Consider the following 72,089-nt stretch of genomic DNA (forward strand, 5'->3'; position numbering starts at 1 on the left):
AATATCATGCATAATAAATAATCGTATCGTGTAGGATAGGAAAACTCACTTTTTGAGATAAACTTGTCTTTTCTCGAAAAACGTGCATCGCCTCGATATACGTGCCCCACCTCGATTCTCGTGCCAACTCTCAAAAGTTGCACCAATCACATCATCTCGATCACCTCAATCATAAAATAATATTTAATCATTAAATATCCTCAATATTCCATTTATTTCATTTTCTTTCATTTTTCCTTTCCAAAAATTCTAATAAATATCTCAGAACTATTTTCTCAAATCTAATTTCACAACAATTCATTATAGGCTATGAACTTCAAAGGAAAAATACTGAACTTACCCGGATGTTGCATTTTCATGCAAAATGAGGCTCTTTGGCTCTAAAATCGAGACATCGGGAATCCCAAATCCCAATCTTTTTGCACGGACCTCCGTGAAATATTTTTCTCGATTTTTTCAACATTTTTGTAGAATTTTCCTGAGCCCCACGCACTTGCACTTGCTAGGGCGACTGGGCGCGCGTGAAGCACCGCACGTGACCGGCACGCGCCGGTCGTCTTCTCTGGCGACGGTCGTGCCGACGATCGGAGAAAATCATACCATCTTCAAGCCCTATTCCAGTTGATCCTTGTGGCCAATTTGAGCTTCAAATGAGCACCGGAAGACCTCCCATCGGGCATTTGAATTATCGGATCGGCCGCTCGCCTCCAAACTCCGGCGAAGCCCAAAACCCCTTCAAACCTCGACTAAAATGCATCAAACTCTCCAGAAATGCTCTACACCTCACGGGCTTCAAAAGCCCTATGGTTTTGGCCTCCAATTCGTTCAAAACATCAGCCGATTTCAAGCTCCATTTCTTTGAAACTTTCGGTCGCAAGAACGCCTATTTATAGGAAAAATCGAGCATCTAAATGCTCTTGGCCGCTTAACCCATCACCCTTAGAGGCTAAACCTCCCTTGGATCGACCCTAACCGAGCCTTATCCGACCAAGAAAGCGATTTGCAAGTGCACGAAGAATCCAGCCAACTTTTGGCCATTTTTTCTTCAAAATTCGGCCACCACGATGGCTTTTGTCGGGCAAGCCCTTTACAAAAGATGCTCCCCTGACCAAACCTCGTGCAACCCCGTGGCCAAAATCGTCCATTATCGACTGGTCAGATTTTCCCATGCTAGCTTTTTCTCATTTTTGCACTTTAGCCCCTTAAAGTTTGGGCTATCTCTTTTTGGCCCATTTCACTAAACCCCTCAACTTTCCTTAATTGCAATTAGAACCCTTAAGTCCTAAAACATCATTTTGACCTCCGAAGATTTCAAAACAACCTTGTTTCGGCCCCCTTCTAGCAATTTTCAAAAACTACACTTAGGCCCGAATCTTTGCTTTGGCCCTAAACCCATTCGTTTCTTCCTAAAACCTCTAAAGGGTTGTTCCTTATGAAAAACCAAAGCCTCCTCTAGCTTCCGTTGACTTTCGAGAAGTCGTCTATAATAATTTGGTATTGCAGCCTAATTGGCAGCTGTATTTTAGCTGTACCGAAAACTGTTTCCGATCCAATTTCTTTCGGCACCATAAATCCTATCTCGGGATGCTCGTTAATTCCACATCAATTTCTTTTGGCATCTCAGCTCTAGTGCACTCCCGGCAATCGATTTGGTCAATTTTTCGGGCTATTCAGATATCAATTTTCTCTAAAATCCCATTTCTCTAATAAATTGCTTATTTTTAATTAACCTAAATTTCTCGGGTATTACACCAACCGCCCGGTCTATCCGAACGAAAGCGCTTACATAAGGGAAGAGAAATAAACACAAGACAAAAATACCCTGACATGCATACATAAGAAAAATACAACAGCGGAAGCAAAACGATATACATGCACGCCCACAAGTATCCCGCTGGAACAGTGGTCAAGGAGTATATAAAAATATACAAACGCCTATGCCAACAAATAAGAGATACAAGGAACAACTTGGCACAGTAAAAAATGAGAGACATAACTCCTAACAAAACATCAGAGACAACGGGGGCAAGCTAAATGTGTCTACCGACACGACTGGCTGCTAAGTGGAACAATCCTTGCCCTCGGCCTTCGCTTTACCCTTACCTGGAATGATGGAAAGTAAGGTGAGTCACAAGACTAAGCAAGTTTATATGAAAAGGAAGGTTGTACAGTAAATAGAGAAGGTCACCCCAAACCGTCCCACACATACACACAAGCCATGAGACGCAACAATATAATAATGCAGCATAATAAAAGCACATACCGGTCCTTGGGGCCCACATAAGACACCTGACACCCAAGTCTCATATCAACCTGCCATTACCCTGAAAGGCAACATAGATCTCCAACAAACCTGCGCGCGCTGTCCCGGGTCGATACTCCCGACACCCGAGTCATAGGCTCCCTTGGAACGATACTCCCGTCCGAGAACTAAATACTACCAGTAATCATGCAATACACATAAAAATGCAATGGCGTAGTGAGCATCAACGTGATACACTGACGCCCATATATCCGGGCATCAGGCCATGCTCCGCCCACATAGTAAACCACACGCGATGCATATGCCCGTGCTGGATGCATCATAACCAAGCTAGGATGTCCGTGACCAAGCATAACCAGATCATAAAAATCCCAACATGCAACCCGTACCCATGTGTACACCAAAACATGCAACAAGAACTAAATGATACCAGTCATGCTATAATCACGTAACGGCAGAGCTAGTCAACAATGCTTGGCTCTGGTCAACAGTCAGTGAATAGGAGAGACCAGCCGACGGCCTAAGATAGACCGTACGACAGTCACTCCATCACCGAACAGCCGATCCTTGCCTCCACTGCCCAACCTCTCTAGCCTATGAACAACCAAAATCCATAATAATGCCTGAACAGCTAAGAACCTAGCCCTGAGTGAGTACGGCATCATTCCCACAGGCTTGGGGGTGGCACAAACCCCCGTAAGAAACCAACGAATAAAATCCTCAAGACCAGTTTAATAAATTAAATTTTAAAACAAACCATTTAAATTTCCATAACTTATTAACAGCCGAAACAAACGAATGGAGGTCAAATAAGTTGATAACGAAGAAAACATTGTGGAGGGCATAAAGAACTTGCCTTTACGAAGATATCCTTAGGCTCGATTTGACCCAACGCGGTGAAAATTATACAAACTGCAATATACCAATAATTTGCCAAAATTAATAAAATTGGGTTCTAAATGAAATTTCGACCATATAGAATATTTATTACTAGCTTCTCTACATACCTGGCAAATTAAATCTTGAATTAAACTTGATTTAATCCAAAAATTTCCACCAAAATCTTCCAGTTTCCCTCGCGCACTGCCTTTTTCCAATTTCATTTGCTGTTTCTGCTGCATCAAAAATGCCCGAATTGGGCTTTAAATTCATGCAAAAAGGAGCGAACGAGAGGGCGCCACGTGGCAGCCCTGGAGCAGTCGCTGGGGAGGCCACTGCCTCACCGAAACGGCATCGTTTCAAACGCCCATAGCTGATTAAAAATCAGCAAAATCCCCTGCCTCGCGCGCACACTCGAACCCGCGACCTCACCCTCGCCCGCACGCCCGCGTACCGCCCGCGCCACACGTTGCCTTCATACATATACCATACTGCATTAAATTTAAAGGGGTCTTCGGTCCCTTTTCTGAAATCGCGCTAGCCCCCTTCAACTTCCATTATTTACACACACACACCCCTTAATTAATTACACTAACGCTTGAAACTTCTAAAAATCCCACAATTTAATTTATTTCAATTTTGTTTTATTCCAGAAATATTCTAAAAAAATTAATTAATTACCTTAATTTTTTATTTCCTTAAAACTGCATAATTTATTATTATTTATAACAACAAGTTATTTTAATATTCCTTTTAAATTAAATTACCCCAATAACGAATAATTAAATTAAATTTCCATTTACGGGGTGTTACATTATGGGTGGATGGGATAGCAAGGGAAATGTATAAGCATTTCGGTGATGTTGTGGTTTTTGACATGACATACCGTACTAATCAATTTCTTCTACAATTTGCACCATTTACTAGTGTGAACCATCATGGACAATCGACATTGTTTGGATGTGCCTTTCTATCAGATGAGAAAGAAGTTACTTTTGTGTGGTGGTTTAAACGATGGCAATCATGCATGGGGGGCAAAGAACCAAATGCAATTATCACTAATCAAGCCCCATCAATAACTAATGCAATTAAGATGGTCTTTTTCGTACACACGCCATAGGTTTTGCATTTGGTACATCACGCTACATGCTGACGGGCACCTTCGTTCATTAAGATCCACCTACAATCCTAGGTTCAATCAACAATACTATAAATGGGTGAAAAATAGTAAGACAATTGCAGAAGCCAGGAGTGCATGGAAAAAGTTGAAAGAGAAATATAAACAAGAGGTTGTGGAGTCTTTAACTAGTAAATAACATAATGAAAAGAAGTATTGGAAGTGGTTGGAGAACTATTGGGTTTTGAGGAACGAAACGCAGAGAAAATTTCAAAATTATTCGGTCAACCAGACTCTTTAGCCGATTGTGAAACCCAAAAGAAACAGATTTAGTTTGCAAATCTATAATCTTTTCAAAATGAAAGACAAATAACAAAAACCAACCTTTTGGTTACTCGACGAGAGAAAAGTTTGGATCTTTGTGCCATGAGGTGTCACCTACCCTCTACAAGTATTCCACACTAAAGAGAAGTTTTATTAATGTCAGCGAGCACGCCTCTTCTATCTTCTTGCAACAAGAACGCAAGATCCAACCCAAATTTTCATAAAAATTGGGTATTTTTCTTTTACTTTTCTCAAAAGTAATTTTTCTCATAAGAGACAAAAGTTATAAGAGGCCTTTTATAGGTGGGAAGGGAAAACCCTAGTCATACTAGGGTAAAACACAAAGTCCCAGCAAGTTCTGGACGTGTTGGGCCTTAGCCAACCCAGCAATGGGTTGGTCGCCCTTGAGCTACGCACAAGCGTCTTGCCACGGGCTAGGCCACGCGTAGGCAGGCCCCAGGTCATGCCAAATGCGACTCATTGTCTCTTTTCACCCCGTTTCTCATTTTTACTCAACTTTTGACATCCTATAGATTTTTTTGTGAGTGTTAACTAGCCCAAAAAACCCACGAATTCATCCGAGCCTAAAACACTTTTCGATCCCACTGAATTTATCATAAAACTTCTCTTTGTTTTTGTGTGACCTTATGGGTTCACTATGAAGATGGCAAAGGGCAATTTATAGAATCATACTCTTAATCAAACTCTTTGATTATAAATCGTAATTTTTGTCATCACATGACAAAGTTACCATCTTACCCTTAATTAGACCAAGATTGATGTCTAACAACATATCATGGTCCCCATATCATAATAAAATACAAACTGCACTTCAAATAAACCTTTCTGCAACAAGTTCTAGTGCTATTCGATCCCTTTATCATAATACCCGAGTATGGTCTAAAAGTATGGTGAAATATCAAACCTCTAATAACCAACACTATGTGTACGGATGTTAAGTCCACAACTCCTATAATTGAATTAATAACTTATTAATTCTCAACTGTTCGCATTAACCAACGATTTTTTAAGTTGTGACCTCATCATTTATTTGAGGCATATACCTTTCAAGATTCTTATTAAGGTTGATAGATTCCTTCTTGCGAACTCACCTACCTCCATATGAATCTAATCATATCCAATAACCACCTTATTAGAGATCCATCTTACTGGACCCCATACAATGGCATCAAAGAATGACATTCCTTATATAAGATAATCGCGGTACCTTAGGAAAAGATATTACTAGCACATGTCGTCACAGAGAACTCCCAATTGACATTTAGTAAGAGTTACCATTTGGGTGTTCTCAGGTTAAGTTATTTAGTGAACTCATTCACCAATGAACACCTACACACTTGCATTAATGTCACCACACAAGTAATTAATGAGATCAAATACCCTCCTTACGAGCATCCATAGTGTGTACCAGTCTTGACAATACTATAGAGACCCAACTCTATAGTCCTACGACCAAAAATAGTTTAAGAATGAAGCATCAGTTATTCGGTCTCATTAGTATGATCTCATCATAACCCGATTGACATTGTTGCACTCTTTAGGCTTCATTTAAATAGGAAAACATAAAGATGAACGTATTGCCAATTGTAGAAGCCAAGAGTGCATGGAAAGAGTTGAAAGGGAAATATAAACAAAAGTTTGTGGAGCCTTTAACTAGTAAACAACACAATGAAAAAAAGTCTTGAAAGTGGTTGGAGAACATGTACGAGTAGCGTTATAGCTGGGTTGATTTATATTTAAGAGACACGGTTTTTGTTGGAATGATCAAGCTAGCGGAACGAGAGCATGAATGTATTTTTTTATGGCTAAGTGAACTCTAAAACTCCGTTGTCTGAGTTTGCTAGCCAATATAATAGAGCTTTTCAATGTCATCATGAGGAAGAAGTGAATGAAAACATGGAGACCATGAGAACAAAGCTAGATCCCAGTCACTTGCATCCTTTAGAAGCTTATCCGAAAATGTATACACTCATAAAATATTTAACAAATTTCAAAACATGTTTTTATTGTATGCATGATGAAGTGGCCACTTGTGACAACATGACCACATATTCGATTGCTTATGAGTTATGAGGTATGGTTCCATACGATATGACCCTTTTTTTGAGGAATTTGCTTGTACATGTGGAAAGTTTGAGACAATTAGTATATTGTGCAGGCACATTTTGTGTATTATGAAATAATGTTATAAGATGAAGGAGATTCTTGAACGATATATCCTAGCTAGATGGACCTTATATTATAGGCAACGTAGTAGACAAACTACGGGCATATCAATTTACACATCACAAGTTTCTCTCATGCAAGTTTGAAATCTTCAAAAATCACTTAGTGTTGTGCACGAGCGAGCAATAAAACATTCTTATCATTTCAATGCCACCACGCTAATGTTGAATGAGTTAAATGAAACAGTTGGATATTTTAGACAAGAAACACAACGGCTTGCTTCTTGATCAACGTGATAGCACATAGGCTATCTCTCAGGATGCTCAAGCTATCTCAAGTTGCAATCTCAAGTAATATAACTATTCATGATCTTGAAATGGTTAGAATCAAGGGTCGACCAAAAGAACTTTCTAGGATTCCATTAGGAATTCAAGTCTCACAAAATGCTGCTCAAGTGAGGAGGCAAGCATGTAGCACGTGCGGTGTCCAAGGTCACAATGCTAGAACATGTGGAAAAACATAAGGAAAGGTGAACTAATTGAAAGCTAACAATATATATATATATATATATATGTTTATGTCATTCTTTAAACACATGTAATAGCTACTTGCCCAAGCGAATCAGTCCAGGGAGATGAGTGACAGTGATGATTGTTTTAGTTCTTCATTTATAGTGATTTTTGTGATTGTAAGTGGCATGTCCTGCAGATACTGATTATATGATCAAAATTGTTGTAATCTTGTATACAATAGCTACTAAAAGCACTTTAATAATGTATTTTGTTTTAATATTGATTCATGTAAATATCAACTCTGTGCCAGTTACTTTACAAGTTGGAGTCTTAAAGTTAGCTTTCAATTCACATTTTCAAAAGAAAATTTATGGGACGATTTTATGATTTATATATAATAGAACAAAAACAACAAAACCAGAACTTTCATAATTAAAGTATAATGAGGCTACTACAATACATGAACCTTAAATCTTCATATAATAAAAAAGGTTCAAAGTACTTGTTAATCTAAGCAGGAAAAGAAAACACTCTGCAAACACAACTCTCTCAACTTTCTCTACACAACAAACCAACACACCTTTCTTTACTCTCTACACAGCAAACCAACACACCTTTCTCTACTCTCTACACAGCAAACTCAATCTCGTTGCTCAACAAATTAAAATCTGTAAACAACAACCTTGAAAACCAAAGAATTTTGCACAACAAAAAACTCCTTACACAAAACCCAACAACTCTCTCAATCTCTCTCTCTCTCTCTCATGTTTCGGTTATGCACATCAAAAAGACAAGGTTAGATTCAATAGGGTTGGCATTTGGTTTTCTACACTTGTTCTCTGCCACAATTAGAAACAATAGTTGGGTGGAAGTGGAGGAATTATGATGGGTGATATTGCTACTAACAATTGGATTTGGGATTCTAGATTCTGCACATTCGAAATTCACTTTTATGCCATTTTCGAAATTTATAGAACAAAATTTATTGAAAGTTTTACTAAAAAAATGTAAATTGGGAAATTGACAAATTTCAGTCGAAAAGTTAGACTAAGGCTGCAGAATTACTTCATAGAAGTAATTTAATACCTAAACCATTAATTTAGTGAAATTTTATAAACAAAAATTAAATTGGGAAAGGGGTAAAATTAAATTAGGAAATCATTTTTATACCATTCTGAAGCACGTAATCGACACAGTCTGGGTAGCGACGATGGAGGGAGGAATGTGGGCGACAAATGGCAACAATGATGATGGGCTAGTCAGCTTTCGTTGTGGAGAGGTGATGGGAGAATTTGGCTTTAAGAAATAGGGTTGTGAGGGAAGAAAAGGGGAGAAGTCAGCTTCAAATAGCAAAGCTGTGAGGGAGGAGTGTGTTAGAGAAGCTCCGAGGGAAGAGTGGGCTAAAGAGAAGAAGAGGAAAAATGATAGAAGAAGCCATGAGGGAGAAATGGGCTTTGGAGTGGAATATAGGTTTTTGTTCAAAACGACACCGTTTAGTTTAACATTTTTGTCTAAAGATTAAGAGTTTAGGCGGAAGAGCATTATCTCCATATATATATATATATATATTATATCCATTTATATTTATACAACGCCATCCTTTAGTTATAAAAACGAACATTTTACAAATAGAAATAAAATGTTAAATAAAGGTTATTTGTTAACTTAATATTTGCAAACATAAATTACTCATACAAAGGCTTTTATTTCAAAAAAATGACGTTTTTCACTTCTAAGTGCTCGACCAAACACAAACAGGCTCTAAATCATTCCAAGTTAACAAAACCTTTTCATTCTTTGCTCCAGAAGATAAATTTTCCTACTACTATTCCGTCCAATTTCCCATTGCGAGTCGTATGGAGTTTGTTTCTCCCCATTTGCTCCTTGCTAAACACAGTCTCGGACCCAAGGACACTGTTCTAAATTTTTTTAGTTAATTCATTCAAAAGAAGATGGTGTAAAGCCCAACCATGGAGGAGTCCAAGGCCCAAATTTTTCTGGGTCGAGGCTCAAATCTTGGTGGGTCAGGATGAATTATTATAGCTTATCCATATCCCCCAAAAGACCCGGAAACCACTCTCTCCATCACTATGCGTTTTCCTTTCCACAGAACAACACAGAGAGAGAAATCCCCCCTTGAAGCTACGGTCTCAAGCTGTTTTCTGTGGTGTGTTCTGAAAAAGGTAAGCTCTTTACATATTTCCCTTCGATCCAAATACATGGATTAACGGCACAGACCTTTTCTTTGTTGTATTCTCTGGATCCGCTTCTTATTTCCTCAAGTCAATAGCAGTTTCTATTTCAACTTTGATATACATAATATATATATATACACATTATATTGCTTGAAATGACCTTTCTGCTCAGAAGAGGAAGAGCAACGCAATCATTGAGAAGCATCCTTGCAAACCCAGCTTCCAGTAAACCCTACCAAAACCCTAAAACCCCAATTCACTGTATTGGCCAGAAATCTAGGGGTTCAACATGTCGCCCCTTTTCAACCCAACCCTCGAAATTCCCTGAATATGAAATGCCCTCTGTTACGTGGGGTGTTGTACAAGGGCGGAAAGAGAAGTTGGTTTCTAGGGTTATAATCTGTGATTATTTGAAAACTATTGGGATAATCCCAGATGAGTTAGAGGACCTAGAATTGCCCTCCAATGTGGAGGTGATGCGTGAAAGAGTGGAGTTTCTGCAGAAGCTGGGGTTGACAATTGATGATTTTAATGAATACCCTTTGATGCTAGGTTGTAGCGTGCGAAAAAATACGATACCCGTGTTGGGGTACTTGGAGAAGATTGGTATTCAGAAGTCGAGGCTTGGTGAGTTCGTTAAGAATTATCCGCAGGTCCTGCATTCTAGTGTGGTTGTTGAGCTTGTTCCGGTTGTTAAGTTTCTCCGGGGGCTTGATGTGGAAAAGCAGGATATTGGGTATGTGCTGATGAAATATCCAGAGCTATTGGGGTTTAAGCTTGAAGGGACTATGAGCACTTCGGTCGCATATCTGGTTAGTATTGGAGTTAGCCCGAGGGATATTGGACCTATGATCACCCAGTATCCGTATTTTTTGGGAATGAGAGTTGGGACAGTGATCAAACCGCTGGTTGATTACTTGGTCTCCTTGGGATTACCAAAGAAGATACTGGCGAGGATGTTTGAAAAACGGGCATATATACTGGGTTATGACCTTGAAGAGACCGTTAAGCCAAATGTGAATTGTCTGATAAGTTTTGGAATCCGGAGGGAAGCTCTTCCATCAGTTATTGCACAGTTCCCACCAATTCTTGGGCTTCCTCTGAAAGCGAAGTTGTCAACACAGCAATATTTCTTCAATTTGAAGCTCAAGATTGATCCTGATGGATTTGCTCGAGTGATTGAACAAATGCCACAGATGGTTAGCCTTAACCAAAATGTGATCATGAAACCGGTTGAGTTCCTTCTTGGACGGGGTATTCCACCTGAGGATGTTGCGGAGATGATAGTGAAATGCCCCCAGTTAGTTGCAGTTCAAGTTGGGTTCATGAAGAACCGGTATTACTTTTTCAAGAGTGAGATGGGAAGGCCTGTGAAAGAGCTTGTGGAGTTCCCTGAATACTTTACTTATAGTTTGGAATCAAGGATCAAACCCCGGTACCAGAGCTTACAAAGCAAAGGAATTAGGTGTTCTTTGGCTTGGTTCCTCAATTGTAGTGACCAAAGATTTGAAGAAAGATTGCAAGCTGACTTTATTGAAACAGAGACAGCAGGTCCATCGTTTTGTATGGGAGGTAAATTAGGGTTGCCGAGCAATGAGGAGGTTGTATCGGCTGAGGAAGATGACGAGAGTGATGATGAAACACTACTATACAGACGCACTGTTTCTCTTTAATGCGCTTTGTCTTTGTGTTTTAGCATTAAGGAAATCATTCTAGCTTTCCAATGCATTCCTTTTATGTTATTTTCCTATAGGATTAGCAATTGATTCTGAAAGTTGTATACGTGCTTCTGAGTAATTATTAATTTGTTTCTTTTTCTTTTTATAATTACTGTGAACTGTTCTTGATACAAATTTTACTGGGGATCGAGACTTATTCTATATTTGACAAAAGACAGCAACTTTTGCTAAAGACCTCAACCTCAAGGATTTCTGAAATCTATATTTTTGGAATGGATTTTGATGTTTCTAATAATCCATTTCAAATTATGAGAGCATGCACATCTACTGTTACTATCACTGGATTTCTGAAAATGATTGGCGATTTATAATTTATGTTGTTAATCTCACATAGTAAAATTCATTCAGTTGATGCACCTATTTAGCCCCTTTCTGCCAGAAACTTCATAATATTTGGTCACCACACTGCTCCTGTCCTGCATTTTGCTTGCTTTTGGATGAGTTGATTTTCTAGAGTGGTTGTAATTATCGCTTTGTGAATCCAAACTTGTGATTGTGATTTGAGATTTGTACCTTCTCTACCTTCTGCAAAGTTACTTGATCATGAAGATCAATCCTCCTTTCTCAAGTAAACAATGTAAGGCTTGGGCATGGAGCTTTGCATTTAGATGTGTTTGCTTAATATGAACAGGACGGGCGACTCATAATGGAAGGTTTTGAATAAAAACTTGCTTCCAAAAGATGGGACACTTGGCTGTTGTAGTTTTAGTTTTGTATTTTTTAAATGAACATAAGGCTTTAAAGCTGAAGACTGAAGTGCAAGAATTAGCCATGGCCATGGCATGGCGTCTGCATTGTGGGCTTGATATGATCCCAAATGTTTGACATTCTTCAATATTGATATTCTGGAACCCATCCGCGTTACAGGAAGCTGTCGTATTAATCACTTTGGCTTGTGCTAATTTTGTTTGCTATATTTATTATTACTGTTATCATTAGTAAAAGGATTAAAGAACCTGCATCTATGAATGGTACTGAAAACAGTTCCATTCCATGTAACTCTTATCTTCATGGATGGACAAAAACGTTTTATCTTTCTTCTTAAATAATAGGGTGCCCTGGTAAAAAAGTATAAAATATAAAAGCGAGTTTATACTGATTTTAAAACTAGAAAATAATTACCAAAACCAAAAATATCAAAAGCTTAATCCCATCAAATGGAGTTGATAAGTTCTAGGTCTTAAATCATCTTTACATACGCTATATCTATGGAATAGTGCTTGCGCTTGCAAACTTAAGATTACAGATATCATAAGAAAGGATTTTGCTATTGGTATATTAAAAATTATACCTTAAATTACATATATACATACAAATGATAAAAATATTCATTGCACTTTACCGCGGTGAGAGGTAGTTTAGTCATGTATCTCATCTGTTAGATAAGGGATATTTTTGTCATTTTACATGTATTGTATAGTCCAAAATGTAGTTTAAGGGATACTATTAACATTTTCTCATAAGAAATCCATCGTGTTTTTCATCCTATGATGAAAAGAAGAAGAAAACTCCATTGCCGGTTAAAAGTTGAATGCTTCATGGAATGGGAATTGAAGGTAAAACCAAAATCCAATTAGAGATCATCAAAGACTAAGTCTAGATCCCTACAAGTTAAAATAATTCAATCAAGCAACCAAAGTTTAGCGTTGATAGTACATATGGAATGGCTACAATTGGTGAGCCAAATATCTTAATAGAATTGAAGGGAGATAACCCAAGAAGAAAGGATAAGAGCAACATGTTACACATTGATGAGGAATTTCTTATTTATGAAGATATTACTACGTTTATTTGTGCATGAGGGTCAATCACAATGTCAATCAATGTGTCATGTGTCTAACTCCCTCCTACCACACTAGAAAAGTTACTCACATCCTGAATTTTATCTTTACTTGATATCGAAATCCTAGGTCGATTGTTGTCAAGGTTCTCCTCCAACCATCATGGAAGAGTAATTTTGTTGAGAATTTTACCCACTCATTGAGTGTCGAACTATATAAGTAGAATAGTCCCCCCAAAAGGTACACATGAATGCACTTGAACATTGTACATTACTCTAGTGCTCACTCTATCATATATTGAGCACTAACTTTATCATTGGAGCCTATTTCAGGGGACATAAGGCCCGCTTTTATAGGAATATCACACTTAGTATTCTTGGTCCTAGTTCCCCAACAACAAGTGTTTAGTGAGTTTAAAGCTTGTAAAGAAAACATGGTTAAATACTTGGGTCTCGCTAAAGAGGTTTCTCCTCGATTTGGCACCTTCTAAATTAGGCATATCCCTTACTCCAATAAATTGCTCGCTAATGCATTATCAAAGAGAGCATCGTTGTCTTACCTAGTAGCATCTCATAACATCCATTGCGAAATCCCTTTCTTGCAAGAGTATTAAGGAAGCTACTGAGATCATATACTTGGAGGTTAAATTGAGCTGGATAGATAACATTACCTCATACTTGTCAAATGGATAGTTTCTAGGAAACAAGTAGGAAGCGCATGCCCTAAAACATCAAGTCTTTAAGTTTGTATTAATTGGATCGGACCTATTCAAGAAATCTTTCACCCTTTCCCCATTTTGGTGCATACAACCAAGGTTGATTATGATCTTTGGAAAATCTATTAGGGCATTTGTGGTAGCCATACTAGGGCTTAGTCTTTCTTTCAAAAAGCCCTTCGGTAAAGGTATTATTGGCCCACCATGTTTCAAGATGACAAGCACCTCGTGCGAACCTATGATCAATGGCAAAAGACTACCAACTTATCACATTCCCGTAATTAAGATAACCTAGCTTGTTTCGCCTAACTTTTTTGTCAAGTGGGGCATCAATATACTTAATCCTTTGCCTTAAGTCGCAAGGTAATGTAAGATTTTCATCATAGCAATTAAGTACTTCACCAAGTGGCTTAAGGTCGAGCCTGTGGTTGTTAGTATTGTATAACAATGGCACTAATATCCAAGATGGGATGAATTGGGTTATTCAAAAAATTGATTAAACTTGTAAATCTTTTTAATGAAAAATAAGATTTTAGTACAAGTGAGAATTATTGAAATGCTTGGAATAATAAATGAAACAAAGAGCACAAGCAAAGAAGAGACACAACGATATATAATAGTTTAGCTTAAATCAAGTTTAATCCACTATCTTAACTCATCATTAAGGATTTTTCAAACAATTTACTATAATCCTCTTATCACTTTGGATAGGTCCTCTAGCAACAAGTAGAAATATACAATCTATTGCTTAAAGAAGCAAATCCTCTAGTAACAAGTTAGGAAAAATAATTCTTGTAACATCTCACATCGAGCGATAGAAATGACCGGAACAATTTACCTTGATAGGCCTACGCGAACTTCCCAAGGGGTCACCTATCCTTGAACTACCCTAGTTCAAGGACACTTAACTCCGAAGTTCTTTGCCTACATTCAGCCTAAAAGGTATTCAATTGGTGTTGTTTCCTTACTTACCTATCATCGATATATATTACCCTTATCTGAGCTCTTAAGGTATTATATTATCCCTCTCTTGAGCACATGACGTCTTCGTCATGCGATCTTACAACCGGTCTCATATCTCATCTCCCCATTTTGCATGATCGATGTAGGATTCGCCTAAAGAGCCTACACGCACCCCCCTTAGGGATTCAACGTCCTAGCTGAGGTTTGCCCTACCACCGCGCTCAGAGGCTTGGGGGTTGACTTTGATACCACCTGTAACATCCCGCATCGAGCGATAGGAAGAACCGAAACAACTTACCATGATGGGCCTACGCGAACTTCTCAAGAGGTCACCCATCCTTGAGTTTTCCCAACTCAAGCATGCTTAATCCGGGAGTTCTTTGTCTACATTCAGCCCAAAAGGTATCCAGCTGGTGTTGTTTCCTTACTTACCTATTCTCGATATATACTACCCTTATCTGGGCTCTTAGAGTATTACAATTCTTCTACAAGCAATGTAGGCCCTCTAGCTAATCTTGCTAGGAATTACAAAAGATAAAAACAGTAAATAGATTCTAAGGGATGAAACTCTTAGATCACAAGATCTCTCTAAAATAATTACAAAGCTTGTAAACAAATGATGTAAAATGAATGTAAAACCTTTGAGAGAGAAATGAATAAAACAATGAAGCACTTAAAGAATAAACACTTGTAAGTGTGTAATGAACTCCCCTCAATATCTTCAATCATCTATCTATCCTCTATTTATAATGAATTTTGAGCTCATTAAAAAATATAGCCGTTAATAGTGGATAGAGTGTCTTGAGCAAGTTGTCAAACTAACTGTTGGTACTTTCTGCGATAGAAACGGTCGACAGATTAGCTTAAAAATTCAAACAACTATCGACATGTTAGACAAAACAGTCGACAGCTTTGATGCAAAGGATGTCGACATTCAATAATCGAGAGCAAGATTTGGAACGGTCGACAATTTGGCAAGACAAAAACTCATTGGAATTTGGATTACTATATAATTAATTTGTGCGCATAAGTGAACAAAAGTGCCTGTGATTGGAGTGGTTCCATATGCATACTTAAGTCTTGGGCTTGGCTAGTGGCATGGGTTCGAGTTAGGGGGTAGCAGCGTTGGCATAATATTTTAAATGCCATAAAAAAAAATTATCACAAGATTTTTGGCATTAAATTGTTAAAACTAATTTTCATTTAACATTTTTAATCAATTAAAAACATAATATTCCAAATGCTATTAAGAAATTTATCACAAGATATTTTGACATTAGATTTAATTTTCGTACAACAATTTTGATTAAATAATATTTTAAATGTCATAAAAAAATTTATAACCAAATTTTTGATATTTAATTGTATGATGGAATTAATTTTTATTTTGGTGTTTAATAGAACATAAAAAAATAATTTAGAACACCAAGTCAATAAACATCAATAAAATATTTTCATTAATCCTTTTAATCATGTCATTTGTTACTTGCATCACATTTAGTAGATGTTCAACTAATATCTATCCACATGTTTACTATTTTCATTCTATGAATTATGGCATGTGACTCACCATCCTTTGTCATTAGCATCTCATATTAATCAAAGGTAGTAGCTCATGTGTTATCTCATAATTAATTAATCATATTCTCATATGAGAAATTTAAGGACCGGGAATATCTCTAAGAAATCCAAACTAAAAAAATATTTGTCACATATTCTTAACAATTTAAAAATAAGACTTTTGTTAAGAGATCTAGGGAGTCATTCATATATAGATTGAGAGGTATGAATGAAGATATGACTATAAAAAATGTGAATATATTTTATTAAATTTATAAGATTTACATCATTAGCCCTAATTTACACATGTTAGAAGTCATCTAAATCTAACATTAGGGTACTAACTCTAATATACACAAGAAATAACTAATGAATACGTATATCTTCTTATCTTTACTCGATTACAGGTAAGCTTAGTTGATTAAAGGTTTGAGTATATTTTTGTCCAAGAATATTTACTCGAGATCAAGAATAACTTACTTGAGTTGTGCTAAGGTATAATTATTAACCTTTTTTAAGTTTCTTGACTATTACTCGATTAAAGATAATTACTTGATTAAAGATAATAACTTACTTGATTAACCTTTTTAAGTTTAAGGATAATTAGTTGAATACAACACTTGTTACTCAACTAAAATCTTTCCTTATTTGATTAAAATGATAATTACTCTATTAAGCTCATTCATTAATTGATTAATATTCAAATTATAACATACTTTATAATTATGCAATTACTCAAGTAATCTGACTTTCCCATTCACATTTACTTGATCAAAATCACACATTAGTTGATTAACTTTCCTAGTACTCAAGTGAAATAGAGTTTATTTGATTAAGTCTTTAAACTTTAAAGCATCTTACTTGATTAACAATATTAAATACTCTGAGTAATATTTGAAAGTTGGTTATAATCGATTTTCCCAAATATTATTACTCAATTACAATTTAGCTTTACTTGAGTAAAATGTGTGTTAATCGATTAACAAACAATCTTACTCAATTAACAACCTAATGTTTTGTAATCTTGACAACTTTATTATTGATTCCATATCTTGACTAAATACTCAAATCCTTTAAACACTTTAATGACTTTGCTTGTCAAGCAGCAAGCATTTAAATTTGGGTAAATTATATGAAACCCCCTGCACTTAGAGTCATGTGTAACTTACCCCTTGTAATTACATTAAAAAAAATCTCTTACACTTTTAAAATGTTGCAATCAACCATAATTTATTGTTATTTTACATAATTTTATGCAATCTATTGGTTGATGAATTATGTATTTTGTATACTGATTATGTATTTTGTATGTAGACTTTGATGAATTATATATTTTGTATACTAATTATGTATTTTGTATGTAGATTATTGTATAAAATTATGTAAAATAACAACAAATTGTGACTTTTTGCAATATTTTGAAAATGTAAGGAAATTTTTTTATGCAATCAAAAGCACAGAGGAGTTAGTTGCACATGACCCTAAGTACAGAGGGGTTTCATACAATTTATCCTTTAAACTTTAAGTCCTTCGAGTGTTCTTCAGTATCATCATACTTCAAGCATCAAGAACCTTAAATATTTGATATTTTTCTATTTAACCATCAAATAATCATTATAACTCAAGTATAAATGTGTCATAATCATTTTTACTGGAGTTTCTACGTTAAGACCTTAAATGAATGCTTACCCTTAAATTCATTCATTTTATATCAAATGCATTTAAGCTGTCTTTTTAGCCTTACTCTATTTTTTACTCGATTAACACATATTTGAATACTTAAAATATCATCTTAAGTCATTCAAATATTCCCTAAGTGCAACATGTCATTTGATTTCATTTATATACCATGAACACTTATATGTGTGAACACTTAGGATGCTAATCCATGAAATCCTATAGTAAGGCATTAAGGTTAATCTTATATGCCTATTTATCAAAGCATCCTAATGAGGACATTTCATTAAAGTTTGAGACATTTTATTAAAGTTTTGCATTTAATAATCATTATCAAAACATTGTCAAAATCAAACTCAACACATCCCTCACATGTTGCAATGTAAATTTCTTATTACCCATGTGGAAATTATAAGTGTTTAGCTTGGTGCGATGTTCATGATCAAATAGATAGGGACAACCCAATAGAATATGACATGCATCCATTAGTAAAATATCATACCATACCTCCTTGTAAACATCCCCCGTGTTAAATTGGACCAAACATCTTGGAAGTGACAAGTATCTCATTATCCTTCTGAATCCATGAGATTTTGTAGGGTTGGGAATGCTTTTTCATGGCAATTAAGTTCTAACTTTTCCACAACTTCCTTTGATACAATAATAACATCAATAATAATATCACAAACCTTTCCTCCACAAGTTGCATTGGTGTGAAATATGTTGTGCCTTCCCAATCTTCTTGTTCCACCACCTTAGGAGTAGATAAAACCTGTTGACCAACAAGATTTTTGCCTTGTACAAGTAACAAGTCAATTTCCTCCTCCTTATCTTCAACATATTCATCATAAATAGGTTCATCAATGTCTTCTTCATGCTCAAGATCTATTTCTAGTAAATTAACTTCACGTTGGGGATAAGAATAAGAAGTATGGCCCAACTCATAACAATTGAAACATCAAAGAATAGATTGTGTAGGATTGCTACCAACACCTTTTGAAGCTCCAAAGTTGATGATTTCCTTCCCTTTTTCATTATGGCTTGAACCCCCCAACAACTCTAGAGGTTGTTCTTCCAAAACTATTGCTTGTTTAGTCTGTTCTTGAAGCTGTTTGGGCCTTAGACAGAAGCTAGGACCTTGGGACTTGACACACCACTCCCTTGGGTCATTAAAGCACGCCAATATAACAAGCCACCCTTTTGCAGCCATTATAACATATTGTCGAGCATCTTCAAGGTTAAATAAGCGAACAACTCCCATCTCATCTCTTATAGATTAGTTCAAGCATATTGTGAGATCATTTGTTCATTGGATTCATTTAACCTACATCCCCTTTTGCTTCAAGGAATGAAATCTCTCATATAACTCCATTGCATAATCAACCAACAAAAATTGTTTCCACATCTTAGCCTTCATATGCTCCCAAGTTTGAATTGTTGGCTTCCCTTAGCGAGCGCATTGCTCCAAAACTCTCTTTCGCCATTAAAGGGCAATACCTTTCAATTTTTAACTTCACAAAAAGAACCTTCTTGTAAGCTTCCACTCAAAGTAATTCTCTAAACTTGCTTCCAATCTAACTATTCCTCAGCATGCACCCTTCCATAAAAGTCAGGAACTTCTAACTTAAATTCCACCACTTGATAAATAGAGTCCATGTGCAAAAAACTGCTCTTTCAGTCTGCCTTGTGCCACAAAATCAGAGGTTATAGCATCTCATCTTCTCAATCGTCAGGTTCTCCCTCTAAACCACCTTTCAATAAGTCAAAAGCGTTGTGATCACGCCCCCAAAGACAAAGCCTAGTGGTCAAGGCAAGTATAGAAAAAGGTTTTCTGCCTTTACATTTGTGGTGTGCGAGTGTTTGAACCTTGGTTGGTGCGATTCCTTAATTTATATCCTCTGCTAGAATCGCGAGATCGAGCAACGAGGGCATCCGTGATGGAGCGTCATCCAAAAATAAAAAAAAACCACCTTCTAGAATCTCCACATGAGTTTATAAACGTTCCTATCACTATAAAGCATGCATAACTTGCAACAAATCTTCAATCATACGTTGCATCGCAGCCAACTCTGTTTCTTAGCCATGATTGCCTCTTCCACGTCCTCTACCACGTTCAATCATGGCTCAAAAGAGAAAATCCTAAGTCAACTATAGGATCATTTCGCTTTGATATCAATTTAATGTAGTATAGGAGGAAGGATTAACAAAACAAGTGCAAAAGTTTGAGCAAAAAAAGTATAAGGTCAATTTGAAAATCTTAAAATTAGAGTTTAAGAAATCCTTAAAAGTTGAAATAAAGTAAAATGGTTATCTGCAAAGTCTTTTAAAAGACTATTTATACTTGTTTGCTAACCCATAATGACATAGGAATCCCAGCCATGATCACAAGCAATAAATCTATCTTTTTTACATGCTAGTGACATGACAGCTTATTAAAATTAATAAATAAAAAAGTATTTAAACCGAATAACTTAAATACTAAGCATAATTAAATGAATAAAAAATAACTAAAAAACTTCTCATGCATCACAATATCCTTTACAATTGTGTGCATTTCCAACAACACAATTATAATTAAATCTAATTGGTTTTTACTGACAAAAGTGCATGTATCTGAGAACATAATACAAATCTTGAGACTAAACCAAGTGTTAGTATGTTTGCAAGATGTTTGTCTATAAGAAAATGTACTCAATTGATGAGGTTGAATGGGTAAAACAAAAACACCACATCAAAGAGCTAAAACTTAAAAATTGTTAATAACAACTATAAGAGCCCAAAAAATCCACAAATAACAAAAGCATTCCATGACCACAAGGAGAACATGTAAATTCCTAATGTCACATGCATTGTGTGAAAGATAATAATAGCTTATCCGTAGTTTAGTTTAACACATCAATTGATGCAAGTCTCAAAAATCATATTTTCATTTAATCGTTCACATTTTAATATGAACTTGTAAAGTTACAACCTCATATAACAAGTGAGCATGCACATGTAATAGATTGTGTCCTAATTAGGAGAATTGTGAATACATATATATCTAAAGTCGAGATGACAATGTAGTCCTCACATAAATGATATCATGACCCCCTCCAAATCTTTATTATAATTATCTAGGATTTTCACTAATTTGTTTTATATGCAAGCAAAAAACATAATGCTCTACAAATTAAGTTTTGTCAAAACCTCTTCATATAACTTGAAATTCGTATTTTTTTTTACAAATTCCATATCATAAATAGATATCAAACTTTTTTCTCATTTTTCCTTCTTTTCATAAAATTTTAAAGAATTTATGAACAAAATCATTTGTTTCATTGCCAAATAGCATCTTTGTGAATAACCAAATCTTACAATGATATAGTTCTCAATACATGTAAGAAACATAAATTTTCACACCATAACAAGAATATTTGGTGTCAACAATATGTCTATAGCTAAGCCTTTCTTAGGCTAATAGCTCGTTAGTACCTTGTTCAAATAATTTGAGATCATCAAAATGAGATTATGTTGCAATTAGGAGTGTTCAAAAAATTCGCTGGACCGCGGTTTCCAGCCAAACCGGCCAGTTTTTTGAATTGGTGGTTCGGTTCGGTTCGGTTTGAAAAACTGCCAAACCGCGCAGTTCGCGATTTGGCAGACCGGCAGTTCAATTTTGAACCGAACCACCTGCATATATATATAATATATAATTTAAAAAAATTAAAAATATAAAATATAAAAAGGACGTCATCGACTATTCCTCCTCTTTCCCCCAAACCCTAACCTGCACCAACCCACCCGCCGCAGTCTTTCTTTTCCCTTGGACCCTCGGATCGTTGATCAGCGCCAACCCACCAGCGGCCCCTGGCCCCCCACGTCATAGGCTCTGGTCACAGCAGACGGAGGATGCACCTCTTGACACCGCCACCTTTGCCTCGCAGCAGCCGTCCCGTCGCCTTCTTCCCCTAGTGTTTTTGATCTTCGATTCGTCGGTTGCTGGTATAGGCACCTCTTGACATCGCCACAGTGTTGCCTCGCAGCAGTCCGAGCCCGTCATCTTCTTCCCCTAGCGTTTTCGATCGATTCGTCGGTTGTTGGTATACCTTCACGACTCTATCTCTCACAACTGTTTCTATTGTTTTATTATATAGATTTTTAGTCACAAAATACTTGTGACTTGTGAGGAACAACTTTTAGCGAGACTTGTATTTTCTCTCTCCCACCCGTTTTATTGCTTTCCTTACTTCTTGACCATTTATGATAATGCACAATCATGCTTAGCTTTAAACTGGTATGATCTTCAAGTTGATGATCATGATACAGTGCTTTTGAATTTACCTAGTTTATATCGATCTTTTTTCAATTTTGTTTGATTGTTCTGTTTTGTACATTAGTTCTTGTTAGTCGTTAGGATGTGTTTTTGCTATATTTTTTGTTGTAACCTATTTAGGTTTTTTTGGTTTAGGGTTTAGGGAGATGCCGAGACCTCTTCTAGTCTATTTCACCTTCGAATCGAACCGAACTAAACCAGCCCAGACCGGACTGAACCGGACCAAATACAAAAATTGTCAAACCGCGAAAACCAAACCGAACCGAACAGCATTTTGTGGTTCAGTTCGGTTCGATTTTCCGCACCAAATCAAACCGCTCGGTTTGATTTGGTAGAAAACCGAGTCTGCGGTTCAGTGCTTTAAATTGGCTAAAAATCAATCAAATCGAACCGCGCCTAGTTGCAATTGAAGCAAATAATGATATATCCTCAAACAACCTAAAGTCATGAACATTAAGGGTCATTGATACAATCAAATCAGGTTGAATAAACATGCAACAGTTCATTTGAAATACTGTGATTTTCATTTGACTCAATGAGTCACCCACTCAAATTAGTCTCATAACCAAGATTAAAATTACCATTTAAAATATATATATTATATACTTGTAGCGTATTACATTTGGATTGGTTGAAAAATGTATCCATAAAATTAGCAAAATAAACGTGACAGGTTAAGGACTAATTTTATAACTTTTAGAGCTTAAGGTCCAATTTATAATTTTAAAAATTTGAGAGTCAATTTATAATTTTTGAAACTTAAGACATTCCATAATTTTATAAACTTAAAGGGTCAATTCATAATTTTGTAAACTCAAGGCCCTACTTAAATTCAAAACCAAGCCCAAAACTGAGTTCACATTAATGTTTTCAAAATCATACCGGACCTATTAGTCTGACCAAAAAAGATGGAATTTAGGATCTTATTGACAATGAGTCATGAAGCAAGTTTACAATATCGCGTATTCAACAGGCCTAATGAGGGTATACCTAATCTAAGTTCAGTTCACCAGAAACGAAGTAGACAGAAAATTTAAATAACTTCCAACACCATTGACAAAGTTGGGAGCCCAAAAGAGAAAAGAAAAACCCATAGTACACGAATGTTTGATCTCTTTATTGAAATTCTGCAATCTCAAATACTCGAGCAGTTCCATCAAGTGAAACTGAAACCAGGAATTCTCCGCTAGCAGACACAGCCAGTGACTGGATGGCATCAGAGTGACCGCTGAAGGTTCTCACGCACTCTCCGGATAAACAGTCCCACAGTCGTACCTTCCCATCAACACAACCTGTAGCCAAGAACCGAGATGCTCCGAGCCATGACAAGCAAGTAACACCATCCTGGCCCCCCAAAAAACACATACCCCAAATGTTACCAATTGATGGAAACTGAGTGATCATATTATATGGACAATATACTTCCCAAAAACAAAAATCATATCCAGGTTTAGAGGGAAAGTCTCTAAAGAGAAGGCAAACAAAATAGAAATCTAGCAGACCTCATGAATGCATGTGCAACGCGGCAATGAATGCTGCAGGTCCCAAACAATGAGCTTTTTATCCATGCTTCCGGTTGCAGCCCAAGGGGAGCTGCCATGTAAATTTTTCAGTCATGCAAGTTCATGTTAGGAACACCATGATTACTAGAAACTTAAACAAAATGTAAAGGAAACAAAAGAAAGTCAAAGAGCTTTCTTGGTTTCCTTTGGAGGCTTTCAATCGTTCAGCTAAATGAGATAATGGCAAAGAAGCAACTGACATTCATCGTGCTTATATTAATCCAAAATAATAATAATAAATATATCCTATTTGGTATAAAGATTGTCGTTTAAATTGGCATTCATGACATTAACCAAGAAACTAAGTTAGGATATTCACTCCTAATCTAAAAATAAAGAGACAAGAGTTTTTATAATTCAGGTCAAATATAGCATATACTTGCACTGAAAATCAATGATTCAATATCAAGCAAACACCGGATAAAAGTTAAATAACCATTCCATGCAAATTGATGGCTGATGTGGACTAGATACATAAATATTTATAAATTAAGCTCTGAACCAGTTAAATTATCAATGACATTAAGATACAGGTTGATGCTCTTTAGGTGAAGCTTTCTAGACTTTGAATCGTCGAGTCTACCAATTTCATTATTGTTTCAGATTGGTTATTCCATCAAAATAATCACCAATCAACAGAACAAAGCAATTTAATGTGTCATTTTCAATTAGCAGCCCACCTACATTTGATATGAAGATGGGTCCTAATTCAATGCAACTGGTTGAACAAGCAATATGAAAGGAACAAGCCAGCATCCTCTAAAATGCTAATCTATATTTTCATCTCTCTAATACAAGTCTAGACACCACTGAATTTGGGTTCCTTTCTTTTATCTAAATATTGCATCATCAGCTCCAAACATGGAAACAAACTTGTATGTCCAAACCTCCCAAACCACAACATTGCAAGTTGCCTTCACTAGGTTGCCCTTTGTATGAAATTTTGACACCACTCATAATACTTCAAATCTAATTGAAAACTCAGACAAGGGCAGGAACCAGCAAAAAATCGTTGAAAGATTCCAAAAAAAATTTTCATCCCACATATGAGATTTCAGTTGTTAATGAAGATGATGAAAACAGACGCCTAATACATGGGATGAATTTTTATCAAAAGATCAGACAACTATTGGCATAAACCTGTTTTCACCTGTTCTGTCATTAATTTGGAACTTGCAGAGAAATAAACTTCAATGCAAAATAGAATGTGCATGAGAAAAAACAAATCAACTATGTGCAAAAACAGTATCTGCATATAAAAAAAGAAGAAGAAGAAGAACTATTTTGCTTAAGAAACGGATGAAAGATATAAATATCTAAAATCTACCTTATTGCAAGCCCGACACATTCTATGGAGTCTGAGTGAGCATTCAGAGAACTAACTACCTGTGGATGTAAAGCCAAGTTCTTAATTACCACAAAGTTATATAAATGAATATATACAAGATGTATATCACAAGATGCATGTAAATTAGAAGCATATGCAATAGGCATCCTTTTTCTCAATCACAAATTACAAACAGAACTAGCAGGTAGAAGTTGATTGCATATATGCAGAAGCACTTCAATTTCACATTCATAAGAACAAGTTCATAAAACAGTAATAAGATTGGGGGCAGCATATCTCAAAACTCACACTTTGTCCAAGTTATCATGCCCCTGCTTGTCATAAAACAGAGACTGAATACAGAGAAATGGAAATTTTGAAGATTAGGGATAAAAATTAGATAAAGATATAACAAAGGTCGGGCATGCACTGGTATACCTCTTCCAGAACCATCTAGTACAAGAAACTGGCAGAAGCGAACAACCTTTAGTCGTGGATTCTTATTGCCAGGTGTAGAAAACAAGGCACCAGTGTACACAAATATCACAGCGATGGGACCAAAAACCATAGAGAGATCTTACTTCTAAAAATGAGCAGCAAGAATTTATGCAACACGCCTAAAATAGGACACGTGGAATGAAAAGCCCTAAGATGACAGATGATGAATTCGTCTTAATCCTAGACATGATATAATGGTACAAAAAGTAGTCATTTACTGTGAAAGACAGCTTCGGTTGTGTTGCCTAAATAAAATATGCAAATCATGATGATGATAAAATAAAAGACCCAATGGACTCTGTAACAAGGATGCACACCTTTCCAGTTATTATATTCACAATGTGAACTGAACTGTCCTTAGAACCAGTAAGAGCAAGAGTTGAATCAGATGTTATAGTTAAGCATGTCAAGCCTCCAGTGTGATATGGATGACCTACAGAAAATAGAATGTCATTCTTCAATAAGTGTAGCAAATCCAAAAATCAAATATCACCAGCCCTTCATTCCAACACACCAACATATCTATGACACAATCTATTTTGAGCATGAAAAAAAAGACATGATCACCAATGATTGGCACTGACCAGGCCACATTGTATATTTTGCCTGCCAATAGATAATGGATTTAGCTGTTGGTATTGAGAAGGAGACAAAGCCTGTTTTCCCCATCAAACACTTGTTATTATGATCCTTTCAAATCTTGGCAGACAGATGTGCTGTACTTTTAACCATAACTGTATGTTAATTGAACTTAGCATGGTAAAATTGCTCCTTTGCAATTTGAAGGTCACATATTCAAGTTGTGAAAACAAGCTCTTTGCAAATTAAGGGCAAGATTTGAGTACAAAAAACTACTCACTCCAGATCCTCGCAAAGTGATGAACCTCATACATTGGGGACACATTTAGAGGGGGCAAGCCTCAATAGCAACAATAAAGTTACTCCTATTACCGGAAGTTCACAGGTTCGAGTTATAGAAATAGTAGCCTTTTAGAAAAGTAAAGAGTAAAGCTACATACAAAAACAACACCCCTTCGACCCTCACAACGCAAGGAGCCTCCTGCACTGAGGGCTTCCTTCTTTAAATTAACATGAAAAGTTAAGGGCCTGATTGATTTTTCTATCAGTTTTCATGCGTCTGTTTTCATTTTCTATTAAAAGATGGAAAGTAAACATTGCATTTGATAAATCTATTGTCTAAACTTCTGAAGATAAAAACTGAAAATTATGTTTCATAAAAAATATTTTGTGTATTTCATTGAATTGTTAAATATATATATATAAAAAAAATTATTTTATCTTGATAAAAATACACATCCTCTACAAAATATTGTTGGTTGGTCCGTCGTTGAAGGTTGGGCTGATGAAAGAGGTGTGACTGATTGGTCACCTAAGTTAGGTCGATGAAAAGATAGCCAGCCGATTGAATGGAAACAAAAATAGGAATATAGAAATAACATTTTGGTGTTCTCATTTCGTTCAAAAAAGAATATGAAATTTTTGTTCATTGTTTTGAAAATGAAAACAATGCACCAAACACAGGTTTTTTTTTTTTTTTTTCCAAAAAGTAGAAATGAAAATAGAAAAACTAAGAACGACAATAAAATCAAACAGGCCCTAAAATACCATTGCCTAACACAAACAGAACAAATCTTTTGAAGGATCCTGTCACGCGACGGATTGTGTAACCAGCCATGAACCCCAAGCCAAGACTTAAAGTTCATGAAACCTAAAATCCTTCAATAATGTTCATACCTCTAACCACATGGATGTTTTCTCCACTTCTTGGGTTCCATATTCTCAAAGTTGCATCATCAGAACCAGTACAGATTGTTTTACCTAAAGAAACCAGGGGATCAAAAATAGAAGGACAAATGAGATGTAGTTCTTGAAAGGGCATATCGTATGATTTTGTTTTCTTGTCATTAGGAGGAGAATCATACCATCAGGGGTGAAATCACCACAGGTCACACTACTACCATGACCAGAAAACATACTAAGAAATGCATTTTTATCAGCATTCCACAACCAAACAGTGGAATCCTCTGAACCAGCCAGAACTAAATGTCCCCTTGGATGCCACCTGACCCACTGTACAGGCACATAGTTCTTACTCAGTCATCAGACATTAACTGTGTTAGAAAACCATAAAAGTAGAATTAAAATCTTACTTCAATGCCCCCTCCAGGACCTTCAAGCACACACTTGAGACTCTGGGAATTTATGTCCCAAATCTGAACAAGTCCATCAAAGCCACTAGATGCAAGCAGCTGTCCATCTGTACTAAAGGCTAAGCTAGACACAGAATCTTTATGGCCTGACAGATTAAGAATTGAATAGTTAACTTCAGCTAAAGCCTAATGATCAAGTGATAGATATGTTATGATGACTAAAATACAGCAAAAAGTTAGTTTATATAGAAAGTTTAGTTTGTTGAAGAAAATCAGGAAATGTTGGATGTCCAATTATGTAGAGTGAACCCATACCTTGCAGCTCAAAAGCCCAATCTCCTTGTCCAACCCTCCAAAGAAATCCTTTGTCATCTCCACCCCCCGTTGCCACTAACACACCATCAGTTGGACTGCATGCAAGTGCATACAGCTCACCTGTGCTCAAAGGAAAGTAAAAGATAAGTCAACTTAGAACCTCAGTATTATAATACATCTCTTGCTTATCCATATTTACAATGGATTTGAAACCCATCTAAAGAAGTGGGTGATTCACAAACACCAAATAATAGAAGCACAATGTTTCCAGACTGAGCCAACTGAAAAAGACATGATTCACAAAGGCCAACTAATAGAGCACAGAATATCCAACCTCATTACGGCAAAAAATGCCATAGCAGGTAGATAAAGAGCACAATCAACAAAGACACAGTTAGGCCCCATAGCTATCTAAACAGGAACTGTTGTATTCACATCAAAAGAATCATAACTTTGGAATGCTGACTGCTCATTTGACCACCTTAATAAACACCTCATCTCCAATATATAAATTGCTATAAGAAAGGTTCACTCCAGAATTATATAACACACTGAAAACAGAAAAACTTACTCTAGTTATCTTATGCCTATTGGATGAGAATAAAAGAGGGAGAGAAGGGACTATCTTAAGACAATTGCTGTGATATAATCCTTGCTGGTTACAAATTTCAGGTATATAAAGAGAAAACTCATTGCGTCTCCCATAATTTCCATGACCAAGCTTATTGAATAAATGTACTTTCAGTAGTTACAGCATTCAGTCAAATCTCTGCAAAACCCTCAAAACCAAGAATAATAAAGCATTTAGTTCTCAACCCGGTCCACAAAAGTGGGAGGTGGGAAATTCTGGCACCATGGGAAATGGCATTTAAAAGGTACAGGCTCAGGCTCCCGAAATACCAACGGTAATATATGATAGCTTGGACACTTCAAAAATGACTTCTCACCCACCTTTCCCAAAGTGTGCTTAACTCCCATTCTTCAGTTACAGCAACTTTCCTTCCTTTAAGTTATCAAATAACATCCAATATATGGTTTCATGTTAATAAAATAATCACTTACAAGCTTTACCATAATCTAGCAAAACAAAAAAGGGCAAATTGCTCCAAGTCAAAGAGTCAAGGAGCTAGAGCATAAAAAAACAAGAATCTGGTAACTTACCAGTATGACCAGTGAATATGTGCATGGAATCGTCAGCTTCCTCTGAAACCACACAACAGAAGCACACCACATCAACCAAAAACCAATCAATCAATAAGATGAAAAGAGAAATAAGGTAATATAAAACAACATAAGTAGATGCTCTACTTTCGAGCAATTCACTAACGGAAAATAAAATCCAGTGGAAAAATGAATGAATCGATCATCAGAAGGGGAAAATAAGAGGTACCAATAGGATCAGCATCAGATCCTCCTGCTTCGTCATCGGCGTCAGGAAGATCTACAGCCAGTAGAAAAGTGAGCGAGAGAAAAATTATGCTATACCGCAATGGATATGCATAAACAGACAGCTTCATGTTGATGTATGTAAATATGCAGAAACGTAGCGAGACCTTCCTCGTCGACGTCGATTTCTTCCATAACATCGCTTTCGTCCAGAAAAACCTCGCCTTGGTCGTCTTCCTCGCTCGGATGAGAGTCAGCCATCGCCGTTCCCAATTCGCTGGATCAGCGGTGGCTCTTGGAAGCGAAATCTGCCGACTTTTGAGAGAAATTTGGGGTTTTTGCAGGGTTTCACTTTCTCTCTTTCTAGGGAAATTTGCAAAAATAGGACGGCCGATAAACAACTTTGCAAAAATAGAACTCTTAATTTTTTTTTTGATAAAATTAAGACTTTTTAGAGTTGAATTGACTAAAATATCTCCGATTTAAATCAGCCTATGATCTCCTTCGTCTTCTTCTTTTTCAATAGATCTTTTTTCTTCTCTCTCTATTACTCTATATATATAAAGTACATATATATATATCCATCTATCATTTTTTTTCTTTTATCATTCTCTGTAAACTAAATATATGTGTATATATTATTTATAATTCAAGAGACGTGGGTCTCTCTCATTCTCTCTCCATTATGTATCATATATTATACATATACTGTGTGTATTTGTGTTGATGGGAGAGGAAAAAAGACAAATGGCGGTCATGTACAAGAAAATGAGAAAAACGATTGCAGTAGGGCCATGGCATCGTTGATTGCGGTCGTGACTGATATATTCACTACGACTGTTTTAGTTTCTTGTTGTGATCATGACAGATATTTTTAACATATAAGTGTTAAGGATATATGTTAAGGATATCGATAATAGATACCGATATCGGTAACGGATATCGGTTAACAGATATCGATAACTGATATCCGTTACCGATATCGGTATCTGTTAATCGATATCCTTAACAGATATTTTTAACAAATATCAGATATTCTTAAATTACCTGCAATGACTTTGAAGGTGAAGACCAACAAAGAAGCAGCAACCTTAGATGCTTAAAACAGAGGACGAACGAGAGAGATGTTCTGATCGGTGGGGCGATTGGGGATGTGCGTGCGAGAGAAAGAAGATGAAGGGGATTGTAAGCTTATTTAAATCGGGAGCATTTTAGTCCATTCAATTTTTAAAAGTTCTAATTTTGCATAAAAAAATTAAGAGTCCTTATTTTTAGAAAGTTCTTCGCCGGCAATCCTATTTTTGCAAATTTCCCCTCTTTCTATGTGAACGAAAGCAATGCCAGGAAAGGGTAATTATTCTACTTGTCTCTGTGAATAATAAGATCTTATCCTAGTTGGTTTCAGAGTAAGTTTTTTTTTTTTTTCATTTTTATAATATTTAGTTGTTTAATTCTTTAAATAGTATTTATAAAATAAGATATAAATTAAAAAAATTAAGAAATAAAAAGTATTTGAGATAAAAATATTTTTATTATATTTGTAAAATTTATCTAGTTATCTTTGAAAAAGAAATTATGGGACTTTTTATCTAAATTTTTTTCAAGTAAATTTATCTTAATTTTTATAAATAAAAAAATGATGCATATGTTCTTTAATACATTTTAAAGAATTTAATAAATAATTTAATAAAAATATTAAAATACTTATCAATTTTATTTTGACCATTTCATATCTTAATTTGAAAAGTATTCAAACTTTATCTATATATAATTATATTTTAATTATTTTAAAACGTTACATAATTCTTTAGTTGGTGCCATTTATATGTCCTTAGTTATTTAAATTTGTATATCCTCAATTTGTAAAACCTATATCAAGGCAAACAACATTCGCACGTAGAAGAGAGAGAGAGTGAGTGAGGGATACACATGGCAATGGACAATCATCCTAATGCTTTGGGTACATACCAAAATAAAAGAAAAAAATATATGGTGGGGGAATAAGTGTAAATGTGTAATGGTTCTTGGCTTGCTAATAATTTTAAATAATGTATATTTAATTTTACTTAAACTTATATATAACCATATATTTTCTATTTAATATATTTAAAAAAAAGTCAAAAAATACAAAAATACATTCTATTGTCTTGTGTTGTGAAATACATATTTAATGAATATTTATCCGCTTAGTGATTAACTTAAATAGTTTTTGAATAAATGCGGCGGCGACAACAAGCAAATGCAGCAACAGGAGACAAACAGTTGGTGAGAGCTTCGACACTGATAAGATTTGTGTATTTGATTTTGTGGAGTTATTTATTAATTTATATATTTGACGAGTGATATTGTGTTTTTGTGTATTTAATTATTATTGATTTATGTATTTGATTATTAATTTGTGTATTTATATATTTGACTATTTTATATATTTTATTATTGATTTATGTATTTGAAGAAAAATCCAAAAATTTAAGCATGATGATTCTTTTTTCTAATAGGCAAGAATGACAATAAATTAGGAAAAACCCTAAATGACAATAAATTTGTGTATTTAGACTGTGATTTGAAGTAACAAAGGATTTAATTAAAAAATAATATATGCATGCAAAAACCCTCCTAGTATATCTGGGATGAGATAATAAAAAGCACAAAGAATTAGTCTTTGAAATAATAGTCATTGGATTAATAAATTGGTAACAAATTGATTTGTGTATTTGATTATTGATTTTATATATTTGATTATTGATTTGTGTTTTATTTGATCTATCTTTGATAAATTTGATTTATGTTTATTTGATCTGTTTTTGTTGCTCATTGTGTTATTTGTTATTTGAGATTTTTTTTTTATTATTATTTGTTGTCTGATTTGTGTTTTGTCTGCTCTTTGTGTTTTTTTCTAATTTATGTTGTTTTATCATATATGGGCTATTGGTGTATTATTTTTGTGTTTAATTTGAATTGGATTTGAGTATTGATTTAGCATATGTGAGCTATTGGTGTATTATTTTTGTATTTAATTTGAATTGGGATTGAGTATTGATTTAATTAAATTTGTTCTTTTTTTTGTGATTTTGGTTTTTATAATGAATAAGAGTGTTGATTCAATCTCTCTTTATAGTTCTTGTTATGATTTTTTATGTAAGTTGACCAATTGCCTGTTGTTTGCCATGAAATGGGATAAAACTAAATATTATTACACAATTTTGCTCAACAATGATTAGAATATTTAAGATGAATATGCAAATGTGACGGTCACTCTATCACAACTTGATTCATCCCAAATCAACACTCAAAGAAAGATACAAATAAAAAGTTTCTCAATCCAAAAGGATTTTAGACTCGTTTCAACATGGTTGATTAATACAGATGCTATACACAATAACAATCAAATGAAAAAAAGGTATAGAAAAAAGGTTCATGCCTATTTCCATTAATATAAAGGGTTCGAATCAGATCGAACTTCCAATTGGTTGATGCATCGTTGGTCTACAATCTAACTTACAGTAAAAAAAATTTAATGATACTATAGCCAAATAGATAGCAAAAATCAAAGTGGAGCAACAAAAAGAGATAAGGCAAATTCATTCGGTATCTTTTTATTGCTAATTGTTAATATCATGTTAATAGTAATTGTTATTGACGTTATTTTAACTTATTAAATTTCTCAAGCAATAAAAATGTATAAAAGCCTACAAAAGTTTGCCTTCACATTTCTACATTACTAGGATAAGTTGCAACACGCACCGAAATATTACTCTGCTTCATTGAAGAAAAAATTCAAACTTTCTCAAAATGTAAGTCCAGCAATATTATCACCATCTACTCCAAATTTAATAAACCTATCTGATATTGATGTTCGAAGCAACGAACCTTTATTGAAACAACTAATGGAAAGAGAAGATGCAAACGAACATGGAAGAAAAGATAAATCCAATGTAACATAAGCTTCTATTGGGAAAATAAAAAACATGTTGAGAAAAATGACTAAAAAGATAATACAGCCCAAAATAATATTAATTAAACAAACAAATGAGATGTTAAGATTGGAGAGAGATAAGGCAAAATTAGTTAAGAAAAAGGCAGAATGAGCTAAGGAGAAGGTAGAACTAGAAAGAAGAATGGAAGAGTAAGAACAAATACTTTATGAAGAAAAAATTATTGAAATTGATACAAGTAATATGGATGAACTTCAAATTAAATATTACAAATCTCTCAAAGTCAAAATTATTAAGAAAAGGAAAAATGCAAGGTTTCCATATTTCTAAATGGATAAACTTCAAGCTTGCTTCTGCTTGGTTTGTGATTTTTGGAAAAAGTAACTTGTAAGTATTTTGAATATCAAGTGCTAAACAACAATGGGTTTAACTAGTTTTTGGAGTTATAGAGGGAAGATAGGTTTTTCTTTTTCCTGAAGTTATTAATGTATAAAGTTAGGATTAAGCAAATTTGATAAGCAGCTAACTTGATATTTATATATCTTTTCTTTTATCACTTGTTTTTTTTTTTTTCTCTCTCGCTTGATCTAGTTTTAATTCAATTGTTATTGTGTTTAGTATTGATGGCTATTTCTCATGAGCATTGACTTGGGACTGACTATTTTTGTCTAATATAATAGAAAACAAGTACATTAATTTATTTCAATTCAGTTACTTATTATATAGTTCCTCACAAGTGCTCCACAAGATTATTTTGGAGTTAAATATAAGTTTGTTTGTCTTGAATTTGATAATGAACCTATATAAACTCCACAATTTCATTTGTACGATTGTGACACAATTCAATTGTTGGAGTGCCAACAACTGTATCATAATTGAAACCCATATTTTTTGAATTATATCACATTTATCTTCAGCTATTATATTGTGCAATATTATATAGGTCGTCACTATATCTTTGAGTGTTTCAATGTGCCAAAAGTGTGACGGTCCACATAATATTACAAATTGTGATTATAGGACTCCAAATGCTCGTTCGATATCTTTTCTTAGTAGACTCTTGTTGTGCAATAATTTTTTTTTTATTATTCTCTTAAAGAGATGAAATGGTTTTGACAAAAGTAGGTCACGAGAGATATATACCATCAGCAAGATAATATCTCATGGTATATTCATGTACATTGATAGTGTATTTTACTTCAAGACCATGGCCTTTTGCCAATTCTAATAATACATGGGATCTATCTAACACATTAATGTCATTTAGTGATCTTAATAATCCAAAAAAAAAAAGTGCCATATTCACATATCATAGGAAGCTATTACTTCCAAAATAATTGTTGGTTTACTGGCATAAGTTGTAAACATTCCATACCATGCAGTTGAGTAATTTCTCCATTTCCAATACATACAATCAATGTTGTCCAATATTCCTAGAAACACACACTACTCAGTCATTGTTGTCAACCTTGCAATATCAATACTATTTAGCCGTTTCAAATATTGCTCACAGAATAATTCAATTACTACTTTCACGAACTTATTCAAACTCCCTATTTTTGTATTTTTGTCAATCTTAATGTATTCATCCACAACATTTGTAGGTGATCCATATACAAGCATTCTTAATGCAGTTGCAATTTTTTGGAGTAATAATAATCCAAGAATTCCTACAACATCAAATATTTGAACAAAGTATTGATCATGTGATTCAATTGTTGCTTGAATTCGTAGAAATAATGGTCAACATATATAAAACTTTCTACAAAATAATTGTGGTGGGTATGTAGGGGAATCTACAAAATAATCACGATAAAACCTCTCATAACCTTCAACTCAATTACAATTGATGAAACGGTGGTTCATCACAAATTCACTTTGACATGATACAAAGTCATAATTTGTAGATTGAAAATAGTGTTCAATTAAAATTGTAGCAATAGCCTCTTCTTCTTCATTGTTTTCAAGTTGTTCATAGATCATTCAGAATGTTGTTGGACATGGTGGCTAGAGATTATTGAAGATTGGTGATGAGAATATAGAAATTGGTGTTATAGATTAGTGGGTTTTAATTTTTTTTTTATCAAATGTATTATTTATTTATAGTTGGTTGGAATATGGATATTGGAAAATGACTGTTGGAATTTGGTTGTTAAAATTTTAACTTTATCATTATAGAATTATTTCAAAATATTTTGTTAAATAATTTTATTTAAAAATATTAGTAAATTGATTTTAAAAATATATTAAATAATATTAAAATATAATACAATAATATTTATTATTAAATTATAAAAATAAATATTAAAATTTTATAATAGTGAAAATTATAAGGTAAACAAAAATAAAATTAAAGTTTGTTACTAAATAAATGAAATAGAAAGTCAAATAAAGAGTAGGACAAAAAATGTGATCGGAGTAAGTATAATTTTTTACTTAAAAAAATAAATAAAAAGTAAATTTTTTATAATACAATAAGAAGCAAAATGAAGGGTATAGTCGAAGATACCCTAAAAACTACATAAAAGGTCTATCTGATAAAAGCAGTTTAATATTAAATATGCCTTTCGATTGTTAATTTTGTGTTTTTAATAATAATATTTTATAAATGTTATTTTTTATTTTAATTATTTTATTATTCTTAATTACATTATATTGTCAGGCTTTTGAATTATTAAATTTTAATAATAAATAAAAAATATGATTATAATTTTTTTAAAAATTTTTATAGTTAGACTCGTCCGTTTTCTTTCTTGCCCAAAAAACAAATAGCAGCCCGCATGGGCAGCTAAGTTGGTCAAGAAGGGAGTACAAAGTGTCTTTCGTGGTGAATTTTGGATCAAAATTGATGATGGAGTCTCGTAAGCGGTAGTGTGGGGTACCTCTCTCCAAAGTGAGGGGGGTTCCTTGTACGCGGTGAACTAGGGTCTACCCACTACGTCCGACTGAATCACCATAATTAACTTCCCTCACGTTCTATCGGGTCGAATATAGAGGACACCCGGGTGAGCGATTTGTCTCTTGGACAAAAAATCAAATAGCGGTTCTGTTTGAGAACATTCGTACTCGTAACTTAAATCCCAGTACTACCCCTTTCTTGGAAGATTGCAAATTTCTGAAAGCAAGGACACTTTGGTAATAAGGGGACATAGTTGCACCTCGAATGTCCATCACACACGTGTCAATCTGTTATCGATAGCAGATAAGAGGCCTATCACATCCGCAATTTACAAGATAATCAATGTCATCTCCGCCGTTGATCACTTCATCGTTGAGAATCCGAACCGTCAATTCTCAGCAAAATCAACATTTGCCCCAATCATCAACAAAGGCACTGTCTCTTCTCGGTTTCCTCTCCCTCTCTCTCTCACCGGGAAAAATGGCCGCGCTGCAACAATCGCCGATCACATTCCAGTCCAGAGTGCCGCCGGCAACTCGGGCCACCGCCAAGCTCCAGGCTCGCAAGCCTCTGAACCTCTCGTTCTCCGGCGGCTTCTCCTCCCTCAAAATCCCCAAATTCGCTGTCAAAAAGTTCCGCCGCGGCGGCGCCAGGATGGCGGATACCGCCTCACGAAGTTACGCCTCGGCGCTCGCGGATGTCGCGAAGTCGAACGGAACGCTGGAGACGACCTCGGCGGACATGGAGAAGGTGGATGAGATCTTCTCCGAACAGGTGTACGAATTCTTCCTAAACCCTACCGTCGACATCGAGAAGAAACGGAAGGTGATCGACGAGATCGCGACGGAGTCTAGCCTGCAGCCCCACACGGCGAACTTCCTGAACATCCTGATCGACATGAAGCGGATCGAGCTGGTGAAGGAGATCGTGAAGGAGTTCGAGGTGGTGTACAACAAGCTGACGGACACGGAGCTGGCGGTCGTGAGCTCGGTGGTGAAGTTGGAGTCGCAGCACCTGGCGCAGATCGCCAAGGGCGTGCAGAGACTGACGGGAGCGAAGAACGTGAGGATCAAGACGGTTATTGACCCGTCGCTGGTGGCCGGATTCACCATCAGGTACGGCAGCTCTGGCTCCAAGCTCATCGATTTCAGCGTCAAGAAGCAGCTCGAAGACATTACCGCTCAGCTCGACATTGGAGAAATTCAACTCGCCGCATGAATTACATAAATTTTGTTTTTTTTTTTAAATTTTGGGGTTTGTTGTATTTGTGTTGATTGATTCACGTCTTGCACCTTTTTTTGTTTCGCTTGTTCTAAATTGTAATTTGGAAACGTTCATTCTCAATGAATATCGTTACATTAGCGAGATTAATAGTAAAATCGTTCCGAAAATTATCTTAAGGTCGCGTTCATTGTTATGCATCTCAGGAAATGAGATGTGATTATCGATGACCCCCATCGCATTTATTTATTTAAAATTAAAATATTATAAAAAGTTAGTATTTTGAATTTTATATTTTATAATAAATTAGCTATTACATTTTAATTTTTATATAAACTTTAAATTTTGTTAATTTTTTTAATTCTTATTGATATTCAATTTTACGAATAATGTTGATTCTAATGGTTTCACACATATCACTTCGAGATATCAATGAGCTAGACAATCAGAATACCTTAGTAACGAGATAGTGTATCCTCACAACCATTTCTGATAAGACAAACCACATTTAATTCCCATTATATTGGCCAAACATTAGGTATGTGACAAATTGCAAGTATATGATTAAGCATTATATTAGGTATGTGATAAATTACACATCAAAAACTAATATATTAATATAAAGTGTCAAATTTGGTCTATGCATTTTGATTTATGATTTAAATTATTATTTTTTATTTTTAACAGGCCAATTAAACCTGTATAGTTTTGAAGGCTACGTTAGCCTTTTATATGAATAATATTTAATGGGACGTGTAATCTTTAATGAAGGCAAATCTAAGCTTCAAATCAAACACTAATCATAATTAGGCATATTGACGTTCAAAAATGGTCGATCGAGATTCGTCGGTCCGTACTAATCCAATAATCACAAATACGAGGAGAAGAGAACAATAACACCATCAACAAACAATACGCAAGAGCTTTTTAAGTGATTTGGCTGGAATGATGCCTAGTCCATGACTGTTCTCTAATTATCTTGGCAGAGTCACAGTATGTATTTTCTTATTCTCCTGTACAATAGTTTTTGATCCCTTATTTATAGTATAGGATATTGACAATTTACGTAAAGTTTAAAGTAGTGGGACCATATCGTGAGAGACAATATGTCGTTATCTCCGTAAAATAGAGAGTAAAAGTTTTCCACCATGTGGGGATTGGTTTTCATGGATAAAGACAGGTAGACATCAGATCTGGATGTTCTGCTTCATGGTCTTCTTCGCGAGTTGATTGGGTTGACCAGCAAGCTAGAGCCATCGCCGGGAGCTCGCTGGTTATCGTAATCAGAGTTTGCATTATAGCAATTATGCGATCTCGCTGAGATAGCGTCGGTCTTGGGCCCACTAAACTTAGAGAAGTTGGGCCTTACCATTGGATTATTCCTTACCCATAACAGTCCATACAATAGCTTAAGGTAGTTTAAAAAATACTCGTAACAAGACATTAATCATAATCAAGTAAATGAAATTACAACGAGTTTGAGTGTCGAGGTGTACAAGTGTATCTTTAATTGATATCAAGTTAAAAGAAATGTGATTTAGGGTGTGTTTGATTATATTATTTAGAATTTATTGGCTAGAAAATAAAAACCACCTCACCCCCTTAGAAAATGAATTCTATAAAAAAGTTTTAAATACTTGTACCATACATATTTTTTCATAGAACAGTTAAGAGTGTTTGATTATTTTCATAAAAAATATGTGTAATCAAACACACTCTTAATGATTGAGATGCTAGAAATTAGCTCATCTCTTAAAAATGAGATTGATGGCATAGATATTGACCAACACTAGCAATGTAAACTTGTGAATAAGGTTAACATACATAGATTAATTGGGATCCAATTTAGTTCTGACCATTGGATCCCATTATTAATGGATCCACCGGTGGTGGTTGACGAAAAGAAAAAGAGAGGGAGGGGCAGAGAAGATGATGAGAATAAAGAGATGGAAAAGAATCAAAGATTGATTATGGTGTGAGGAGACTCGTTTGGAATTATGCATGATAGAACAAAAAACCATTCGAGGAGGGGGGAGGCTGAATGCCAACTTTGTCCTCAGGTCTCCTGGGTTTTCGTTATGATGGAGCATTGTTCCCAATATCATGACAAAGAGAGGAAATTGATAAAGAAGCAACCACATCTCTTCAATCAATGAAAACCTTGGACCTAGAGATTGATAACATTTTACCTTTATATTATCACTAGGATTGCCAAAAAATATTCAAAAATTAGTAAATAGAATCAAACCGAATTAAACCGTGACTTTTGAATTAGTTTTATGGTTCAACGGTTAGGTTCTGGTTCTAAAAAATTAAGAATCGATATATTTGATTTGGTTACTGATTTTTCTTTTCAAATCGTGGTTAGAACCGAATTGAAACCAATATTATACTTATATATATATTATAATTTTTTAGATATATATATACATATGTATAAATATATTATCACTTGTAATTTTAATCTGTTAGTTTTTGTTTATTTCTTTTTTGTTGTTGGTTATTGTTATTCATGAACTCTTTTATTTCTAGACTTTTATGCACTATTACTATACTAAATGGTCGATATAATTTCATTTGATGAGGTAGTTTATGAATTATTTTGTTCTACTTTTACTTTAAGATTTGAAGCATTAATGAAGTTATGGGTTTATTTTAATTAACAAATTTATTTGTAATTTCATATTTTGCGAAAATATTTAGAAGCTAAATATTAATTGGATAGAACCGAAACCGAACTAAAATTGGTCCAATGTGATGGATTAGTTATGGTTTGATTTTATATATGTAATGGTTCGATTACGGTTCTTATTTTTTCGAAACTGTTAAAAATGATTCGATTACTAGATTCTTATAGAAATTGACCAATTCGAACCGTTGACATCCCTATCTATCACTGTTATCATGATAATAAGAAGAGTCATGTTAACAATGATGACTCGGGGGTCAACAACCCTTTCATATGATCTTCTTCTTCTTCTTTTCTCTCTTAGTGGATTTAAATTTAATTTTTAACTTTTATATGAAATTTAATTTTCAATTTTGATTTAATTTAATTTAATTAATATAATTAATTTTAGACTTAATTATTATTTAATTAACGATGTTAGTGACGGAAGAGCCGTGTGAGCAAAAAAAATGTACACCACAAGAATCTCTGGAGTTATTTTTAAAGTATAAAAGTCTCAAATTACAAGAGTCTAAGACAATTTATCCTATTTTTTAACTTACATAAAATCATTGCATATATTTAGTGCAGGGCATTTTATACTCAAGGTTAATTATTATAAAATTATCAAATTTTGAATAATTTACTTTATCAAAATTTTTTTGGTCATTCTACTTATCAATTCTATAACAAACTTTAAAATTTATTAATTTTACATTTAAGTTTTTAATTTCATATCAATTATATAATACCATTAAAAATTAAATAATTAATGCTCTTTTGATATATTAATTATTGATTTTTCTTCAATTTTTATAACTGTCGACGTTCAAATTTGGTCGACCGTAATTTGTTTTATCCGTTCTAAAAAATGAATACGAAAAGGGAAAAAAGAAGATGCACTAGAGAGATTTGGAAGGTTTGGTTAGCGCTCTGGCAGTTGGCCCTTATAAGGATTCCGATGCCCAAGTAAGTAATGGAGTAAGCTGTGTATTAGCAAGTCGGAGAGTGAGAGCGTACCTCGGCTCTGAAGATAGTTATCTAAATATAAGATGAGTGAATGCTCTCTCCACATGTACTGTGCTTTTGCAAGTGATGAGACTGAATATCGGTGCTGATGAGGTTTCCCAGGTGGCAGCATGGCGTTCATTGGTCCCTCATTAATGCAAATTTGATTTGAGGCGAGCGCACTAATACCCAATAAAGGTTGCAATAATGTTGCTGCAGACTGGCATAGGGTCAGGATGAGACTATCATGGGCTAAGAGATGGGTTGAGAGAGAAACCAGATTGGGCCCGGACAGTCCAGCCAGAATGATGTCTAGCCATCATTACTTTGCAGTCTTCTCGCTCATGCGAGCTGAATGATCAAGCGGTCCGCAAGCTGAATGATCCCATGGCCTGCGAACTGAGAGCGTCGCTGGGAGCTTGCTTGATCCGCGGTTTACGAGCTTAACGTGTTGATGAGAGCTTGCCTAATCCGCGGCCTGAGCTCAGAGTAGGTGAAGTGCGAGCTGGTTCTAACGATCTTGGCCTTGGGCCTATGTGGGCTTCAGGAGACTTGGGCCGGCCTGCAAGGTCGAGTTTAGCCTGTTTAGCTCTTTTCAAGAAATACCCATAACAATAACGAACATAATTAAAATTTATCGTCACGTGCATGATTAAGTTTGAAAAAAGTAAAAGAAAGATCAATAACTATTATACTAAAAAGAGTATTAACTTTGAAATTTTAACTGTCTTGTATAATTAGTACAAAATTAAATGTTCAAATGTAAATTTGCTAATTTTAAAAATTTGTTATAGCATTGATAAGCTGTCTAAAGTTTGGTGAATTTTTGATAATTAATCTTTACACTTATCTAAAAAATCTCTTTAAATTTATTTAAATTAATACTACTAATTTGTGATTATTAAGCATATAATAATTACTTTAGCAATTTGTAAGGAGGTAAGTTTAACAATAAAATGATTTTTTTTTATAAATGAGTCTAATTTTAAATTAGGGGTGTTTAATTTTTGTTAAATCTAAAATACATTTTCAACTAGTAGTTTTAATTACAATTTTGTTTTTCAAACTTTAAGGTTAAAAACTTAATATTTATATATTCACACTCTAAAACTTAAAAGTTAAAAATACTGAATTTCCAATTTCATTATCTATTATATGGCAAGAAAATAATAGAAAGGTTATCTTTGTCAATGGAGGGGTTTTAAATTATCAAAACAAAAATGCAATTTGAATATTTAAGTTTGATATTTTTATTGATATTCGTATATTATATATTATATAAAAAAATATTTCAGAAGTCTACATAAAATGATTTACTCTTTACATAAAAAGGAAATAAATTGACTTTACAAAATTTATAGAATAAAGAAACTTAGGTTGCGTTCTCTTTACTGTTTTCAAGTCATTTTTTGTTTTTAATTTTCTAAAATAATGAAAACGCGTTTTCTTTGTTGTTTTTAAAAATATATTTTTAAAAATAAAAAAAATATATAAAGAAAACTCAAAATAACAAAAAGTTATTTTTGAGTGTTTTCATCCAAAACAAACTCTAAACTCAAAACACATTTATTTATTCATATTTTATTATTGTAATGGGAAAAAATATTACAAAATTTATTAACTTTAAAATGCATATATTTTTTTAATAATATATTAACATTAAATATTTATAATTTACTGAATAATCAAATTTATTTTATAAAATATCATTATTTTTTTTTTCCAAAATTTCAAAGAGAACGCGTTTTCTAATTTTTTGTTTTGAAAAATAGTTTTTCAAAATGACAAAGAGAACGCGTTTTCAATTTTCTAAAAATAGACTACCAAAATAGAAAACTGAAAATGAATTCAAAACTCAAAATTAAAAATTGAAAAGCAAAAAGAACGCAGCCTTAGCAATTAAGAAACACACTACCTTAGATAGCTAGAAGAGGGGAAATTCTATTCACAGCTCACAAATTTACTCTTCACAGCCCACATGCTACTAAATTCTTATAATTTTAAAATTTCTATTTTACCCTCACAGTCCACAACCCACTCTCTCTTCCGACCACCCCTGACCGCCAACCGTCGCCTCGCCTCTCTCTTTCTTTCCTGCACCATATACACACACAAACACACACATATAAATATATATACACACATGCGACGGCCATGGCGGCTGACCTATCGCCATCAACGGGACACATACACACACCCACGCTCTCTCTCTCTCTCTCTTTATGCGATGGCCGCGAGGTGGGTCGGCGACCCACTGCCATTGCCAAGGTGGGTTAGCCATGGCGGCCGACCAACCGTGATCATCGTACCAGGTTAGTGCTTGGTGCAATCGTGGTCGCCACCATTGTGGTTGATGGCGATCGCGATGCCGTCATTTTTGCCAAGAAGAACCCAGGGGTCGACTCGATCGTGGTGGGTTGGCCGCCATGGCTGACCCACCATGGCAATGGCGATGGGTCTACCGCCATCACCGATCCACCTCACAGCCGTCACGCAGAGAGAGAGAGTGGGGGGGGGGGGTCAGCCGCCATGGCTGACCCACCTCACGGTTGTCGCGCAGAGAGAGAGAGAGAAAGTGTGTGTGTGTGTGTGTATGGGTAGGCCGTCATAGCCGACCCAGTAATGACGGTGGGTCAGCAGCCATGGCTGATCATGGCCGCCGCGCGTGCATATATATATATATATGTGTGTGTGTGTGTGTGTTAGTATGTGAATGTGTGTATATGGTGCGGGAGAGAAAGAGAGAGGTGAGGCGGCGGTCGAGGATGGTTGGAGGAGAGAGTGGGCTGTGGGTTGTGAGGGTAAAATAGGAATTTTAAAATTATTAAAGAATTTGGTAGAAGTGTGGGCTGTGAAAAGCAAATTTGTGGGCTGTGAATAGAATTTCCCTTAGTACATGATCAATTAGTAAGCCACCTATAATCTCCACACTGCCCCTCAAACTAGGCTAAATATATTATTCTAACCAAGCTTACAACTCAAGTCTTCGAATCTTTTCCTTGGCAATGATTTAGTGAGAATGTCTACAATTTGGTTGTTTATAAGCGTATAAATGAGTAGGAATACTCTTTCCAACTTCTTTTTGATGAAGTGCCTGTCAATTTTCACATATTTTGTTTAGTCATGATGCACCTAATTTTTCGCAATGCTAATAACATATTGGTTATCACATAATACCTTTACTAATTTCTCAACATTGATTTTCAGATCATGTAGTAATCTTCTCAACCATATCCTTTCATAGAACCTATAAGCCATGGCTCTAAACTCAACCTCTGCACTGCTTTGAGAAACCACATATTGTTTTCTACTACACCACATAACGAGATTTCCCCACACATATGAATAGTATCTAGAAGTTTATCTTTAGCCTTGAATTGAACCAGCACAATCTGTATCACTATAAATTTCCACACCTCTATTGGTAGTTTTTCTAAACATCAATCCTTTGCCTAGAGTTAATTTTAGATACCTTAGGATGTGGTATACTGCTTCCATGCGTTCTTCTTTGGGGTCATTTATGAATTAGCTCACCATACTTATAGAAAAACTTATATCTGGTCTAGTATGCAACATATATATAAGTTTTCCTACCAGTCTTTGATATCTCCTTTATCACCCATAACACTTTCCTTACCAATGTTTAGTTTTGTGGTGGATTTCATGTGAGTGTCAAATGGTTTACAACCCATCATTCTAGTTTCATTTAAGAAGTCTAAGATGTATTTCTTTTGGGATACAGATGTCCCATCTCTTGACCTTGCAACTTCCATTCCTAAGAAATATCTTAGGTATCCCAAGTCTTTAATTTCAAATTATTTTGCAAGAACCTTTTTAAGGCATCTCATTTTAGAAAAAATCATTTCCTATAACAATAATATTGTCCACATAAACAATGAGTATAGAAATTTTACCTCCCAAGGTATGTTTAACAAAGAGAGTGTGATTAGCTTGGCATTGAACACATCCATGCTTCCTAACTGCTTTTGTGAATCTTTCGAATCAAGCTCTAGGTGATTGCTCGAGTCCATAAAATGATCTATTTAGTGTACAAATCTTGTTATTTGTGGTTTTAGTTTCAAAACCAGGAGGAATTTCTATGTAGACCTCTTCTTCTAGATCTACATTTAGAAAAGCATTCTTTACGTCCAATTGATGGAGTGGCTAATCTAAATTGGCTACAAGTGAGAGCAGTACCCTGATAGTGTTTAATTTAGCAATTGGGCAAAGGTCTCTTGGTAATCTATACCATAAGATTGTGTGAAGCCCTTTGCCACTAGGCGAGCCTTATATCTTTCAATCTATCAATCTTCTATGTATTTTACTATGAATATCCATTTACTGCGCACATGGTTTTTTCCAGCTGGTAATTTTGTTATGTCCCAAATTTCATTCTTTTCCAAGACTTGAATTTCCTCAAGAATTGCCTTCTTCCATTTCTGTTGTTTGAAGATATCTTGTATATTGTGAGGCACCTACACCTTGTTTTAACTTGAAAAAATGTACTAAAAGTAGATGAAAGACCCTTGTATGAGATGTAGTTCTTAATTAGGTATTGTGCGCATGATCTAACCCATTTTCTTAATGCAATAGGCCAATATAGATCATTATTAATAGACTTATCATCAAAATTACCTTCTTTTACCTCCATAAAGGAGTCAAGTTCTTGATCGGTGTCAAGATATGTTTGTGGCTCAATCTCTTCTTAATTAGGTTTCTTCTAAAAGCAGACTTGGAGTTTAGTGTTGGTTGTTGGTTGCCTAGGTTGTGAAGGATGTTGATGTAGTGGGTTTAGTTGTTGTAGTGGACTAGGAATAGTTAGTTACTGTAGTGGGCTAGGAATGGTTGAAATATTCCAAAAATGATATTCTTGAGAGTTATTTATTAGAGCTTCCTCCCTCTAAATATCAATTTTGAAATAATAGGGTTGATTTTCAAAGAAAGTTACATCCATTGAAGTATAGAATTGCTCGTGTTCAGAATAATAACATTTGTAATCTTTTTGATAGGGATAATAACCAAGAAATATGCATTTAATGAATTTAGGATCAAATTTGATGCAGAATTGGTGATGAATATAAACAAAAGGTGAACAACCAAACACCTTAGGGGAAAGTTTGAGATAACCAGAGAGTGAGGGAATGATTGGAGAATAATTTGATTGGGAGTTTGATGATTAAGGACTCGTGAGGGCATTCTATTAATCAGATAGGTTGCTGTAAGAATGGTTTCACCCCATAAGTGTTTAGGGACATTGGAAGAGAACAAAAGAGATCTATCAATTTCCAAGATATGTTGATTTTTACGCTCAACCAGTTTTGTTAGGGAGTATCCACGCATGAACTTTAATGAATGGTTTTAACTTGAAAGATAGCTACCAAGGATAAAATTAAAATATTCCTTAGCATTATTAGTTCTCAAGATTTCAATTTTGGTATGAAACTGATTTTGGATAATAGAATTGAAACCTTGAAAGATCTGTCTAGCTTCAAATTTTTCTTCATAAGAAATATACAAGTAAGGCGAGTATAATCATCAATAAATAAGATAAACCAACGAGAACCAATAACATTTCTTATCCTAGAAGGTCCCCACACATAACTATGAATCATAGAAAAAGGATGAGATGCTTTGTAAGGTTGAATAGGATAACTGTTTCTAATACATTTAGAATGTTGACAAATTTAACATTGAAACTGATATTTTACTCTTGAGTAATAAAATGGTTTTGATAATGACTACATGAAAATCAATATATGAAAATCAATCTATGTGGATTATATGAATGAGAAATGAATTTTTAGTATATAAGTCTTAAAGCAAGATATGAAATCCTATAGAGGAAATATTGAGTATGGCTTGTTGAGAGAGATTTGTTTCAAAATATACTTTTGATAATCTCAACTTGCTTTCAAAATAATCAAAATGAGCTTTCAAAATAATCAAAATGAGGATTCAAAAGAATCAAATGAGGATTTGATAAATTTTCAATCTTTTCAAAAGGATAGTCGACTATGTTTTTCATTCTGTTGACTATGCCTGAAAATAGTCGACTATTCTGTTTGATCTGTCGACTATTCAAGGCATCTGTCGACTATCGAGTAAGGATAGTCGACTATACCTTTTGGTCTGTCGACTATTTTTGTTCATAAGTTTCAAAATTTTCTTCACATTTTTGCATCTGTCGACTATTGGAATGTGTCTGTCGATTATTGAAAATTTGTGTTATAAAATAGTCGACTATTCGTCTTGTCTGTCGACTATTTCTTGCTTTACTTGTAAAAATAGTCAACTATGCATTTCTTCTGTCGACTATTTCTTTTTGCAGAAAGCTCCAACGGCTATTTTTTCAAATCCCAACGGCTCCAAACGGCTATATTTCTCTTCAACTTTGTGGGACACTTATATATACATGTCATAGATGATCAAGAGAAGGCTAATGGATAGGAATGAAATTATTTGAGCTTACTGTTATTCTCATTTGTATTTAAAATCGTCTGTGCTTTAATTTTCTCTCTTCAAGGCTTCGATCTTCACTTGTAATTATTTATTTCAAGCCTTGTATCATTTTTGAGAGATCATTGTAACTAAGAGTTGTACTCTTAGATTCTCTATTCGATTGTTTGTATTTTTCCTAGCAATAGCTAGAGGGCCCATTAAATTGGAAGGTTGTATTTCCTAGCTTGTGTAGCTAGAGGGCCTACTTGTGTAAGTAGGAGGTTTTAGTGAATTGGTTTAAAATCCTTAGTGGGAGCTAAGGTAGTGGATTAGGCTCGGTTTAAGCCAAACCACTATAAATCCTTTGTGTCTTTTATTCTTCTTGCTTTACATTTATCATCTCATATGTTCTATGTTTTAAGTCACTAAAACCTCAATTGGCTCAAAAAGTTTTCAAGTTTCTACCAAGCTTTTAATTATACCAATTCACCCCCCCTCTTGGTGTGTGCCATAGCATCTCCCGTTCTAACAGAAACAAATGTGGTATTTATTCTTAAACAATGAAGGAAATAGTTTGTGAAAATAAACAAAATTTGGGTGACCTTACCTATAGTGCCATAACATAATTCCACTATTATCATCAGAAGGAAAAACAGAGAAAGAAATAGAACTTTCTAAGGTTAAACAACTGTTGGGATGAATTGGTCTGCTTTGGAGGCCCTTTATCTTGACGAGATAAAGTCCCGAGCATGCCTCAACATTGTTAATCGACCTCCCTGAATCCAAATCCAGAAATTCACATAGGTTGTTTGAGAACTTGGCAACACAATTGTGATCATTGGTTAGTTTACTGATTGATTATAAATTACAATCTAAGTCAGGAACCGAGAGAACAAAATTTAACGTAAGTTCCTTTGAGAGAGCTATAGAACCTATCCCTACTACTCTTAATAGGGATCCATCTGCAATTTTAATTGTCCAATTCTCATGGCGTCAATCAAATTTATTCAATCACTGAATATTTCCAGTCATGTGGTTTGAGTCTTTTGAGTCAACAGTCCATATAGTTGATAATTCATGTTTAACATTAAAAACACTTAGGAAATTACCTTTATGTGTTATGGATTCAGAGGCAACCACTGTAGGTGGAGTGGGTTTGTGATTGGCCAAACATCTTTTTCAATAGTTCCATCTGTTTTTCAGTAGTTCCATCTGTTCCTTACTGAAAAGACTTAATTCTGAGATTATATTATGTTCCTCCATGGATGCTATATAGCCTCAATTTTCCTCTCATGAGAAGGCTTCCAATTAGTTGATTTTCCATGAATCTCCTAATAGGTGTCCCATATGTGACTTGTTTTATGGTAGTGATTACACTAAGGGTGTCCTTTTTTTCTGCTTGTTTTGTTGTTGATTCTCCTGAGTAGTTAGAGTTGAAGTTTCCAGATTTGAAGTAAGGGGTTTCAACATTATTTTCATCCCATTCTCCTCTCTATGAACTTTTGAAAAAGTCTCCCAGATGCTTGGTAGAGACTTAGTACCTAGGATTTTCCTTTGCACCTATCTAGATTTTTGCTTAAACATATAAGGAATTTGTACAATCTCTTTTTCTCAACAATTTGTTTGTATATGGTTGCATCTTATGTACAATTCCACTAGATATTCTCATACTTATCCAGTTGTAGCCAATACCTATTCAGGGAATTAAAATATTGGGTAACACTAGCCTCTCCCTGCCTCAGATAATCAAGTATGCTCTTAATATCAAATAATTCAGATGTATTTTCAACATGTGAATAAGCCTCATTAGCAATTTCCCATATATCATGAGCTACTTAGTATCATACAATAAAAAAATTTCACCAATCTCATTAATCATAGAGTTAATAAGTCATGACACTACCATGTTGTTCTCGGATTTCCACATCCGAAACTTGGGATCTGCTTTCTCTGGTTGGCTTGTAACTTCCGTGATATAGTCATCCTTCCCCTTTCTATAGATGAACATCATTACGGATTGGGCCCATTGTAGATAGTTTTGCCCGTTCAACTTGTGGCTAGTGATGGAAAAGATGTTATTATCTGCAGCTCCCATGTTGGTGGATGTACTAGGGATGATCCCTGAAGATAAGTTTGTTTTTCCATCCATGTGGTTTAGGGGTGCGTAGGCTTTAGGCAGGGATGACTTTGATGCCATGTAGAAATATTTGAGAAGAAGAATTGTCTTTCTTTATCATTATGATTAGATTAAATATATAGAATACAATCTTGACCTTAGGAAACCTACAACTAATTAGGAAATCTAAACTGAAAAGATACATGTATACTAATTAGGTAACTTATAGTTACATAGAAAGATTTATTCTTTACACAAAAAGTAAACACATTGACTTTTACAAAATTTATAGAACAAGGAAACTTAACAATTAGGAAACACACTAATTTAGATAGCTAAAAAATGATCAATTAGTCAGGCACCAATAATCTCCACATTATATTGTGTCATATTAATATAAATATATAAAATATTAATTTAAAATATCAATAAAAATATTAAACTTGAGTGTCTAAATAACTATTTTCATCATAAAAAGCCCTTTTACCCACATGTAAAATAATTAAAAAAATAATGATTAACAGAATAAGTTATGATCAATATAATAATAATAATCTCTCATACATACATACATACATACATATATATATATAAATGTAATGATGGTGTTTGAGACCGACCACTACGTGCTGCCTCGACAATTGGACCTCAGGAGTAGAGCTTCAGACTTGACTATGTCGGACCTCGGGAATACAGCCTGCAAGACAACGGAGTGACGGGGCTAGGATCCCCTGGGGTAGACTTCGACGCTCAAGTCAATAGAGCAAATGCGGGTAGTAGAAAATGTAAGAGCTGGAGACTTGTCATACTTGGTGAGAACTCTGCTTTTTATAGGTAGGTCTATTATAGGGTACTCGAGATGGGTGGGCACGGCTCCCAAGGACCTTGGTCAAGCTGGAACGGGTCTCGTGGTCCGGTTCGAATTTTTTAGACTCTATTCTAGATTGTTCTGCAAGCGTTGCCACATGTCTTTTTACGAGTCATATATGACTGTTCCCCGCTCCGTTTCATAGACCTGCCATGTGTCAGACCTCGGGCGATCCATATGGCAGGTGAGGCTACTCACGTGCATGGGGTATTTTGGTAATTTGGGCAATGCCACATCACTTGCCCCCCACTCCTTGAGTCAAACTGAAAAATCATGCTGGGTCGATGAATAGCCTAATTTTTGAATTATTTTGAGTGTAGATTTCCCCTAAGATGCATAGGAGTGTTTTTTTTTTTTAAGTAGGAGATTAATGTTTAACAGAGTCATTTATTACCTTGAAATTACCAAGGGTTTTTGGTTGGAGGGAGTCATTTATTACCTTGAAATTATAAGAAGTGTTTGGTTGGAGGGCTTAGGTCCCTCTATATAAGCCTAAGGCCCCACTCCTCAATTATCACTTCAAACTAAGCTCCCAACTTTTAAGGTTAGTCTTTCCCTCCATTCTTCTTTGCTTTTCTTTTATATATATTTATATATTATTTTTATTTTGTTTTTTGGCCCCCTCAAGCCCAAAGTCGACCATGGTTAAGGCACGGCCAGGGTTAGCTTGACCTCCTTTGTTAAGGCCGGCTAGACCGAGATCGGCCAAGCTTGGCTAGGGGCTGAGGATGACTTGGCCGAGGTAAGGGCTCGACCGCCTGGGGTAGGGGCCAAGCTCGGGCTCGGCCATGGTCGATCTCCCCTGGGGCTCTTACCCTATTGCCACCCCTTTTTCCTTTTCTTTTTTATTTATTTTCTTTTTTTAATATATATATATATATATCGACGTCGGCCATGGTCGACCCTTGGGGCTCTTGCCCTATTGGTGCCCCATTTTCTTTTTTTTATTATTTATTTACTTTTTAATATATATATATTATTAATAACAACAAAATAAGCCTTGACTTGACTAACCTGTTTCTTATGACTTTTTTGTCACAAGTGTGGTTTGAGATTTCTTAAGCTAAGCCGCGCCTGTTGAGCTCCTTTTGGCTCATGCCCAGTTGTGGTTTTCCTTTCCCGACCTTTTGGAGACGAGAACTACATTAGCTAGCTAGTTTGGATAGTCGACTTCCCGGATGTGATTGGCCTCGATAAGTTTTTCCACCTCCGTCCTATAGCTTTAGCCTGCTCCGGGGCAAACTTCCTCTTCCTCTGCCTTACCAGCACGTAATTCGGGTAGAACCCCAAGTGATGGGTCATGACCGCCGGGTTTATCCCTAGCATATCCAGTGTAGACCATGCAAACATATCACGATACCGATGCAATAGTGAAAGGACTTCAGATCACAATGGCTCTTGTAGCTTGGAATTAATCCGCATTGTTCGATTGGGTTCTACCTCCAGTGGGACTTCCTCAAGCTCGTTCACCTGCTCTGAGATCTTAGGTTCCTCCGGACCCTCCAAGATGAAACTAGTGACCACACCAGGAAGGGTGCTAGAACTTTGTTCCACCCCTCTTATCGGCCTCTGATTTGCTCCTATACTTGGGGCTTTCGCCTATTCTAGCTCCATCTAGCCTTGTTCGGCTTGTAGAACAACATCCTGATTTGATCTTGTGTAATGACCCTAAATTGGGTCTAGGTGTTTTTTTTTAATATTTAATTTTAGCTCAAGGGCATTCTAAATGTGGGTCAAAGTATGTTAACAATTTATGATATATTGTTTTGATGGCATAACATGATTTTGGATTAATATGAAATTTTCTTGATTCATGTGATCATGAATTTAAGGGTATGGGCCTATTTTTAAAATTTGGGAAATAAATGTTTTGGACTCCATTTGAATAGTTAAATGAGTTCATGGGTTTACCAAGTGGGTTAAATAAATTGTTAGGTTTGGGCTTGAGCCCAATGGTAGAGGGGATTTAAATTGTGTTATGTAAAAATATATATATAAATAAATAAATAAAAAGAAAAAAAAAAAGAAGAAGAGAAGAAAATAAATTAAATTAGCAATTGTCAATAAAATACCTAACAATTTCTGCCTATTATATGATAAGAATGTCATTTTGGTAAAATTTTCTCAATATTGGCATGCAATCTGTACACAGAAATTTACAGCCTTCTCTGTCTACAAATCTTCTAATTCTAGTGCATATCATCTCTCTCTTTTCTTCACTTTTCCATTTCTTTCCTCATCCCCTCAGCATCATCTTATACTTCACCTCCTCCTTGTGTTTCTGTTCAATTCACTGTGCGCTGCTCTTCATTACATTGGTGGAGTTCTCTCGCTAGCATCTTTTTCAGGCAAGTTTCTCTCTGATCTCTCTGCTGATGCCTTGTTGCAAGTTCTTCCTGCCTTTTCAGTTATATTATGTAAATTCTGTGTATTTGATCTCTTCTTGGGTTATTGTCTGTTGCCTAGATGAATGTAAAATTCTATATCCCTACTAACTTCTCCTCCTTCCTTCTCTTGCTATATAGCATCACTTACTTTTTACTTTCTGTGAATGGCTACCTTTGTTTCAGTCGATACAGCAGCCTTGTTCATCTCTGTATCAAAAAAATTGGCTACATGTATATATACACCCATATACATATATGTATATTCACACCAGATGAGTAGCCTCTTACTTGGATATATAGCCGTATAGATATATGCTTCATGCAGATCACCATTTGTATACGTACACGCACACCTCCACTAAAATGCCCCCTGTTTCAATCAACTACTTGACCCATTTATATATTTATATATACACATGTATACACTTTGTTACACTTGCCATTCCAATGCCCTGCTCCTATTCGACCACCCACATATTCATATATACATATATACATAAGCAAATCTGAATGCTCTCTTGTTCTAGCCTACCCACACCCACATATATATACTTATATAGTTATAGGCATCAGAGCAGCCAGTTGAATGGAAGCTCTCCCTCTGCCTCTACCCATACATATATAAAATCTTGTACGCTGAAAGTGTAGCTGAAAGTGCAGCTGTGTATCAGGTGTTTATTGGAAGCCTTCCCTCTCTCTCCAAACCACTTGTCTATATATATATATATGTATACGCACCAGTAGAGAGAGAAAGTGAGGGCATTAAAATCCAAGGAAATAAAAATATATATATGTATACCCATTCAAGCACCAGCTCCACAAACTCATTTATAATTATATATATATAGAGAGAGAGAGATATATATATACACGTCCAAGCTAATGCCCTGCTCTGAGAAACCCATTTATATTTATATGTATATATATATATATATATATACACGGCCACGCTGCCCTACTCCAAGCAACCCAATTACATTTATATATATGTATATATAAGCACATGTTGTCACTGGATGCAAACTTATTTACATTCATTTATATATATATATATTATATATACACATTCAAGCCAAAGCCATGGATGCTCTGTTCCAAGCAACCCACTTATATATAGATATATTTATACACTTAAGTCTTTAAATATCCATGCCTTCCTGAGTACACGCCATCCTCACCCATTTAATTATATTATATATATATATATTATCCCTTTTGTTATTGTTATTCCATAAATAATGTAAATCATATATAATATATATATATAAATAAAAAACTTGGGCTCATTTAAATAAATTGTAAAGAATTTATGAGCTTCTTGGAAATTGATTATATAAATTCTTGGGTAAATCATTATATCTCGTGTGCATAATTGATGTGAGTGGGAAACTATCAAGTATTGTGAGATAGACAGAAAATATATATAAGTATAGCAATAGTTGTGAGTCGAAATTTCATGATATTTATATGGAAATGAATGCATGTCACGTTTGTACATACTCAGTATGTTCATGTTATGATGTCTCGTATTACTTAGCTTTGCGCACCTATTATTTTGCGCAGAGGGAAAGGGTACCCTAGAGCACCTAGCGCGGGACGAGGTGGCCATAGCCCGGCAGGTTGGCTCCATATTTATTTGTGAGATTTTATGAAACTTATGCACTTTTGCATGCATTGATTTATGGCTTGAGAGCCAGGAAAATTAATATTGGTAATGAAATGACGCACTCTTGCATGTATTGAATGATGGCTTGTGAGAATTGATAACGATATTGGAATTTTATACATAATTGCATAGTGATACATAGTGACATGATATATTGAGTTGAATTGATAAATTCACGAATTATGAATCTTGTATATAATTGTGGAGTTCTTGATTACTCTTTTTGGTGTCATCGTGTTATTGGATCCTATATATTGTTCCTTGTTCCTCAAACTTGCTGAGCCTTGTGGCTCACTTGATCTTCTTTGCCATTCCAGGTAAAGGAAAGGCGGTTATTGGGGGCGAGTCCAATAGGACTGCAACCAAGGGATAGTGGTGTACGGAGACACGTCATAACTTTAAAGATCCTAGTTAATGATTTGGTGAGGTTTGTAACAATGAGAATTTGTTATGTTATGAGCATTTGAGCCTCTTATTATTTTGTATGGCCTTTGAGCCTAGAGTTATGAGATGTTGGGAATGTAATTAAATCTTATTTAAATTTTCTCTGCTAGAAATGAAATGAGTTGAGTTGAGTTTTGTTCTATATCATCTCTGTAACGACCTTCTTTCGAGTATTCGAAAGCGGGCCTTACATCTTGAGTCTGACTTTGACCCCTTGGCAATAGTGGCATTCAAGGAGGCCACGTAGCATTCACTAGCTCGCCGTTGGTCTCCTCTTACCTTGCCAATCCCGCCCGGAGTAGGGAATTTCAACACCATGTAATACGTGCACGATATCACCCTTAAAGCACTAAGCCCAGACCTACTAAGGATCATATTGTATGTTGATGGCACATCGGCAACTAACAAATCCAACGTCACCTAGGATTTGCGAGAGCCACTACCAACCGTTAGGGGTAGCTGGATCAACCCCTCCATATGAATCACCATTCCATCAAAACCAACCAGTGGGACTCAAACTGGCCTAAGTTGATCGAGTATAAATCCCAATCCCAAGAATGCCCTTTTATAGAGAATCTCTGAAGAGCTATTAAGGTCCATGAGGATTCGCCTCATCTCCCACTCTCTTACCTGAGCAGTGATCGCCAGGGGGTCTGAGTAGTTGGGATAGCTCGGAAGATCCTCCTCAGAGAAAGTGATGACCACCTTCTCCTTTACCGCACTCTTAGGAGTGGTGGAGTCTAACCTACTATGGACCCCCAACCAATTATCTTAAGGCTTGGGAACCGTTCCTGCTGCCAATGTGTACAAGATAAACTTCTGTTCTCCCTCCCCAGCGAGTTGTTTTCCTTCTCTCCAAGGCGATGTTCGACTTCACTCTCGAAAGCAATCGCGAGTAAGAGACCTTCCCCTATTCTCCGGCTTGGACTTTACTCTGCCCGAGCTTGCGCCTCCTCATCCAAAGAAATCCCGGTGGTAACCCCGGTTGATAAGCTCCTGAATCTCTTCTTTTAATTGGATGTAGTCCTCTGTATCATGGCTGTGGTCGTGGTGGAATTGGCAATACTTCTTTTTGCTTTTAGTGTTGGGTGGAGACTTCAGCGGGGGAGGACATCGTAGATAATCCTTATCCTCCAGTGCTAGTAGAATCTTTGCTCAATTGGCGTTAAAGGGAGTATAACTCACCGAGCTTCCATGGGCACCCCCAAAACCCAAGCGATCTTGGGTTCGGGAGGGGCGATAGTTGGTCTTCTGTTCCACCACTGGCTTTTTCTTCTCTTTCTTTCCTGTCAGGCTATTCAACCCACTTCATCTTCATCATCTCTTCAACGTTGATGTACTTGTTAGCCCGGGCAAGGACTTCTGTGAAGGTACGAGGTAGAGTCTTGGCCAAGGACTTAGCGAATGGGCCAGCCCTTAACCCATTATGAAGAGTTACCATTGCAATCCGCTGATCAAACTCGTCGATGCTCAAAGCCTTCTCATTAAATCTAGCCACAAAATCCCTTAAGGACTCACATTGGTTTTGCTTGATGTTAACTAAAGCCATAGAAGACTTTCGGTGACGCTTCAAGGGAGCATAATGAGCTAGGAAACATGTCTTCAATTATTTGTAACTGTTGATGGAACGATTGGGAAGGCAAGAGTACTGGGTCCGGGCATGACCTCCCACAGTAGCCGAAAAGGCCTGGCACCACATCACATCTGACCCCGATTGCACCAGCATGTGAGAGGAGAAAAGCTCTACATGATCATAAGGGTTTGTGCTTCTGTCATAGAGCTTAATGGATGGGATATGAAACCTCTCCGGAGGAACCTTCGCCATGATGTTCTTACTTAGGGGTTGGCTAGAATCGAAGTGGGACAATTCTTCATTTCCCTTCCTGAGTTCCTGGACCTGCCTCTCCAAAAAACACAACCGCCTCTCCTGCGAGATCCCTCATCCTCGTGAGGGAGAAGAAGTAGATCCTACCACCTCAGAGGGATGGATTTCATGGCTTGACTGGTAGGATGGATGAGGCTCCTGAGTAAGAGGAGGTGACTGGTGCTTCTCCTGATGAGAGGGCACCTGCAGACGACACTATTTATTCTGGTGTAGATAACCAATCAACAACTTGATTAACTATTGGACCTGATTTTCTAGCCTGGTGAGTCGGTCCTCTGGCATTAGATTGGCCGGAGGCGATGAATCCTTCATTTGTGGCGGGGTCTCTATATTGGCACCAGCCTGGCTGCGAGTTACGTCTCTTCGGGGAGCCATGCAAAGCAGAAACCGTTGACACTTGGTTGGAGGTGAGAAGACCGAGGTTCGAGGTAAGGAAAAAAGAAGCTGGCAAGTATGGATGTCAGCCCTATGGTGGGCGCTAAATGATGATGGTGTTTGAGACCAACCACCAAGTGCTGCCTCGACAATTAGACCTTGTGAGTGGAGCTCCGGACTTGGCTATGTCGAACCTTGGGAATACAACTTGCAAGACAATGGAGTGACGGAGCTAGGATCCCCTCAGGTAGACTCCAATGCTCAAGTTAGTAGTGTAAATGCGGGTAGTAGAAAATGTAAGAGTTGGAGACCTGTCATACCTGGTGAGGACCCTATTTTTTATAGGTAGGTCCGTTATAGTATACTCGAGATAAAACCCAAGATAGGCGGGCATGGCTCCCGAGGACCCCGGTCAAACTGGAACGAGTCTTGCGGTCCAATTCGATTTTTTTGGGCTCTACTCTGAATTGCTTTGCAAGCGTTGCCACGTGTCCTTTTACTAGTTGTATAGGACTGTTCCCCGCTCCGTTTCGTATACCTACCACGTGTCAGACTCTCGAGCAATTCATGTGACGAGCGAGACTACTCACGCGCAAGGGGTATTTTGGTAATTTGGGCAATGCCACATCAAAATGGAAGAAGTGATTGGCGTGTTATGCTAGTACAAATTGTTCGATCTTCAAGGATTATTATCTTTGTTTGTAGACAAATTTTAAATAAATATGATTGTTGACATAATAATAAAATAGTTCTTTAAAATATATAAATAACTTCTCACTAAAATATAAATAAATTTTTATAATAATTATACAAAAAACTTCTCATAAAAAATTTAAAATATAATATATTTACTTACTTGCTGCAATTTTTATTTTTTTTTTCAAAACAACGAAGAGAGTTGTTTCCTTCCTCTCTCCAAATAACTGTTTTTTTTTTTTCCTCTTAATAAAAACTGTTTTTTTGGTTTACCTCTGTTGGACCGCCAAACTGCCCCTTAGATGGATAGAAAAATAAAAATTCTTGGACTCCTATGGGATCAAAACTTTTTGGAAGTGAGAGATAGTTAAATTTTAGTCACTTCTAGTTTACAAGTTATTATGTATATTTATCATTTATGTTTGTTATTATTTGAATATAATAATAAATTTATTTGCCAGAGAATTATTTTTAAGCCATCAAAATTTTGCAAGAAAAAAAAAATTAGATGGAATGGGATATTCCCCGTGCAACTATTAAATTTTAATCTTGTTATAATTTAGTCTATTATTAAAATTTTAGTCAAAAAATTATGATGTAGTAAATATATAAAATAAAAAATATAAAAATAATGATTGCTAGTGACCATCATTGGCAACCACTACTATAGACCCAGAGGTGAAATAACCTGTCACGGCTTCTTTTCTTCTTCTTTTTTCCAAAATTCTCAGTTTCTATTTTAAGTAAATTTTGTTTTTAGTTTCTCAAAAAATACTTACCAAAATTTCTTATTTTTGCTTCTTTATTTTATATATACATGCATAACGTGATAATTTTTTGATAGAGTTTGACAATTTTTTTTGAAAAGAGACTAAATTGTAACAAAATTAAAAGTTTAATGATTACTATAAGACAAATTGACATAACACAAAACAATGTTCAACAATTTTTCTAGGATTTGGGATTGGGCAGCCCCACAAGCATAGTTAACGGTTGAGAATAAGCATATGTTGGAACCTAAGGAACCTCTGACTATAGCCGCTATATAGTCGATGGTGGTCTGTATTCGATCTTCAGTTTTGAGTTTCGTGATTAATCTCTCCTGTAAAAATTTTGTGGTTGAGTTACGAGAACCCTTAAGGTGAGAGATTTCACCTTTTGGAACCTAAAGATTTGGGATTAAGCAAATTAAATGGAGATGGTGGCGATGGTTGCAGTGAGGGTAAAAATTATAGTTGAAATTTTTAATATATATAATTTTTGGGTGTTTACATTCAAAGAGAATAGATAACATTTTGACAATTTAAAATAATTGACGGTTATTTATTAATAATATAAAAAAAATAACTCAGGATTGTAAAACTCAAAGATATAATTAATATAATTTAATCAAATCTTAACTAGGGATGACAATTGCAACCGAAATCATGGGGAACCGAACCAAAATTGAACCAATCAGCGCGGCTAAAAACCATTTGATTGGGTAATAGTTTGATTTGGGAAAAAATCGAACACTGTTTCAATAGGTATGGTTTGGTTATGGTTTTCACTAAAACAAAACCAAAACTTGAACACCGAACCGAATGGTGGATAATCGAACCAAATCGAATATATATATAATATATTATATACACCCCAGCCCACCCTAGCCTAATTGCCTTGCTTGCAAACCTTTCTCCCCTCCTCTTCTCCTTCCTCTCTCAACCTCGCTCTCGCTCTCTCTCACCCTCGCTGCCTTTCGCTCGTCCATGCGCCCTCGCCCTCACTCTCTGCATCTCTCTTGCTCTCGCTAAGGCTCAACCCTTCTTACTCTCGCTTGCCCTTAATCTCTCTCACCCTCGCTGCCTAATTTCTCTTGCTCGTTTGTGCGCGCTTGCCCTCGCTCTCTGCATCTCTCTTGCTCTTGCTCGTCCTCGTTGGATCTCTCTTGCTCTCGCTAGGGCTCGGCCTCTCTTGCTCTCGCTCGCCCTTGATCTCTCTTGCTTGTTCGCTAGCACTTGCCCTCGCTCTCTACCTCTCTCTTGCTCGTCCGCTTACTCGACCAGTCGGCTTCCCCCGCTCTTGCTTAGTATGGTCTATCTTCTTTTAGTTCTTTGATTCTCTCGATTGACAGTTAAAAAACTGCTAGGAGAATCATAATCATAGAATTTCATTTCGTTATTATGCAACTCTTTTTGTTCCAAATGACAAACCTTGAGTTCAATCCCCAAATTGAACAATCCCTAAATTTGTAAGGAATGCCCATACTCTTCTGGTGATGAGATCTAAATTATTTACTACAGTAGAGCTTTGTATGAGATTATGCTAGGAAAATTGGGACGATTCATTAAGTCGCCAATTGCCCTTTGCCTATACTTTCTCATATTAGTAAAAGAGTGTGCTTCGTGCATGTGCATTTGATGAGAACCAAAAGATAAACAATTCCTTTGTAATCAATTTACGAAGAAGATATTAATGTTGTTGATGAAGGTATTAACTTTTGTAATTAAATTTTTTTAGTTTAAATTACAATTTAATTATGCAAATATTAATTTATTGATCTTAACAATTTTAGGTTTGGAGATATGATTTTCTATTCAAGAAGTTTTGTAACTTTATGCAAGAATAAGGTAATTTTATTAGAATTTATCTTTGTTTGTTGTGAAATTATAAAAAAAAATTATGAATGCTATTTGTCTTTGTTTGTTAGTATGGATTAAACTAAAAAAATCATGGTTAAATCGAAATCGAACCGAAACTGAATAGTTTGGTTATGGTTTTAAATTTTTAAAACTAAATAAATAATGGTTTGGTTTTGATTTTATTAATTTAATTTTGATTTGATTATAATTTTGACAAAAACAAAAATCAAATCGAACATTGATAACCCTAATCTTAACATGTTATATGAGTTTTAACACAAAATAAAAATAAAAAAACCTTCCTCCTTCGATCCTAAGTTTCGGAACCCGCGTCACAAATCTCTATCTCGCTCTCTCTCTCATATATATATAGCGACGCGAATATACATATACGGACAATCTCTTGAAATTATTATCTTGCCTTTCTTAAATTCTTGATAAATCTTAGCTTATTGGCTTTGTCTTTCTTCCAGATCATCTATTGGTAGTTGTTAGGTTTTGTAATCCGACAGCTTCGAAGTTGGAGACGATGTCGATGCTCGATTCATTCTTTAGCAAGGGTTTCAAGGCCGCCAAATGGTATTCCTTTTTCCACTTTTCTTTCAGTATTTGCTTGCTTTTCCTTCAGAAAAGTATCGAGATTAGGAATTTTGAATTTTGGAGTATCCGATTTGGTCGATTTTTTGAGTTTTTAGGGTCGTAATTTCAATCGACTTTCATTTCCCCCAATTTCTTTTACCTACCAGACGGGGTATTAGTGCGACGGCTTCGATCTGTCCGAATTCTGGTTCCATGTTAGTTGTATGTTGCTGAAATTAGTGGGTGATTGATGACTCTGACAACTATGTTTTGTGTTCCTAATTTAACAGTAAAACCTTGCTGAAATTAACAATCCCACGCATAAAGTTGCTGAGAAACCGGAGGGAGGTTCAAATAAAACAAATGCGCCGAGACATTGCCAAACTCCTTGAGACTGGTCAAGAAGCAACTGCTCGGATTCGAGTAAAGACTACTTCTTTTAGTATTCTTGGGATGATAGATTATCTTTTCGTGTATTGATTAGGAGAATAAAAATTCTGTGAAGAATAATTGTTGAGCTGTAAGAGGCTTTAGTTAGTTCCTTCGATCATGGTCACAAGATTCTTCTTTATTTTTGTTCTTTTAATTGATTTTAAATTTGCTTTCCAGGTAGAGCATATTATTAGAGAAGAGAAAATGATGGCTGCACAGGAGATCGTTGAGCTATTTTGTGAACTTATTTCTGTCCGTCTACCCATAATTGAAGCACAAAGGTGAACTGAATGAAAATCCCGACTCAACTCTGTTTTATGATTGGTTCTAAAATTTAATTATGGCTCTGAAATCTTATTCTATTTCCTGGTCTAATCGTTTATTCACCTCACACAACTAGTTAGAATATGCTAAGAAATTTGGGCTGGAGGAAATATTGACTGTAGGGTGTACGCAAGTTCCTGCCTTCTAATGTGAAGTTTTTTGGAGTACTCAGAGGGTTGAGGTGTCCAATGAAATATATATGGATGTGGCAAAATCAGGTTAGCAAATGTAAGATCCGTGTCATGTTTTTGGCAGCTTCAGATTAGATGTGGAGATATTTTCCAAGCAAGGGGGTTATTCTTGGCAGTGAATGAGCTAACAAGGGTAACTAATGAAGTTGGCAGTCATATGCAGACTTGGATGTCACTTCTTTGGTCAGGTTGAGGTCATTTATGGGTATGCATAGCCCTATTGTGTGAATCATCTGACTAGTATTTATATCCATAAGGACTTTTCTTATATAGATTGTTTGATATATTAGTTCTATCTTACATTTTGAATGGATCCTAGAAATGCTTCCATGGAAATACCTCCATGTTTTTACACACAGCGCAGCAACAGGCTTCTGCATGTGAACAGTTCTTCTAGCTGGACTTTGCAAAAGTATTTACGCCCAAGAGGAGGGGGAAAAAAGGTACAGGACAGAAAAACAGAGGTAGCAATCTAGTAGGTAGATAAATGTAGGAGCATCCCTAGTTCTACTTTGCAAGGATTGGGGAAGGGTTGTTCTTTGTACACAGCTTTACCAGTTGTAAAGAGGCTGTTTCCTCAGCTTGAACCCTTAGCTGTAACTGTACGTATAATTAGCTAACGTTGTGTAATGTTTACAGTTTCATTTATTGGAGAGGTGCTTTGTCATGGTGTCTGTTTGTAGTTTATATCAACTCTGTGTATCTTTTTCTCCTTCTCCTTTTAAGAAGAGACTGATTCAAGCTATAGTGAATGACTTTATATATATGTTATTTTTGTGGGAAGTCATTGTTGAAGAGTAAAGTGTTTAGTTGGGTATAGGAAAATCAGGAAGAATAAAAACAAATGAACAAGTACCAGGCTGCCAGCTAGATCAAAGAGGTTTAACACTGGGTGGAATGGTAGCCTGTGATCAAAGCTTCATGCAGTCAAACTTGTTTTGGCAAGGTGTTCTGGTGCAGCAAGGAACTCAATAGAGATTGTAACATACCAGGAGTTGGCACTAGACTAGACCTCAGTTTGTTGGGACTAAAAGCTTAGTCCAGGAGTATACTTAAGGGGATTGCTGACATCTGATCTGATCCTCTTTATATTGATTGGTGAGGAATAATCCATAACATAAGTGAATTTAGAAATGAAAATGATAATACTAATGCTGCATCAGCGTGTTGTTTCTACGAGACCTATATCACATGATTATTTTGGTTTTCTGGTTTTTCAAGCAGTTTATGTTCTCTAATTCAATAAATTTGTGACAGTTTCTACTGGCTGTACTCAGCATGACAAATTAGAGAAAGTTTCACTTCTGACTTTTATGTCAACTGAAAGAGCAAACTGTGAATGTAAAATTAGTATGGTTAGTAATCTATGGATACTGTGCTTTGGTTTATAGATCTTTTGTCTCCTGTCATTCTTGTACATGATCCTGAATTTATGGATCTTAATGTCAAGAAGTTTGTAAAATTTTAGCTGACACTATATTCAATATGACAAGAGAATAGAATGGTCTTTGATATTTTTATCTGTTAATATCATCTGTGGATGACTTCTTAAAATTTCACATGGGGTCCAATGCTCTCCATAATAAGAATAGAGTGCCTCCTGAAGATAAGATGTGTGAGACAAGATTAAGATGATTTGGTAATGATTGGGGGCTCTTGTGAGTAGAGTGGATGGAGTGGAACATCTTCCAAAAGAGGTAGAAGAAGATCAAGAAAAACTTAGTGGGAGATACTTAGATATGATATTAGTTATAAGGGTTTTACAGAAGATAAGATCATTAGAAATGACTGGTGATGTAGAATTCATATAGCTAATCCCACATAATGTGACGAAGGCTTGGCATGTTGTTGTTATTGGGGTTTGATGTGCAACTTTTTTATTATGTTTTTATTTCCTAACTTTGTGTCAATGTGTAGTCATTCTGAATTTCCTAACATCAGTTCACAGGCATCCAAACTATTTTATGCTTGCATAGTTCTTGTAGATGAGTTTTTTCTTGTCCATCCTTTTTTTCTTGTCAATTCATCATGGCTCCTTGATATGTCTAACTCAGCCATTTGGTTTCTTTAGTCCATGTTCAGCTTCTAAATTAGTTTAGTATGTCTTGCATGATTTTCAGAGAATGCCCTTTAGACTTGAAAGAAGCAATTTCTAGTGTGTGTTTTGCTGCACCAAGATGTGCAGATCTGCTAGAGTTGCTGCAGGTTCAAATGTTATTTGCTGCCAAATATGGGAAGGAATTTGTATCAGCTGCAACTGAACTTATGCCTGAATGTGGTGTTAACCGCCAGGTGATATATCTCATTATCATCTTGTATTACTACCTTGGTTGAGAATGTTTTTCCTTGTTCATACTTAGCTGTGAATTAATGTAATGGCCATTTCCTTTGCTCCCATTTTATGAGTTAAGTGCCTTTCCCTCCTCTTCTTTTAATGTTTTGTCTTCTTCTTCTTGTATTTATTGCAGCTCATAGAACTGCTATCAGTTCGTGCTCCTGATCCAGATGTGAAACTGAAGCTGCTGAAGGAAATTGCAGAAGAACATGAGTTGGATTGGGATCCAGCTGCCTCTGAAACAGAACTATTGAAGCCTCATGAAGACTTGCTGGCAAGTGTTGTTTCTCCTTTTTTCCTTCTTGTTCCATTTTCCTTTTCATTCTAAATCCTTGTCCTCTTTTTGCCAGAATGGTCCAACTCAGTTTGTCAGTGGGTCCAAATTGCCTCTTCCAAAGGAAAAACATGATGAATCACTGAACTCTGCCTCAGAACAAGCCCTCAGTGAACAGTCAGATCCAGACTCTGGCCTTGAAACATTAGATTTTCCTGAAGTTCCTAAGGTGCCTGTACAAACAAGTGTAGGCAATGTTAGAACACCAGAAATGCTTCCTTTCCCAGAAGTCAATCTTGGATCAGCAGTAGATTCAGATGCAAATGGAAGTTCATCATACAAACCACACTTGGAGCCTGCTGAAACATTTGTAGAGAAGTCTGTACCTGATGGTACTGAATCACCCAAAATTCCTCTTGGTTCAACGGAAAATAAACAATTTTTGCCATTCATAGCTCCCCCATCAACATCTTCTGCAACATTTTCTATGGGACCAAGTCAACCTACTGTGCCCCCATCAAGGACGAAAAGTGACGTCATTGATGATTTGCAGGACGTGTTGGCTGCGGCTCAGGCTGCTGCTGATACAGCTGAGCGTGCTGCAGCTGCTGCTAGATCAGCAGCTAGCCTTGCTCATCTCAGAATAAGTGAACTTGTTAAGAAAAAGAGTGAGGAGATTCCTGAGGATAGCATCGAAAATCCCTTTCATTCAGATACATACCAGTCTGTTGGAATGAATGAACCAGAACCACATCTATCTCACTCAAGCTCGTTAACTGATACCGTGGACATTTCAAATCCTTCCACGCCACATCAACATCTGGAAAATCCCCTGGTGAAGCAGGTGTCTAGTCCACCTTTGTATGAAGATCCCAAAGTGGAATATGATCGTGAAGGTCCTCATCTCGACCCTGCCCATCACCCTCCTCAGAGATTGACCTCTATGGATGATGAATCATACTTGTCATACCCAAACTTGTTTGGACGACAAGATTCAGTTCCTGGATCTGGAGTCCATTGATTTGCAGATCATTCCCGATCCCCTCACTAGCTTTGATTCGATATATCTCCCATCAATCGCATGCTTTTTAGCTATGGTAAGCGGTTTTCTTATATTGGTCTCTTCCCATGTCCTTTACATTTTCATCTGCAAAGTTAGGTGATTAAACATTTAAGTAGATAGAAGTTTGTGCGTCATGGCTGCTTCTGTGTCCAGGAAAATGAGGGGGTGTGTTATCCGCGGGGATGGTGGAAATGCGTTGCCAGGCAGTTCTTGTTCATTTGATGTATAAAAAATCCTTGTGTCTTGGAAATAAAGCTTCTTTTCTGATCTATTCCTTGCCCATTTTCGTCTTCCTTTTTCTTTGTTCACAATGCCGTGGAACAAAATTTATGATTAAGGGCGTAGCAACTACTGAATTCATAAATCTGGTTAGCTTAATTAATTGGATTTAATGCCATTGGCAATCCGATTGTGGAGATGAACTACTTTAGAACTTACGCCTTGTTTGGTTTATGTAATGTATGCTTACATATTCTTGGTTTTCATTATTTTTGAAACTGGAAATGATTAAAACACCATCGGGCTCTTACTTAATTTTCACTTTTGTGGATTCCTTGTTTCTTGCAATTGGAATGTGTACGAGACAAATTTCAATCTACTTAATGCATGCCATTGTGTGTGTGTGTTTATTTTTCAGAACAAGAACAATCCCAAATTAAATCCCATGCCCTATCTATCATCATGTATAAGTTGCCAAACCCAAAATCCTATGTGTTAGTCCCTTTATGTTTCAGGCATGAAGTAGCCAATGGATGATATAAGATTCGGTCTTTCAGGCTGTGGTTCTCTCCCTATTGGCATCGCTGTGTTTCCATTATTATTTCTGTATTTCTCGAGCAGCTTGCCTGCCTGCCTGCCTGCGATCTGGGCTTTGAAAAATAAAGTCGAGCATGATGAGAACCTACCTGTAAACACCACTACTGCACTGGATAATACCCTACAAGTCAAGTTTATTTGTTTAAATCAGTTCTGTGCGGACTGATTTTGGACGTAAAACTCAAAGGCAGTAAGTGGGAAGAAGAGAGTGGTGATATATGATGGATCACGATTCACAACAATGGAGAATGGTGAAGAGGAGTGAGTGCAATGTTGGTTGAGGAATCCTTTTTGGGTGGCTGTAGTATTGCGTTTTTTTTAAAACTTCTGGTAGCAAGATAAAAGTGTTGGTGAATGTGAGGCCTTGTCCGGGAGATATTAACAGAACTTGTTTTAAGGGGCAGCTAAGAACACATGAAATGAGAGGATATTAAATAATAAATAATTATTATACCTTTTCAACAGAAAAGATGGAGAAGTCAAAAGATAAATTTAAATATTTAAAAAATTTAGGACATACTGTTAAATTGTTGTTGTATTGTAAAAAATATAAAATAAATTATTATACTTTTGGAGAGCCGGCCCTAAGGTAGGTAGGCAACCAAGGCAATTGCCTTGGATTCCCCCACCAAGGCTAGTCCTACCCTTGTTGGCATGGGCTCAGGTGGCCTTGTAGGTATTTAAGGTATGGTCCATCTCAAATTTTAATAAATTAGTTTGCGTCATTTTATGTTTAATTAATTAATTTTAAATTAAAAAAATTAAATTAATAAAAAAATAATAATAAATTGAATTGATGTAGACTATAGGTGCATGATTGCGCTTGCATAAATAAATTTGAAAACTACCCCCCTTCTACTCGGGCTGCCAATGCTAGGGCCACTTTTATATATATATAATATTATATAATAATACATATAATAAATAAAATTTTTAGCCCAAAAAAAAGTCTTCATTTTCATTTTGTTGTTGCTCCAGCCTCCAGTGCATGCGTGCAATTGCATCCAGCATCCCTCTCGTCTTAAATATAAGGGCTCATATAAAATTTCGCTTAGGATCCCTAATATTTTAGGGTCGGCCCCGCAAACATGGAGCCCAATTAGCTATTTATAATAGACACTTTAGGACGATGGTCTCAATTAGGACCAGTTTAATTTGGCTCGGGACCAAATTTACTATTGTACTTTAAAAGGAGTCAAATAAATTACTATATCCTTATATTTGATACCATATTATTAATTATAATGATATATTAATGATGGTAGGCGGTATTTTAATTTTATTAATAATGTTAATTATATCTCCAATCAAACCCACAATGTGGGATGAAATCTCAAAATACCCACATGAATAAATTAAGGAAGAAATTATTTTATTGCTCAATCTTCATATGTTGTCACATTAGTTATGCATACTAAAATCTCTAGCCCATACATATATTTATACTAGATACATGAACCTAATCTCGCCATATTTATGTATTCTTATTTGTACCTAAAAATTATTACAATCCTAAATTAAATAAACACCAGATTAACTATTACATAACTATCATCAACTAAAATAGAATAGATAATATCTAGAGATTCAATCTTGATTTTATTTGCTTATACTGCATCTCTTAAACCAAACTCTCCAAGCCTAACAATTATAACATCAATGGCTTTGTAAAAATGTCTACAATTTGATGTTTTGTAGTGTGCTACTTAATAATGATTTCCTTATCTTTCATGAAATCACTAATGGAGTGAAATTTGATGTCATTATGATAGATGGAAAACTAAATTCTCTTATTGTATGATCTCGCATCGAGCGATAGAAAGGATCAGATCAACTTACCTTGATGAGCCTACGTAAACTTTCCAAGAATCACTTATCCTTGAGCTATCCTAGTTCAAGCACGCTTAAACCAAGAGTTCTTTATTTACATTTAGCCCAAAAGGCATCAATGTGATGTTTTATTTCTTACTATCCTTGATATATATATTAACTTTTCTGAAGTTCTTTGTTGGACCTGACATTGGGCTCTAGGGGTATTACATTCTCATTCCCTTGAGCACATGACGTCCTTGTCATGTGATCTTACAACTAGTCTCAGATCTTCTCTTCTTTGGGGGCTGTCATCCTAGAAGCCTGTCAGAAGCCGCTTCTTATTCAGGCCCTCCCGCACCAGCGCCACTCATCGCCCTCATTGGACCGCCTTCTCCAAGGGTCGGTTCTGATACCACCTGTAATATCTTGCATCGAGCAATATGAAGGGCCGAATCAACTTATCCTGATGGGCTTACGTGAACTTTTCAATACTCACTCATCCTTGAGCTACGTTAGGTCAAACACGCTTAATCCGAGAATTCTTTATTTACATTCAACCCAAAAGGTATTCAATTGATGTTGTTTCCTTCTTTACTATCCTCAATATATATACTAGTTTCTCTAAAATCTCTTCTTAGACCTGACATTAGGCTCTCGGGGTATTAAATCATAAAAATATTGTTGAACCAAGATGAAATATATATCCAAAAGTACTTTTCCTATTCGTAGTATCTGCTACCCAATCGCCATCTCTATATCCAACAAACCCAAAACGATTAGAAGTTAAAGTAGAAAATTCCATCTCTTTGAGTACCTTTAATACATTTCAGAATTCGGTCGACAACTTGCAATGAGACTATTTAGGAGCTTCTATAAATATGTTGACTAATCAATTGTAAAAAGCAATATCTACTCTAGTAGAAGTTAAATATCTCAAATTCCCAATTATTCTTTTAAAATTAGTTTCATCAATAAATTCACTTGAACATTCTCCAGGGAGCATCAATTTTTCTTCAATTGGAGGTCTTAGTTAATTTATAGTGATCCATCTTGAATTTCTTCAAAATATCACTAGCATATTTGTTTTTTCAAAATAAAAATTCTAATATCCCTTTGAATAACCTCAATTCCCAAAAAAAAAAAAGATATCAATCTCATATATGTCATCTTAAACTAATTAATCACGGCCTTCTTGAATTTGACAATCAACTTTGATTTATTGTCAATGAATAACAAATCATCTACATACAAGCACAAAATAAGAAAATCACCAGAATGAGTGGATTTAACATATAAGATATGCTCGTAAGGACATCTAAAAAGTTCATGTTGGTAAAATTGAAATCAACCAGTGTATACCATGTCCTTAGTGCTTGCTTCAAATCATGTAAGGCCTTTCTCTTCATGACCTTTTCACGAAAGATTATTCCATGTATACTTTATTTTCCAATAGACTATTTAAAAAAAAAACAAACAAACTTAGCGTCCATATGATGTTTTTGCTTGTAGTCTTTTGCAACCAACTTTGCTTTAAAACTATCAATTTAACCATTGGCTTTATACTTTGTCTTTTACACCTATTTAATTCCAATTGGTCTCTTGCCTACAAGTAAATTTGTCAAAGTTCACATATAATTCTTTTTAGATGCAGGAATTTCGTTATTCAATGTCTTTACTCAATGAGTATCAGATGATGGCTTCTCAAAGGTTATTGGATTGCATGCTAATAGAGAAAAACTAATTAATTTATTGTAAAGAAATTTAGGAGTGTGCACCCAGAGAAGGGTAAATTGGGTGTTTTTAAAAACTTTTAGATTTGATAAAATATTTGTACAAAAACTATTTTGCCCACTTTAAGCCTTTGAAAATTGATGTTGTGAATATGAAAAACAATGCTGAGATATAGCACACGAGATATATAGTGGTCCTATATAACCCAGTCTACTTTACTACCTTGGTTTCTTACTAATGATTTTTTAATAGTTCACTAACTATTTTAACTTTTATAGATTCAACTATAAGCTCAGTTTTTATAGGATCAACTGAAACCTCAAATTTAACAAGTTAAGTTGGAATCACTACTTTTACTGCTAAGCAATAACCTTTACAAGCCTTTTACATGGATAAGTCAACAACCCTTACAACAGATCTAGAGATAAAAATATTTGAGCTTTAGCTCGCAATGAAAACCAAATAACCCTCAAAGAATATAAGTAAAAGAATAAGAGGGATCTTTAAGTACAATTAGAGAGAATAAAAAGATAGAGAATTGAAAAGCACTTCACACTCTCTCAAATTTGATAGCTTGAAGGTAGGTGAAAAACACTTCACACTCTCTTGAATTATAGGCTCGGGCTAGCTATTGTAACTAAAAACACATTCTAAAATAGCAACAACCTTCTGTGCCTAAAGCACACGTGTATCTAATAGAATTATATCAATATACTTGCAGCTCAATTACATTAATGCCCTAGGGTCATGACAATTCTCCTCTCCTTAAGAGAGTTTTTGTCCCCAAGAACTCATAGCTTCTGGCCCTATTCTTCATCCAATCTCTATCTTTGCTATTTGATTTATCCTTTTCTTTCTTTCTTTCTCCTTCTAGGTCTATTCCTCTTCATATTTATGTTCATTCTCTTTTCTTTTTTTTGCAAATGTAAAATGTATCCCTCAAAGGTCTTCATATTGGAATTATGCTAGTAAGTTGTAACAATAAGCAATGCGACAACAACCTCCTCTTCCATATTCTTCCTAACCTTATCGCAGTTTCTCTATTCAGTCCACTTAAATTGTTCCTTCTCTGCTAACACTAGCACCAAGAACAGTTTGATACCTACTTTCACCCAAGCCTCATACTTCTCATTCATAACCAAAGGCAAATGAACAATATCCTTAGGACTCTCTTCCTCAAAACCATTCCTATTAATAGAAGTTCTAGCGAAATAATGCCTTTCCTCTACCTCCGCCTTTTTCCTTTGGTCCAAGTCTTCGTTGCATGCCTATCTCTCATTAGTGACATAGAAGCTATCTTCATCGCCATCCTCATCCTTCAATGCTACTTCTTCAGGTTTCTGCTAATATAAAATGTGATTCTCACCAATATACTTGTCCATTCTTTCTTTCTTGTCGTAATCTTTAGTTACAACTAGCCAGTCCAACTCTGACTATTCTTCAGATTCCTGTTTTACTTGATTTATAGATTTAAAAGCTCATTTAATCTGTTAGTTACTCTTAAGATAACTTTTAGGCGGTAGCCCATGCTTTATGTAAATGGATTTTAACACTAACTCTTATAACCTAGCCTTCTTAGTTGCTTGTTGTATTGTGATAGGACATATCATTTTCGCCGTAGGCCGTAGAGCATCCTCAAGTCCATTAATAAAACTCGATACAAAATAAGGCTCAATCAAGGTTGGATGGAAACTGAGCACAAGTGATTTCAATTTCTCAAACCTAACCAGGTACTCCAAAACTGAGCCTTTTTGTTTCAACTTGTTGAGCTCCTTTTTTGTAACTCTCATCTCCAACCTAATCCATCTTAGAAACATCA

The 72,089-nt window shown here is 35.5% G+C and overlaps 4 protein-coding genes across 6 annotated transcripts; 3 read left to right on the forward strand and 1 right to left on the reverse strand.

Moving 5' to 3' along the window:
• Window positions 1–9,354: 9,354 nt before the first annotated feature.
• On the forward strand, window positions 9,355–11,418 carry LOC127798710 (transcription termination factor MTERF4, chloroplastic). 2 transcript variants are annotated; one of them, XM_052332263.1, is made up of 2 exons: window positions 9,375–9,465; window positions 9,650–11,418. In XM_052332263.1, exon 2 carries the CDS (start codon window positions 9,813–9,815, stop codon window positions 11,148–11,150), a length of 1,338 nt encoding a protein of 445 aa, XP_052188223.1. In that variant the 5' UTR covers window positions 9,375–9,465; window positions 9,650–9,812; the 3' UTR covers window positions 11,151–11,418. The 2 variants fall into 2 exon arrangements, with proteins under 2 accessions (XP_052188222.1, XP_052188223.1); XM_052332262.1 differs by having other exon boundaries at window positions 9,355–11,418.
• Window positions 11,419–23,123: 11,705 nt separating this feature from the next.
• LOC127800326 (uncharacterized) lies at window positions 23,124–29,872 on the reverse strand. Its single transcript, XM_052334875.1, has 11 exons — window positions 29,654–29,872; window positions 29,491–29,541; window positions 29,262–29,303; window positions 28,101–28,220; window positions 27,786–27,931; window positions 27,558–27,705; window positions 27,370–27,453; window positions 25,932–26,047; window positions 25,117–25,175; window positions 23,730–23,820; window positions 23,124–23,571 (listed from the first exon to the last, which is right to left on the reverse strand). The coding sequence occupies exons 1-11, from the start codon at window positions 29,745–29,747 to the stop codon at window positions 23,344–23,346; spliced, it is 1,179 nt and encodes a 392-aa protein (XP_052190835.1). The 5' UTR covers window positions 29,748–29,872; the 3' UTR covers window positions 23,124–23,343.
• A 6,864-nt stretch (window positions 29,873–36,736) lies between these two features.
• Window positions 36,737–37,720, forward strand: LOC127798777 (ATP synthase delta chain, chloroplastic). Its single transcript, XM_052332379.1, has one exon. It carries the CDS (start codon window positions 36,801–36,803, stop codon window positions 37,536–37,538), a length of 738 nt encoding a protein of 245 aa, XP_052188339.1. The 5' UTR covers window positions 36,737–36,800; the 3' UTR covers window positions 37,539–37,720.
• Window positions 37,721–61,059: 23,339 nt separating this feature from the next.
• Window positions 61,060–66,182, forward strand: LOC127800566 (uncharacterized). Of its 2 annotated transcripts, XR_008022830.1 has the most exons (7): window positions 61,060–61,292; window positions 61,583–61,715; window positions 61,902–62,005; window positions 64,360–64,531; window positions 64,708–64,848; window positions 64,925–65,945; window positions 66,065–66,182. XR_008022830.1 is itself a non-coding variant. In XM_052335258.1 (6 exons), exons 1-6 carry the CDS (start codon window positions 61,243–61,245, stop codon window positions 65,867–65,869), a joined length of 1,545 nt encoding a protein of 514 aa, XP_052191218.1. In that variant the 5' UTR covers window positions 61,061–61,242; the 3' UTR covers window positions 65,870–66,182. The 2 variants fall into 2 exon arrangements, 1 of the variants encoding a protein (XP_052191218.1); XM_052335258.1 differs by having other exon boundaries at window positions 61,061–61,292; window positions 64,925–66,182.
• The last annotated feature ends 5,907 nt before the right edge of the window (window positions 66,183–72,089 follow it).

Source organism: Diospyros lotus, chromosome 4 (genome assembly GCF_014633365.1).
Source record: "Diospyros lotus cultivar Yz01 chromosome 4, ASM1463336v1, whole genome shotgun sequence".
Lineage (NCBI taxonomy): Eukaryota > Viridiplantae > Streptophyta > Magnoliopsida > Ericales > Ebenaceae > Diospyros > Diospyros lotus.

Bases quoted from the DNA above. Each gene is read 5' to 3' on its own strand.
- LOC127800566 (XM_052335258.1), top strand. From the start codon at position 61,243: ATGTCGATGCTCGATTCATTCTTTAGCAAGGGTTTCAAGGCCGCCAAA. The intron at 61,716-61,901 runs GTAAAGACTACT...TTTGCTTTCCAG, and splicing joins AAGCAACTGCTCGGATTCGA to GTAGAGCATATTATTAGAGA. The intron at 64,532-64,707 runs GTGATATATCTC...TATTTATTGCAG, and splicing joins AATGTGGTGTTAACCGCCAG to CTCATAGAACTGCTATCAGT.
- LOC127800326 (XM_052334875.1), bottom strand. From the start codon at position 29,747: ATGGCTGACTCTCATCCGAGCGAGGAAGACGACCAAGGCGAGGTTTTT. The intron at 29,542-29,653 runs GTCTCGCTACGT...TACTGGCTGTAG, and splicing joins AATCGACGTCGACGAGGAAG to ATCTTCCTGACGCCGATGAC. The intron at 25,176-25,931 runs GTGTGCATCCTT...TTACATCCACAG, and splicing joins TGAATATAATAACTGGAAAG to GTAGTTAGTTCTCTGAATGC.
- LOC127798710 (XM_052332262.1), top strand. From the start codon at position 9,633: ATGACCTTTCTGCTCAGAAGAGGAAGAGCAACGCAATCATTGAGAAGC.
- LOC127798777 (XM_052332379.1), top strand. From the start codon at position 36,801: ATGGCCGCGCTGCAACAATCGCCGATCACATTCCAGTCCAGAGTGCCG.